The 57,589-nt window shown below is 34.6% G+C and overlaps 4 protein-coding genes and 1 non-coding gene across 10 annotated transcripts; 2 read left to right on the top strand and 3 right to left on the bottom strand.

The window, feature by feature from the left end:
* Positions 1 to 378: 378 nt before the first annotated feature.
* On the bottom strand, positions 379 to 452 carry TRNAN-GUU (transfer RNA asparagine (anticodon GUU)). The gene has a single exon. It is a non-coding gene; the product is annotated as a tRNA-Asn (tRNA).
* A 1,077-nt stretch (positions 453 to 1,529) lies between these two features.
* On the bottom strand, positions 1,530 to 7,647 carry LOC146910535 (uncharacterized). 6 transcript variants are annotated; one of them, XM_085731127.1, is made up of 8 exons: positions 7,084 to 7,647; positions 6,749 to 6,814; positions 6,003 to 6,167; positions 5,160 to 5,252; positions 4,934 to 5,077; positions 3,146 to 3,253; positions 2,251 to 2,302; positions 1,530 to 2,146 (listed from the first exon to the last, which is right to left on the bottom strand). In XM_085731127.1, the coding sequence occupies exons 1-8, from the start codon at positions 7,480 to 7,482 to the stop codon at positions 2,115 to 2,117; spliced, it is 1,059 nt and encodes a 352-aa protein (XP_085587253.1). In that variant the 5' UTR covers positions 7,483 to 7,647; the 3' UTR covers positions 1,530 to 2,114. The 6 variants fall into 6 exon arrangements, with proteins under 6 accessions (XP_085587253.1, XP_085587250.1, XP_085587248.1 ...); XM_085731124.1 differs by having other exon boundaries at positions 5,160 to 5,249; positions 7,084 to 7,617; XM_085731122.1 differs by having other exon boundaries at positions 6,003 to 6,170; positions 7,084 to 7,603.
* Positions 7,648 to 9,494: 1,847 nt separating this feature from the next.
* On the top strand, positions 9,495 to 13,591 carry LOC146910534 (Translin family protein). The gene is made up of 7 exons (XM_085724642.1): positions 9,495 to 9,919; positions 10,357 to 10,453; positions 10,540 to 10,655; positions 11,891 to 11,935; positions 12,623 to 12,648; positions 12,849 to 12,984; positions 13,255 to 13,591. Exons 1-7 carry the CDS (start codon positions 9,568 to 9,570, stop codon positions 13,365 to 13,367), a joined length of 885 nt encoding a protein of 294 aa, XP_085580768.1. The 5' UTR covers positions 9,495 to 9,567; the 3' UTR covers positions 13,368 to 13,591.
* An 8,757-nt stretch (positions 13,592 to 22,348) lies between these two features.
* On the top strand, positions 22,349 to 22,966 carry LOC146910533 (protein SMALL AUXIN UP-REGULATED RNA 12-like). Its single transcript, XM_085724618.1, has one exon. It carries the CDS (start codon positions 22,562 to 22,564, stop codon positions 22,913 to 22,915), a length of 354 nt encoding a protein of 117 aa, XP_085580744.1. The 5' UTR covers positions 22,349 to 22,561; the 3' UTR covers positions 22,916 to 22,966.
* Positions 22,967 to 29,553: 6,587 nt separating this feature from the next.
* Positions 29,554 to 31,611, bottom strand: LOC146910532 (uncharacterized). Its single transcript, XM_085724044.1, has one exon. The coding sequence runs from the start codon at positions 31,569 to 31,571 to the stop codon at positions 30,090 to 30,092; it is 1,482 nt and encodes a 493-aa protein (XP_085580170.1). The 5' UTR covers positions 31,572 to 31,611; the 3' UTR covers positions 29,554 to 30,089.
* Between the last annotated feature and the right edge of the window lie 25,978 nt (positions 31,612 to 57,589).

Here is a 57,589-nt window from a genome sequence, read left to right as displayed (position 1 = left end):
AACAATGGTTTCAAGCAGCTACCCTACAATGGTACTGGGAAGAAAAGGATAGATGTTGTGAACATGACGTAGCCAAAAAAGAGAAAATATGATACTTATGTTTTACACCTACTTTTTTTTTCTTCTGAAATTCACTGAAAAAGATGAACTACTAGACACAGATCAAGCTTCGGTGAAACATCATTTAGTATTTCGGTACATGTGAAAATTTGTTTCATTGAGAATACATAATGGAATTCATTAAAAGTAGTCTATTTAATCAAATGACAATAATATTTAATGTTAAAATAGCTCAAAAAAATATTTAATGCTACAATTTTTGTGTGCGTGTTCGTTAATTACAGAAACATGCCAAAGGAAGAAAAAATATATCAAAAACGCTAGAAGGAGGGGTTGAACCTCCGACCTTGTGGTTAACAGCCACACGCTCTAACCAACTGAGCTATTCCAGCTACTTGCTTGGTTATCACAAATATTAATATTTATTTTCATTATTCGGTGAAAAAAATTACATCCAACAATTATTTTAACAACGTTAGTTCCCACATCAATCATATCTAATCAATAAAAATGATATACCATTTTGAGTTGGATTTTTTTTTATTTTCAATTATAATCTTAAACAAATTTGTTAATAAGAATGTCCTTAAAAAAAACGGTATTCATTCATTCAAATTGACAGAGTACATCAATACAACAGCGTGTTCAAAATCGCTAAAAGCGCAAATGGTAAATCGAACAAACTCATAACACCCAAATTAATAGCATAGCAAAATGCCTACTCATAATATGATAATATCTAAATCACCGAAATACTCATGCTTCCAGATTTGCAACGTCGACGGCCAAATCATTGATTGAATCTATAATTGCCTAAAATTGCACAAGACGCAATCTTTTAGTATGAACCAAATGAACACCGTAACAAAACGCGAAATTAAACAACGCTGCACAAAATGAGGAACAACACAATTAAAAATTAAAAAATTCTTCTTTAACAACGTCAAATACTTAAATTTCAAATGTATTGAATACAAAAAAATTCTTAAAAAAAGTATCATTTAAGGTCTTTAAAGAGTGTTGCGGTGACACTCGTCAGCATTTTTCTTAATTAAATATTCAATTTAGTTTTTTATTTTATTTTTTTGACAGAAATACTCAATTTAGTGTTTACCATTATCAGCCTAGTCCTCTACATTATCATAATTTCAATTTGTTACCTAAAATTATAAACATTAATCAGGTTAGTCCCTTATGTCTATTAGTTAATATAATTAGGAGTTTTAATGTATCAAGTTGATAAGCTACGACCTTTTAGTTAGCAACAAGTTGGTAAGGGACCAAACCTTATCAACTATCCACGTCGTTCAGCCAATTCATCCCACAAATACGAGGAATCAATTTGACACAACTAAGTGATTTAAGTTTTGATACTCTTCTTGATTGATCCCGATAAGATTTCGGTGATGGAACTTTAAAATGAAGTATACCCAATGCTCAAACAACAGAAAATTGACACAATCAAAAAATAATCTTTAAGGGTTCAATATATGATCATTTCAAACCATGTTGAGTTTAATAATGTAATAATAATTACAAGAAATGAAACATCACTTTCAGCTAAGAAGCATAATTAGTCTAATAATTTAATAATAATCATCTCTGCAATAGACAATAAAGAGTTTCATGTCTACCATATGCCCCAAGAATGAAAATCATAAAATCCAACTTCAGGCTAATGGGAATCTTTCACTCCGCAGGCTTTGACAAAATTTGAAAAGTTCTGATGTTAAAGATTACCTATGAAGCACGGATACGGACACCGACACCGAACACGACACGGACACTGACACGGCTGGCTGCAACGCCGACACAGCTGGCTGCTGTTGAGAACCAATACCTAGCTTGTATCAGTAAAACTACATTGGACTAGAAAACATAACCAAATGGTCATGAACAGTGATAGAGGACTAGTTCAAAACGGTTCGTTCTTGAGGTTTTGATTGCTATATGATTTTGATACCGATAAATGAAAGAACAATGACAAGAGTCCGTATATTGAAGGTGTTCTGCCACAAATCCAAAACATAACCATTAACTGTGCTACGAATGAATTAACCTACATACTCCTCCTGAACTTGGCCATCTGTAGAATTAGAGAAAGCATAGCAAGGTTTAACAAGTACATGCAAATGAAGAGGTGCACGTACATTAAAGATGAACAAATATTTAAGATTTTGAAAGCCTCACCAGCAAGTTGGATGGCTAAATTTGCTTGAGCATCAGCCTCGGAGTTGAAGTTCTTGACAAAGGAAACAGAAAGTTATTTTTAAAGCACAAATAAAAGCATCTGAAGTCTTAATAATGCGCGTATATAAGATTTAAGTAAGGAGAAGTTCTTTTCCCAACACATTAAATCTCAAAGAATAAAAGTGATTCATTAAACAAATGATTCCTAAAAGGAAAAACAGTTAATATGCAATGAAGGAGTTGACTTTAGTAGGCGGCCTGCTTGGGAAGTAGAATTACCATCTAGGAAATTATTCCCATCAAGATATCAACAAATTGCCACATAGAAAGCAAACTCAACCACAAAGGGGATGGTGTGCTGTATTTATAGGAATCAATGAAAACATATATGTAGCACTATGGAGGCAATGCAGAGCATCAAGTAGGCGTGTATCTAAGGACGGAACAAAACCTAAAGATTCCATCCTGTGATTGGTGAATTTGAACTTGATTATAATAGGACATGAGCTTAAAAATAAATATATTTTGGTTCACTAAAAAGATTGGAATTAAGAATCAAACAATACTCCATTCTATTCTTCATCGTTATATTCTATTTGTGCACTAAATACTACCTTCATCTCATTGATTTTTAGTGTTAAAATACTTAATAGATGATACCCTTAGGTTGAAAGGGTTCCAACAATTTGTCTGTCACGAAAACAAATCTTTTAAGAAAAGGTGAAAATTATAACGTTAAGTTTCAGAATGCATCACATGTTCACATTTTTTGAGCTATACTAAGAACACTAATCTCTCCTATTTTAGATAATTTGCAAGATTGAGGTACCCGACAAATAGCTAATATAAAGCCAAATGAAATTCCATATACACAAAAACAGAAAACTGTGCCTACCCTTAGAACATGACTGATCTGGAATGACGCAAATTTATCCTTGAGTTCTTTGGCCACCTTATACAATGTAAACAAGTTCTCGTTCTTGACCTTCCATGAACCATCAATCTGTTTCATGCAGCAGCATTGGAAAATTGAAGTGAGACAAACGGTAAATAATAGTGACCATATGCTAGAAATGAGAATGAAGTGGATTGGAATAATTTGACTCCGGTCTATCATTTGTTAAAACTGATTATAGTGATTTTATTCTATTTTGGATTGTCCTATTCCAACTTAGAATAGGAACAACTTATTAGGGTGTTTGGATTTATTAGATCTGTTTATAAGCCTTCAACGTAGTTATGTAAACTTTTGAGATTCTTCCGTTATTTTATGATATATAGTAGATTTTTGGATCAGAGGACTATGCCCTAGATAAGTACTACAGGTTTTTCAGGGAGAAGTATCGTACGACGACAAACAATATTGAATTATTCTACATCAGAAATAAGGTTAGAGACCAAAAAGTACCTAGATGAAATAAGATGTTTTTCCCGTACTTAGTTGACCTTTTCAAGGGTAACTTGATTTACACTAAATTACTTTCCCCCGATATGACGTATAAAATATCTGACTATGAATCTGTGGTTTGTTCCGTTATTGTGTCTCCTAGGCCCTATGGCACAAACTAGAGAGAAAAAGAAGGCGTTCCAAAGTGTATTCATGTGACAGTGCCACTAAGCCACTCACATGCAGATAGCTGGTGCATAACAGATGGACAAAGAAAACTTCAGGTAAGTGTGTGTTAACGGTATCAAGTATAGGATGGTAGTATCGATCTATACACAACTAGAACATAGTAATTTCAGGTAAATCATCAAATTGGAAAGCTTTGATTTAGTCTATTCATTCAAAGATGATAAAACAATACATGTTAAGCGACTGTTTAAGTTTTTATGATAACTTAATACAGCAGAAGACAAATTTGATATTCTTAGTCTAGCTGATTCCACAAAATAACTACATCATTAAAGTAAAGAATGTCACAACCAACCTACTGTTTTTCTTAATACACTTATGATTTTAACTTGGGGTTATCAAAACCAGTGAGTGAGTATATCATGTTTACAACATACTTAATATTTTTAAAGGCTGAAAAACTGATGGGTTGACGGTAAAGGCTAGGCTATGTTAATTTCTTCGGGGAGCGAAGTTTTTCCACATTTTGGTTACAAAGGAAGTTGTAAAACAAGGTGAGGGGATGAAGAAAGATTGGCTCGTGCCTCAAAGTGAGTATGAAAACTCAATGCGAGTTTTTGTACACAGAATTTAATGGAGCAAAGTATTCTATTATGTTTTCCTCAATTCCACTCTTAACAAATCCAACGTTTGCTTCTTTTTCAAAGGCATTTCTAAATCTATTTTATTTAAAATTATAATATGTACTAATAACACATTTTGTCTTATCTAACTCATCTACCAAATGCTACCAATGGAAATGAAACCTAACATTTAGTGCTTCCAAAGGATGCTAGATCCCATAAGGCCATTGGCAAAGAGGCAAACATCTATGAACATAAACTTTGAGTATTCTCTCAAAATTAATCAAGTTTATCACAGTACTGTTTATAACTTTATATTTTATACACGGTTTCTGATAAATGTTCAATCCAAAAATAAGGAAAAGATTACAGCACCATAAGATGCAAAAACTAAAGAAACAATGAAAATGTACTGTAATAAAATGTATAAACATTTAGTCATGTTAGCATAAACTTAAAATAGAGAAGAATATAAATGGCCAACCTGCATGCACACAAGTTTAGAGTCCCCTTGTATACAGATATTGGTGAATCCTTTTTTAAGAGCATATCTCATTCCCAATATCATTGCACGATATTCAGCAACATTGTTTGTTGCTATACCCACACCTTCACGAACCCTATAAATCTTTAAAGTAATAATAGTTAAAGTGATCAGATCAATAATTGTATGGAAATTAAGCATATTCACGGGAACATCGGATGTGTACCAAATTCCCATCTTTGGATCGCAGAATAGCCCCAGCACCAGCTTTTCCAGGATTTCCTTTTGAAGCACCATCGAACTCAACAATACAAGTCTTCTGTGCAAGGATATATGACTATGAATAAGTATATAAATCATAAAGAATTAATCAAAAGATTTCATTCAAAACTCTATGGAAGACAAAATCAACAATAGTAACTAGAGAGCCTCCAGTGAACACCCGATCATTATTGAGTCTGCAATTAAAATAACAGGTAGGAAATAATGTAACTAGCCCTGATTGCATCGAGTATCTTAGGATAAAATACAGGGAACCCTTCAACCTTTAACCACAACTTAGTTGCACAAGAAATCCTGTGGCCCAAAACTTGACAAGTTCAGGAAACCAGTTGCTATGTTTTCAACCCCATGGTGGTTTTCAATTTTCTCAAAGAGCATTGCTACACAGTAAGATTTTTTTGTACGCTCCATCACAAATTGTCTTGGTTGAGTTTAAGTGAACAAATTCTAATTTAAAGTAAAGAATGTTACATTCCAGTGAAGGGAGTTGGACACTTAAATGCATTTCAGTCAATACTTTTCAAGGTGCAAAGAGACTCAGACAGTACCCCAAGTAACCAACATCCTGTATTGGAAGATCTCATAAAATGAGACTTCAGTCAAAAAGGAAAGAAACATAATGCAATTGGCCCTGACTATGACACAATAGTTTACAGATTAAAATATCCATGGTTACATAATAGCACCTGCATGTGGAGACAATGCACCAACGATTGTCGTAGAAATAGGGGAACCCTGAGTAAACATCATTTTGCATATATGAGCATTAGTATAGTTTTCTGCTTACATTTGCAAGTGAAGATGCTTCGCCCACAGCAGTACGATCTAACTTGACTTGCTTTCTCAAGGGATCTCTATTTGCAAGTGAAGATGCTTCGCCCACAGCAGTACGATCTAACTTGACTTGCTTTCTCAAGGGATCTTCAGAGATAGATGTCAAACCAGTTGCTTTCTGCTAAGCAATTAAAAAAATGTATGTGTTAAGACATTTACTCGCAAAAAAGTCTGGATAGTGCACACAGTTATGAAGAATCAACACATTAAGAAAAAAGACCCAACTGTGACCCTAATCACAAGGCAATACCACCAACTATCGTGTCAAGGACCTTCGGCGTGTTTGATTAGAGAAAATGGTTTCATTTCCTGTTTACATTAATAATTAGAAAAGTACAGCCTAATTTTCACTTTTCCTATTTTCAAATATTGGTATTTGTATTTGAAACACTGTAAACCATTTTTTTTTTTCTTTTGCTGTTTCTGGAAACAGTGAAGTGATAATTAGGTGGTAACTTGTAACTTTTGGTAAAATCAAGAAAGATTCTCTCAAACCAAATAAGTCCTTAATAGCTTACATCAACAACATTTCTCATGTCTCGACTAATATTAGACTCAATGGAGGTTTCTTGCTGAAAATGTGTGTGTATACTTTTTCTCAATATGAAAATGATGACAAATTGATAATTGCAGATACATAATAATGGACCTCTGCTTTTCTGATAAGCATGTCATAAATTCAAATGGTATGAAACTTACCACATCATCTTGTTCAAGCACTCCTAGAGCTCTCTTTTTAGATGTATCTGAATTTGATGTGGGATCCTGAGACACATAATAAATTTTCTGATTTCTTCATAAACAAACCTAAAACCACATTAAAGGTGTCTAGGGAGAAATCATAGTACGTCAATGGAACAAAACTGTGGCAGCTATAATATAGAATACAATCTTTAAAAGTTATTTTAACACAAAATAGGTGTTACACAATTGTAAATTTGTAATTAAGAAGGAACTGAACCTAGCTGTTGACTGTTGATAATTGAAAATGTATTTGAAACACTAGTTCAAATAACATTGAAACTGGTATTTACCTGGAAAGGACAAGGAACAAGTGTGCCAAACAAATCCTCTTTAAAATCAGAGGCTCTAATTGTGTATAAAGCATTCTTTAGTCCATGCGAGAGAAGGTACTCTTCGGTTTCGTTGGACATGGAATATCCCTTGTATACACTAACAGGAGGATCACATACTGAAGATCCAACTTGAGCCTGAGAATGAGTGAGAGTATTGTAAATTCCAACAACATCCCCTTTCCTCACAACATAAAAAGCATCCCTTTCAGCTTTCATTTTTCGTAGTTTATTTTCTAGTGGAGTAAACAAGAATTGAGAACTAAAAGAAGAATGATGTGATTTGAAGGTGTGAGGAGGAGTTGTAATTGTTCTTCGGAGTATGGTAGGGAGGTGGGTGAAGAAAGCAGCAGCGTTCATCAATGATTTTGATGCCCTAACGATCTGTTGGGGAATTTCTACAAGAACGGAAGAGGAAAGCGGCGGCGGGAGAACCAATGAACCAGAAACTGGGCTCCCAACATTCTCTAGTCATAGGGTTAATTTGAAAATTTTAGGACTACCTTTCAAAATTTGAAAATTTATAAATAAGGAATTCTAAATTTATAGTAGCTTTTAATTTAACTTTAACAAAACAAGTCATAATTTTTAATCATTTTAAAATTAATCAAATCAAATAAAATAGCAATGAACATTGTTTAGATATCGTAGATAATAGTGAAATACTCCCTCTGTCCCTATATGTAACCACCCATTTAACTTTATTTTTGTCCCTAAATCTAAACCTCTTTTCAAATTACTAGATGCATTTATTATTTTTTTCTTAAACATACCCGTAATTAATACTACTAACTTGTTTTGAAATTTAAAGAGTCAAATTTAATACATATGCAAACAAAGGACAATATGGCAATATTAACAAACATAACAGACATAATAATTACATTGTCAGCTTTTCTTAAGAAATGTGAAAAAAGCAAAGGAAGGTTACATTAAGGGACGGAGGGAGTAAATACAAAGTAAAACAACATTAGGTAGAATTCATGACCACCATCTCCATTAAAAACTGTAGTTGATTACGGGTCATATCATTCACAGTAGTTGGAGAATGTTAGTTGATAATAAGGGGTTATGGTTTCAGACGTTGAAGGGTGTAGAAGGGGCCGAATGGAGGAAGGTAGAAGGGTTGGGTCATCTTGGTGGAAGGAGATGGTTAGGATTCGTAACGAGGTGGACTTAGATGTAGGGAGTTGGTTTGATGATAATTTAAGGCGAACTGTTGAAAACGGGGTAGATTCTTTTTTCTGGACGGTCCCATGGTTGGGGGAGACTCCTTTGAGTGTTAGGTTTTCGAGGTTGTCTGAGTTATCGAAGAATCGGTGTGAGACGGTTGCAGGTATGTTTTCTTTGGGTTGGGGAGTGGGAAGCGAGGCTTGGAAGTGACGTTGAAGGTTGTGGGCGTGGGAGAAGGAGTTGTTAGAGGAGTGTGGGGGTCAACTTCACGATGTTACTTTGCAGGTAAATGTTGGTGATAAGTGGGAGTGGCTAGAGGATTTTAGGGGTTTCCTTCGCGATGTTACTTTACAGGTAAATGTTGGTGATAAGTGGGTGTGACATTTAGACTCATATCACCCACATATACAAGTTACATTTAGACTCATATATAAGGGGCCTTATACAAAAGCTAATCTCTTTAGAAGGGGCCTTATTCCTCAAGACTCAGCTTTAGAAGGGGTTTCATACAAAATTAACCCCTTGCTAAAATCTTTAAAAATTAAGAAGTGGACATTCCTCAACTGTTGGACAAAATTAAGATACTATCTTTTTGGTGATTGAAGACAAAATATTTTTATTTTAGTTTCGGCTACGATAATTGATGGTTTTGTCCATTTTCTTGTCTTAAAATTGGTTAAGAATTTTTGTATGTTTGGTTCGTTAAGAGGGTGTTTTTAACCTTATTTTATGTATTGTTTTAAACTTGATTGTTCCTTGTGTTAGAAAGAACGAGTTTTCATTAATATTATCTTATTTTAGTTTGTTAAAAAAATACAATCAAAAAGTTTCGAGATTAATTTTAGAGAAATATATTTGACACGGAATCGTATTTTATTCGCACATTATCTAGTACTCCCTCCGTTTCAAAATGAGTGTCGCTTTAGCCAAAAAAATTTGTTTCAAAATGAGTGTCGCTTTTAGTTTCCAATGCAATAATAACTTTTTCTTTTCAATTGTACCCTCCAAATAATACTCTGTACACTACTTCCAAAGTATTACTTTTAAAACTAATCAATAGTTAATAAGGATAATTTGGTAAAATAACTATTCTCTTTCTCTTAATCATTGCATTTCTTAATATGTGTGTAAACAACTAAAACGACACTCATTTTGAAACGGAGGGAGAAATATCTTTTTGAAAAGTAACCTAATAAAACTGTGTACATGTAAGTAAACACATTAATGAAATTCTATGCTACACCGAGGTAGAAGAGAAGAAAATAAAGAAAAATGCAATATATGAAACCAGCACTTCGTAACGGGCGCTACACATTAATTTCTCGCTCTTTATCAAAATCAAACACCTTAAACCCTAACCCCTTCATCTTCTTCCTCACTTCACCATTTCTCACACTCCAACCGTTTCGCTCTCAATCTCCCATTTCCTGCTTTTCTTCCTCAATGGCGTTCTCTTCAGCTCCTGATCCATCTCTCGAGAAGCAATTCGGCGAGTTCAGAACTCATCTCGAACAATCTGGAACCTTACGCGACCGAATTCGAACCGTTGTTTCCGAAATTGAATCCACCACTAGGCTTATGTATGCTAGTATTCTTCTTGTTCATCACTCTCGTCCTACTCCAGGTAACCAATTCCCTCTCATTCTTCTTCTTTAAACCCTAATTTAAGCAATTACATTTCTTTGCTTAGTGTAGATAATCAATTCCATTCATGTTCAATGTATTGCTTATTGATTCAAGGGGAAAAATACTTAAAATGAGAAGCTAATTCATTTTACAGAAATATCTTTTTGAAAAAAATATGTGATTTTATTAGTTTAGTTAAATTTCTAACAATGAATATCTAAGTTACTGAATATCAAAATTACTCTTTTAATTTATAAAAAATGAGTTCGAAATAGCTTCAAGTATTTTTTAATTAAATTTTCGTAAAACTCATTTTTAGGAATATAAAGTAAAAATCACATCTTTTTTAATCTATAACAAACGGGCCATAAGTATATGTTTTCGTGTTTGTTTTCTCATTATTCGATGTTAATGTGATTTTTGACATTTGGATAGAGCTTTTAGAGAAGGCCAAGTCTCAGATTGATGTGCTAAAAGAGAAGTACAAGCAACTTGCTGATATTCTTGGAGGATATCCTGGTCAATACTATAGGTGATTAAAGTTTCCGATGAACTTCTGTGTATTCTGTCTTTTCTTTTTGTGGTCTGTAACCTACAGTTTGGTTCTACATAATGTAGGTATCACGGTGATTGGAAGAGTGAGACACAAACTGTTGTTTCTATGCTAGCTTTTGCGCACTGGCTTGAAACGGGAAAACTTCTCAAACACAAAGAAGCCGAGGAAATGCTTGGGTGTACGTCTTGATAACTCTTAATAGTTAATACTGAATACTCTCCTGTGTTACTTATTCACATGTAGAATGTTGTTTTATAAATTTATATTATTTGGGTGGGTACCTTGTATGTGTGCGTATGTCAATGTTGTTACTAATTACTAATATTAATTGAATCCATTATGAAGTCCTATGATTCTAAGCCGTAGGGGACTGTGGACTCAATCTGATAATCTGCTAAAATAAGTTTATGCATTTCATTATGACAAAGGTTCATCGTTTAGACAACGTGTTGAAGCACCTAAAATGTACAAACTGTAATATAAAACCTTCCTACAAGGGAAAATAGAAAACAAAAGAACTTCATGCAGGAAGAAAATATTAGCTGTACAGATTTCACATGGTTGTTATGAAGAAAACTGTATGCATGGATTGGTTTTAGTTTATAACTTGTACATTAATCAACATTTTTCTTTAAGCATCAAGAATGTCTTGCAGAATCTGCTAATAATTTCAAATTGCAACTGCTCTAACATTTGGGGATTTATATCTTCCTAATGTGATGTGCGGGTTGCCCTTTATTTCAGTCTGGAGTAGTAAGATCAAGGGAGTAGCTTCTTATGTCAATTAATTAGGTTCTTGTAAGCTTAAAAATATTAACCATTAATTTTTTGCATCAGTGGTTATCAACTAAATAATTTATTGTGAAGAATGCTTATTACATGATAGAAGATTCAAATGCAATAATTGATTTGAGATTATGTCAACTGATATAATTATGAATTCATTGTTTATATTTAAGAGTTTGACCACATTTATAGTTGTATTAGCATGCAATGCCGGTGCTTAAACATCTAACCGGGAGAACTATGTTTTAGAACTTCATTAGCATGAAGTATTGTTGTTTAAACATCTAACTGGGAGAACTGTGTTTTGGAACTTCTCTTGGACAATTAAATCTTCCAACCTTTTTGGACATTTCTATCCATTCTAAAAAGAAGGGGGATTGGGGACAATAGACTGTTGTGCTTATCATTTCAATAAACTTTGAAGTTAATGGTTTATGTTGGTTTATTTGTTTATCTTCTATATCCTCAGAACCCATTCATGTCCGTAGTGATTATGAATAAATTGCATCTAAATTTGAACTCTTTTCTTTTCTTTTTGTTGGCCATAATGTTAACGTTTACTTCATGCCTGTTCCTAGCATTATGAGATTTGTAAGTTCTTTATGTATATTGTTAACTATTTTGCAGTGAATGGTCCAGAGTTCAATCTAGATGTTGAAGACTACCTAGTTGGTGAGTATTCTAAGTATGTATTTGCATTAATTGTTTTTTTGTTTGAATGGAATGCATTGGTTATTTGCTGCTGAGTAATAAACATTACTTGAGAAATTGAGATGAATACAATCCTCTTTTTGCACTTTATTTTTTTTAGGCTAGCTTTTTTGAGTGAATGAGTGAATAAGGACCAATTTAAATATGATTATCATAAAAAATATGGGTGTAGCAGTTAGAGTCCGCAGGTCTTTCAGGGTAAATGAGCAAGACAATCAAACGATATGGCTGGCATATTTAGAGTGTTTGTTGTTCAGAAATCTTGATTGTTAATCTCTTTTTACTGACTGACATCTTCACCATTTGATTTAGAACAATAGCTGTAGCTTTTGTCTGGCTGATTGCATAGTCAATTAAGATTTCCCAGTAAGAGTCTGAGTTGAATATGATTATCATCTAGAAAGGAGTGTAACAGATAGAGTCTGAATCTCTTTCAGGGTAAAGGACCAAGATAATCAAATGATATGGTTGACATATTTATTTAGAGAGTATGTTCGGAATTCTTGATTTTTAACTTTTTATCATGAACATCACCATTTGATTTAGGCGTCTAGCTCTAGCTTTTTTTAATCAAGGATGATTGCATAGTCAATTCAAATTTTACAGGCTTGCAACGGATTCTGATATTTATTGATTTTTGTTATGCAGGTGTTTGTTTTATGTCCAATGAATTGGTAAGCACTCTTTTTCTCTTAGCTTTTAAACATCAACCTGTAAAAAAAAGTAGGAGATATTTAACGCAATGTTTATAACTATTTTGGCAAGAGAAATATTGACTAGAGAGACAGGCATGCATGGACACAACAAATTATAAAACCATGTTATCTTTAAGGAAAAGACATCATAAGAGTTACGCCTATTTTGTAATTTGCAGCCAAGGTATGTGGTTAATCAAGTAACAGCTGGGGACTATGATTGTCCAAGGAATGTTTTAAAGTTTTTAACAGAACTTCATGCCGCATTCCGAATGCTCAATCTACGAAATGATTTGCTGCGGAGGAAGTTTGATGGTACGTTACTGCTTGTACCTTGTCCAACATTTTTTCTCCTTGTTGTCCCTGTGTTACTATCATTGTGAAAGATATATACCATTTCTTAAGAGAGATTGGTCTATTAACTGTGACAATAACATCATATACTTGCTTTCTAGAAAAACATATGTAGCAACTGAGCATTCCTCGTGTCTTCCTAGTAATCTAGTAAATCTTTGTTGTATGCACTGCTATCTGTTTGGTTGGCATCTTTCCACTATTTGGATAACATCTTTTCACTGTTGGCAGGCATGAAGTATGACCTAAGAAAAGTCGAAGAAGTTTACTACGATGTTAAGATTAGGGGTTTGACACCCAATGGTGAGTCAGTTGCAGATCAAGGAATCAAAGGGCAGTCTTAGAGTATGTCAGACTAGTTAGACTTGGCTTTTTGTTGGCTCAGATATAAGCTTATGTATAAGCCTATATATCTACAGTTATTTCTAATTGTTGATGAAAGGAAGTAAAGGCTTATCACTGTCGTATACTATTCTGTCAATATCCTTTTTCAAAGCCTTTGTGAGAACTTAGAACTCTGTATTTCCCTTTCTTTAGATGTAAAATATAGTACATTGAAGTTTATTAATGCTTGCGTTTTTTTTTTTTTTTTTAATTTAAGTACATGCTAGTAAGTTTTTTTTTGGGATAAAATTATCTTAATAAAGTTGCCATTTCATTGTTATTATAAAATACAATGGTGAATTAAAAAAATAACTGAAGAGTTTTTGCCAAAAAAAAAAGGTTTGAGAGATTGTAAAAGATACTGAGTATATAAAGGAGGTAATTATTCGATTGCTAACCAAAACGCACCATAAAGTCAAAACTCGAAACCAAACTAATATTTTATCCAAGATTAAATCCAACTACAAGTATGATAACTGATAAGATTCACATTTGATAACATTTTCCAAATCAAATTATTTGATTGATATAAGGCTTTATTGTGTGTCCTAGGGTTTTATTGCGAGGACATTTATTTGTAAGATGAGCATGAGTACATTTGTCATCCATTAAGATAATTTTTGTGTGTTGGGTTCTCTCATGCCAACAGATTTATAGAAAAGTAGTATAACTCTTTTTTTTTTTTTTTTTTTTTGAGGGATAACTCTTGTTTTTTGTCCAACGCAGGTATGAGCACCACAAACCAGGAAAATTTACCTTGTACCCATACATCTGTAAAAACAGTTGTCTTGACGCGTTTTTGAGGAATTGAAATGAAATAATTTAGTGTTTGTTGAATACGTCATATACACAGACAGATTTATAAACATTTATACACAAACTATTTCTTCAACAGAACATGGATTAACATTGTATTTAGCTGTTTCTGTATACTAGTATATTGTAAGCTGTTCTGTAAATCACCTTCATAGAAATAATCTAATTTTTTTAAACATACCAGTTAATTTGAAAATATTAACGTTTCCAATGGTAATGAAACTGTAGAGTATAGGTTTGGTCTTTCATTTTTGGTCAAAGGACGGTTTTGGTCTAAACTCACTAAGTAAAGAATACATGATTGTCACTCACATATTATCTCTTTCACGAATACACTATTTATCATGGAAATATGGATTTAGGAACAAGCTGGTAACTGTTTTTAAGAAAATAATAGTTGATTTTGATCAATGCGAATATTTGAATGATGGTACTCAATTAGGAAGCATTTCCTTTCTTTGTGCCGAGCAAACTATTACTTACAATTAATAACACTCTACACTAAGCTGTGATGCACGGACACTTCTTGGATTAGGCGTGTCCCAGTGTCGGATATGTGTCGTGTCCGACACCGACACATATAATTACACTAAATTATACGATTTTATTAAATTATGGTGTCGACATGTCAGTATCTGTGTCGTGTCTGGTGTCCTTGTCCGTATCCGCAGTTCATAAACATAACCTAGGTCGTGGAAATTATGATAAGAATAGGAAATATAATTAAGCTTAGTAACTTGCTAAAACGACTAAAGAGACCTATTATTTAGAGTAGCCATACTAACCAATATATCACTTTTCCGCTTCCAACATGGATTCTCTGCTCGACCATGAATGTTCCTGTTTCTATAACAACATAATTAAGGGTTTGTAGCATAAACATTTATTATGTAAGTGCTTATTTAAAAACCATTTCTGTAACAAAAGATGAAATAAGTTAAACCACCTTCATAAACTATTGCGAAGAGTTTATAGGAATACAATGACAAGAACTTATGGACATGTCATAATCTATTTTTACACTCACTCTTAAACACCCTCATAATATTCTATATCAACATATAAATTAAAATAAGTGAATCCAAACAGATATATTCCACAAAATCTTAAGCCCTTGACTTCTCCAAACAAGAGGTCACCACTATAGCTTCTACGTTTTCTAATTTAGAAAGGCCGACTTACACTATATTTTCATTTTTTGGCATACTTTTGTTTTCTACTAAATTATAATCTGAGCTAATGCATGGATGTCAATTAAATTTAATGATTGTGGGGTTGTCAAGGGAAGGTGGATTTTCATACAATTTCACTATGATTTTATTTATCAAAATTCACGCAATGACAATAAAGACAATTTTTTCAAAGATTAAAGACAAATCTTGTTTAACGATAAGCATCGAATAAGATAATGGTATAATACTACTACCTTTTGCAAGTGGAATTATTCGTATAAATTCAATTTTCCCTCCTTAAGTTAAATTAGATCGTGGAAATCTTTTGACACCTCATTTTATTTTTATGAAAGAAAAACTTTCTGATTCTAGAGACATTTTTCTATTATTGGGTAGGTAATTTGGGTTAAGACCGATGATGTGAAAATTGGACTCGAAATCCATGCTAGACATGAAGGTGAATTTTAAAGTTGACGTATTATCAAGAGTTTACGGATTATTGAATGAATATATGAGTTTGTGTGCTTTCATCTTATATGCTCTCTTTTTTTAGTGAAATCAAACCTCATTTAACAAGGTATTAGGGCCGGGTTAATGATGTTAATGTGAAAATTGAGTTCGACTTAGTTAGACATGAATGTGAGTATTGAAGTTGTATTGGATTCTCACATTGTCAATGTTCATAGACAATCATATCATTATACGTATGCATGTGTTTAGATACTATTGTCTTATATGAACTAGCTTTTAAGAATGAGATTAAAGTTCATTTAACATCCCTGTCTTCATTTTACTTTAGGTCTTGATTTGATCTTTTTATAACATTAACATAATTAAACGCAACTTACGATCACTTTTTTATTCATTCACATTTTAGGTGCTTGTACGGTGAGGAACCATGTACTTTTTTATATGTGCTGCACAGTAAGGATGGAAAATGACCACCAAGGAAAATTTTATGACTAAGTTGCTAATTTGTAATGCATGCTTACCTCTGCAATTTTGTTTATGCATGTTTGCCTCTCCATTGAATGGTTGGACCTGGATCCTCTTTAATAAATCTGTCTTTGAGACTTTGACTCCATTTATTTCTATCTTGATTTTTTCTTTATTTTATCATTGTTCTCTCTTTTCACTCTTATTTTCTTTAATCTAAAGTTATAGTGGAGGATCCAACTAATTCCTAATCATTTTCTCACTGTGTCCCTAACTCTAAATATAAGTTCTTTTATAAATTTTAAGATATATTTTATTACTCTTTTTTAAATACATCTCTTATTAAAAGTCAATATTGAATGTATTTATATACATAAAATGAAATTTAGTGATAATTTTAAAAAAATTATACATTTTGATTGTACTCTTAACTTTTCTTAAGACATGTGTGACACAATTATAAATTTGGATCCTCACAAAATTTCTCTGCATCTCACTGCAGCATTTCATTTCTATCTCTCTCTTTATCATTTTCCCTCACCTAATCACCTAACACTTTCAGTCGTCTTCTCTCTCATTTCACTCTATCTTTTTATTTGAGAGGGATACGTGTTAGAGACAGCCCAAGTCTCTCTTTTACGTGGAAAAAGGATCCTCTCCTCCATAGGCAAGAGAGAGAGAGAAAATTAAGAGAGACAGAGAGAGAGGAGAGAGAAATATTAGAGAGAGAGAGTGGGAGATTGAGACAACATATGGTGATGATCAACCTAAGGGTACGACTATTAAAACTCGGTTTAAATCCACCAACAAAAAATTATATTTTTGTTAGATTTTATTAATAAAAATATCATTTATTATTATTAGAATCCTTTATAATTATTAATATTATTAAAATATCACATACAAAAGAATCATATACTAAAATTTGTTTTAGGTCAACTTCACTTAATATTAAAAGTTATTGCGTCAGCCCTGACCAAATAAAAAAATTATATTTGCATAACCATTTTTTAAACAACTTTTACGACAACTTTTTTTTTTTCTTTTGGGGCATAAACAATAGAAAGAAAAAGAGAGAGTAAAAACACAATATAAATATGAGAGAGAAAATTGTCATAAAATAAGAACGAAAATATTAATAGTAAAATTATGAATCAATCTTAAGAGCTTGAGTCAGGTATACATACCAATCAATCTTCTTAGACATTACTATAGTATTTTTAGATCTTGCGTCAAACTGCTTAATCACCAGTGCACTGCTCAACAAAAAACATTAAGAGCTTGAGAATGAACAAACTATATCCAATATTACATGAAAAAAATAGTTAAGGAAGCATGATTGATATGTTGGTCTTTTATCTTTAATTACCACTAATCTTCTTTATTTTGAGTCAAGTATAGATATCAATCAATCTTCTTAAACTTCACCAAAAAAAAAAATCAATCTTCTTAAACATTACCAGTATATGGTTTTGGATTAGTGTAGAATTTATTTAGCCCAAACATTCTCGTTTCAGTCACCAAGCTGTCTAAAACCAAGGTTTCCACAGACAACCGACAGTTAACTAAATTTTGAATCTCAAACACTATTCTGACCAATCCAAATTCCCTCAGAAGAATTCAAAGGGCATTGCTTCCTCAAAGGAAGCATGGAGAAGAATTAATAGAGGGATGTGTGTGGGTCACTCTGGAAATGATAATGGGGCCTCAAACACTAGCTCATGTGAACGCTGAAAACCACGTGAAAGGGAAACAAAGCAAGTCAAATCAAATAATTTCAATAGAGAATGCATAAATGGATTATAGGGTTTGTTAAGAATAAATGAATTATGAATTATATGTTGTACAGTACTCCCTCCGTCCCAATTTATCTGAGCCCTTGGCTCATTTCACACTGATTAAGAAAAATGTATAAATAAAGGGGAAAGTAGAATATATTGTATTGGGAATGATAAAAGTAGTATTATTTAGTGTTATATTGTATTGGGAATGATAAAAGTTGTATTGAAAATTGAAATGGCTCAGTTATTTTGGGACACTTTTTTTTAGAAAATGGGTCAGATGTTCCGGGACGGAGGGAGTAATGTTTAAATGAGATGACACGGGCTTCTTTTAAATTAATTATCCGGTCTTAGATTCAAGTTTGAGTTAGACAAATTAACAAAATAAATAAATTTGAGTCAAACATAAAACTCTTAGAACTTATGGTCTATTTTAACTCTATATTATTGATTAATTTATGAAATTGTGCACAGTACGATACTTAGATTATATAAACCATGGGGTATTGCGTCCCGTCCCATGAGCATAACTCAATTGACTGAAGCATTGAATTATATATGTAAGAATCAGAGTTTGAACTCCGGATTCCCCGTTCATTCGCCTTGAAAGGGTGAAATTCTACTCATTAGACTATTTGACCAAACTCTAAGAGCATCCACAACGGAGACACCCATTTTTGGGTACTTAAATGAGTCTCACGTGTACACATCACTCATTTATAATTTTTAATAATAATACCTAACAAACATTTAATCTCTCCAATCCAACATTCTTAAATAAGACTAATCAACTATCAATAATTTTATATCATTACATATCAATTTTTTAATATTAAAAGAGGGTGATCTCACTTAAAAATGTGAGTCTTAAGTGAGACTTGGGTTCTATAGGATCCAAAAAAAGAAAATCTCCCCAATAGAATACCTAATATAGATATCGAGTCTTAAATATTTAAGACCTCTTCATTTCATATGCTCTAAATTCCCCGTTTTATTCAACTTTAAATGGTGGAATTATACTGGACTATTCGACAAAAAAAAATCATGGGATACCGCAAGTACATATGAATGTCTTGATTCTAGCCATATCCTAGCTAGATTTGCTGCAGTCAAAAAATGGTTTCACATACACAAAAGGTCAAAGTTTCAGGGAAAAGAACTGTCACTTCCATTCTCCTCTGCAAACGGTGCAACCATAGATGTATATTTTTTCCTTTCATCCCATATATGCAAAGAACGTAGGTATAGCCCATTTCCTGAATGCATGCATGAGAGCAAACCAGAGACTGTAAGCTGAAACTCATCAAAATAACCATTTACAGGATATGCACACAGCTAGCAACTAGAATATATATTAATATTTTGTGTACGGATTGCATAGGATGCCATATTGCCAAACAAAATGGTAGGCTTAATTTGAGTGCATGCACACATACAGCATTAACTAGTGAGTAATATTTGTAACTTTTACATGTATCATAAATGGATTTGGATCTTTTTTGTTTCTTCAATCACCATTAGAATTCAATCAACTCAGTTTTCGTCATCATTAACCGAGAGAAATATTGCAAAAAAAAAAAAAAAAAAAAACACTTCATTATGTTTTTTTATCGTGCAAATGTTCCATTTTGGTTTTAATCTTGTTTTGTTTCAATCCTATAAAAAATATACAATTTCTTTTGTTTTTGGTCATTTTTGTTTTATTTTAATCCCTCAAAATTTGTTTATGTTGAAAAATTAGCTCATGTAGTGTATAATATTCAATTTAATTCTCATGCAGTTTATATTAGAGGAACTAAAATTATATGTTTGACATATTTCGTGGATATATCAACTAGCTTGAGTTAAAGGATATCAACTAGCTAAACTTTTATGAAATATTTATGAAATATATTTTATATGTTTATAGTGTAAATGTAGAATTATCGTCAAATGAACCACAAAGAATGATCATTTTGCATCATATCACTGCAGTGTACGTAAGATTTAATATTATTTTTATAATATCACTGTAGTGTAAGATTTAATTCTTTTTATATAATATGTAGTATTTGTGTATAATATAGATAGATTAATAGCAATTAGGGAAAAAATTGACTTGGAAATTTTTTTATTTGATTTTAATTTTGAATGAATGTAGCTCTCTTTATGCGTAAAGTGCATTTTCTAAAAACGTACGTAATGCATTTTAGTCTTTATCAGTAGGTTTTCTTTAGTTGAATAAATGTATTTATTGGCAAATAAACTACAGAGAAGAATCATTGACATGATTACACGTACGTGTAACATTTAATTTATAAAAATACAGGTCGTATTTGTTAGTAGAATAGATAGATTTTCCAAAATCATGGTTAGTTTTTTAAAACCATTATATCTAAGTTATATTTATCAAAAATCATATAAAAATAATAGTAAATTATTTAGAAATACTTTAAAAAATATAATTAATTAATACTCCTTCAAAAAAAAATATAGTTAATACATCTAGTAATTAGAAGATTAATTAATGTATCTTTTGAAGGAAGAAGATTGATATATATTTAGGAACAATTATTTTTATTTAAATTAGACTTATATTTACAGGCAAACATGTTGCTTGTTCAGCATTTTTATTACTGGTGCTTGTTCACCATTAAAATCCATTGAACTTACTTTTATATTTTTATCTTCTGTAACAAGGAAAAAAACACTTTTAAAAAAATTCTTTTTTTTTTTTGGTACAAAAATTCTGAAAGAGTGCTATATTGATCAAAGAAGGTAAACATATCAATCGAACATGTACAGCTTCTTAAGCTACTTGTAAATATAACTCTAATACCTAGAAACAGTAAACATTAAATTGTGGCTGTAACAAAAAAAAAACATTAAATTGTGTCTTAAAAGAATTGGTCGACAAATTAAATATAAAATTAGTTTTAAGAACAAATCTTTTTTTTTAGTGGAAAGAACAAAAAAAATCAAAATTAGAATATAAATTTAACATGAAAATCTATATAAATAAAAAAGTGGGTTGACCTTAAAGTTGTACTTCACCCACGAAACTTGTCATATTCTTATATTTTCCACCCAAAGTAGTGGGGTCTAAACTTTAAGAACTTCGAAAGGTCGTTGATCAAGCAAGCACCACCCTTCAATAATCACAAAGACAAAACCCTTTACATCTCAGGGAAGGATGTTAATTTACAATTACTACATTCAATCAACTATCAACTAGAGTTATATGTGATTATTTTTAGTAAATAACCGTCATAATCTAATTTGGATATATATGGAAAAAATATGAGTACTTGCTTTTACGGCAGATAATTTTGACGTCTCTGTCCAATAAAAACTTTTTCATGATTAGGCATGGTAATTGGATAAGATGAGGATGGTTTTTGTCTTCTTTGTCCAATAACTTTTTCATATTTCTAATAATTATATATTTGATTATATTTTTTAATAAAATAACATAATTAAGATGCATATTATATATTTCTTCAAAAAAAAGATGCATATTATATAAGTAAAGAATTCAGTAGAAAGTAATTTTTATCTAATTGATATAAATAAATTGTCAATTAAATTAGTTTTAATTTTTTTTCATCTATATATATTTCTTCAAAAAAAAGATGCATATTATATAAGTAAAGAATTCAGTAGAAAGTAATTTTTATCTAATTGATATAAATAAATTGTCAATTAAATTAGTTTTAATTTTTTTTCATCTAAATTGTAAGAGTTTCTCTTCCCTTACAAATTAGAGAGTTAAGGAAAAAAAAGGTATAAATTATATATGTGTGTGCATTTACGTAAAAAAAATTATTATTTTGACACCGCTATATGTTTTTTTTAATAAACCACTATATGCTTATAACTACATTTTTTTTTCACTTACAGGAAAAAACTACATCTTTTTTTTATTCAGTTTTTATAACTACATTTTAAAAAAGATTTTAATAACATACATAAAAGTTATTTTACACATCTAATATCAATATTTTTCTATTTTTAAGATATCGTATAACTACATCTTAAAAATAATAGAATGTTGACATTAGATGTGTTAAATTGCTTTATGTATGCCATTAAACTCTTTTAATTTGATATAAAATGTTAAAATTATGATATTAAAACTAAAATTCTCAATGATAGCAAGACAACAATACTTTCACTTTATGTAAAACATAGAAAAAGACATGCATTATTCGTACAGTTATGTATCAAGGTTCAATGCTCTGAAAAGAGTAAATAGACACTTAAAATAATAATATACATTGGATATTGATATATCTTGCAATATTAATTTTTTATTCCCAAAAGCAAAAGAACCATGTCAACATTGAATGTTCCAAAATTGGTACAAACCCGTACCTCAATTATATAAACCTTTTACATTTTTCAAAGTACTCCATGTACTTGCTTTCTTCTCTCTCAAAGTACAAAACATAGCCAAGCCAAGAAAAAACTATGAAGTGCAGGTTTCTAAGAGGGTGTGTTAACAAGTTGAAGAAAATGAGATTGACAAGACCTTGTGATTATTGGTGTGGATTGTTGTCTTGTGTGTTTGAAATGGATTCTATTCCAAATGATGTTCCAAAGGGTCACTTGGTTGTGTATGTAGGTGAGAATTATAAGAGATTTGTCATCAAGATTGGAATACTCCATCATCCACTTTTTAAGGCCTTGTTGGAACAAGCTCGAGAAGAATATGATTTCATTGCAGATTCTAAACTTTGTATTCCATGTAATGAACATCTTTTCCTTAGTGTTCTTAGTTTTGCTAACTCCACACATAATGAAAAGGTGTTTGTTTGTGTCTGACATGAGAAATTTATCATCCTTTAATTTTACTTGAGTCATTATTTCATATATTATATAGCTTTTAAGTTCTAAGTCTAACATCTATGCTGATATATATATATATATATATATATATATATATATATATATATATATATATATATATATATATATATAGTTGATTGAGGTGTTAATTAAGTGTCATGTATGTAGAGTGCCAATATGAATCAATTAATTCAGGAACATGAGGCTCATGTTCTGTTTTATTTGTTCTAAATAAGGAAAGAGTTTTGTTTTTTATTGGCATTTTAACATAGAGAAATGAGATTTTGAAACACAAATGACGTCAAATCTCGACAACAAAATTAACACGTTGTTTTGTTCCTATGAGTATAGTTTGGTTGACAGAGACATTGCATAATATATGTAGGGGTTGGGGTTTGAATCCCGGTTGCTCTACTTATTCACCATATAAAGATAAGTTTCTAGCCATTAGACTACTTAAAAAAAATAGTTAACACGTTTAAATATATGGTTGATTATGTTCTTGTAATTATGTCTGGTTGCCGTTCAATGGCTTCCATTGGTTGTTTTATGGTGGTTAATAGCCAGATTTAGTTTATCGGTTGTTTGGTCTTAGGTGTAAGACATCTCAACTGTTCAAACTGTTTTTTGATTGGTTTCGTAGTCATTTGGTTGGATTTTGGTGTGGGGAGAGTAACACATGTGTTGTTATAAGGGTTTTCATATACATGTAGGTATGCTTTGGTGGAGGTGTTTGGATATATTGGGCATGTGTGTCGTTTCGACCATAGGGTGTTTTGTGAGTGTAATTTTGAGGAGCATTTTTCTTGTTGTATGATGTTACCGAGGTTTTTGGTCGATTTTTGCTTGGGAGAGCTAATGGTGTTGTTTGGGGTTTTATTACCGACTGTTTTCCAAAGGTTGTTGGTTGTTGTGCTGGTTTTTTATTACTGTTTGGGGGTTGTGTGCGAGCAGCGGAATGTACTGGTGGGAGTTGTTTTTGTGGCAGCTTGTGATGATGTTTGAGGGATTTGGTACAACTTTTGTTTATGTTGTTATGCGGAGGTTTGTCTTTGATTTTAGTGTTAGCTTTGTTTTTTGTGTTTCCTTTTATTAATTTCGGAGATAGCCATTTGTTAGGAGGTGTTTCCTGTAATTTTTTAGGTTTTGTCTTTGATGCATGGGTGTATGGGTTTGCAATTGAGTGCTCCCCATCTATCCTTTGTATGTTGTTACATTATGACTCCTAGCCCATCACTCCTTGTGTTGGTCATGACTCATTGTGATTTAATAAATTCCATTTTGACTTCTTAAAAAAAGAAAACCAAAGTACTATGGCTCATTAACCATTTCCTTAACACAATTAATCACAATTTAAATGGTTAATGTGGTTCAAATATGTATATTGAGACACCTGAAAAATGTGGTTAATTGTGTTTGATTGAATGGTTAATATGCTAAATTATTGTCAAATGTGTAATCTTAACGTATATGCTTGATTTGCAATGTGAAAATTTAATTTTGAGCAAATTGATTTTATAAAATTGACTCTTAACTAAAATGAGTTGAAGATAAAGTGGTTTATATTTTAATACATTTATGTAAAGTAATTTGAACAAATAAATGTCAGAGTTAAAATTAATTCTAGAATCATAAGCTACAATTTCTTGTTTCAAGTTTTTTTTAATGGAATTTTTATGTTCAAGTGGATTCAATTCTGGAGGCAAAATCAATTATACTTTCAAGAAACAGAACATATAAAAATTAATGGGTTATTTAAGTTTTTCGTCCCTATAAATATATCAAATTTTGATTTTAGTCTCAAAAAAATTAATGAGATGTTTTCATCCTGACAAAAAAATTTATTTTATTTTTGGTCCCTAATGAATATAATATTGACATGTTTGTGACATTTTTTAAACATAATATGAATATATAAAGGTTAAACATAATAAACATACATAATATGGATACAATTCGAACATAAAATAGTTATAATTTTGACATTCACATGAACATAAAGTGGCCACTGAGGACCAAAAACAACATAAAATGTTTTGTGACGATGAAAACATTTAGTTTAATTTTTTAGGGACTAAAATCAAAATTCGCTATATTTATAAAGACAAAAAACTTATTTAACCCAAAATTAATTATATAGAATCAATTTTGACTCCTCCAAAAATGGAACCAAACATAATGTACCTTATTTATTATTTCGGTTGATTGTGTTTTTGTACCTCTGTACTATTTGATATGTTCAAGTCAACTAAATTTTTTCAAAAAAGTCAACTAAATTTTTTAGATGGCTTTTTTAATTTTGTCACCAAAGTCATCAAATGAGCAATTATCACTTCTATGAAAATGGTTTGATTTTAATCAAACTAGTTGGCTTAAAGGAGAATAATGGAAGACCATTTGAAATCTTGATTAGAAATCCCAAAAATATGTGTAGTGAAATATAATGGAGTCCAGGGCCTAACAAACGGTGATTATATGAGTTTCTTTGAATCATTGGATTTGGTCTTTGCACCTTCTTATAAAAGAGCATTTACTCTTGTGAAGAACAGAAGACAAATGCATCAAACATGTTTCCAGCAGCAGAAGATGTTGGTACAATCAGGGCCGGCCCTAGGGCATAGGCCGCGAGTGCGACGGCCTACGGCCCTTGTCGGTAGGGGCCCAATTTTTTTAAGGTGGGGGTGTATATAAAAAATTGGATTTTGGGGGGTATATATAGCAAAATTCTCTGAAAAGGCCCAAACTTTGACATGTTATAAGAATGGGCTGAAATCTGTTAATGTTTTTGGCCCTTTTAGTCAGATTTGCTATATATATCCCATGCAGCACAAACATTTCTATATAGACCCTCCTATAAAAAAATTTGGTTGTTCTTAATAATATCCTCGAAAATTTATTATGGAAGAAATTGGTGATATTTTTTTGGGCCCTTTGTTCATAATAATGTGTTTCACTAATATTAAAAATATCGACGATATTTATTATCCAAGAAATTGGGTTAATTTTCATAACAAAGCAAATTCTATTTTTGTTGAAAATGGGGTGCTAAAATTTCAGTCTACTTCGCATGTGCTATTTTTCTCTACTACGATATTTTATTTTGTTTGGTGTATATAGAGTATTTAATTTATTTTCAGATGTTGTCTAAAAAACATTTATTTGGTAGTGAAAAGAGAAATAAAAAAAACGAAATGAAGAGCTAAAAAAACACAACAATGAGCTAAAAAAAATTATGATGTATTATGGAAGGTCCCTTTTTTCATATTATGCCTAAGGCCAGTAAAACTCTAGGAACGGCCCTGGGTACAATGATAACATTCTCAGAAACCAATATAGGTTGATTTTATTGACATATACCAAATTAATGTATCTCTCTCTAACACAAGTAGAACATAACAAAAGTAAAAACTCATTCAGCAATTACATTATTTCACCCTTCAAACACTTGCTGGACACCTAAACTATGTTTTGTACCATTTCCTTCGGTCTTATGAAAGTTTTTTCTTTATTTATTAAGCATATTATAATAATCGCTTTCTCCAAGTAGGCCCATGAATATTAAGATCTTATTTATATAGTTGTACTTCTCCACCAAAAATTTTGGTGAGTAAACCACCAATTTGGTCTCCGTCTTTGTAAGTCACTCTTAAATTAGCCTATGACTCTATTAATATTTTAAAATAGTATCCGTCTTTGTCAAAAGTTTCTCAATTAGATTTATGTCTCTATGTTTTTGTCACGACGAGGGACTTAATCGATAAGCTTTTGACAAAGACGTAGACTATTTTAAAATATTAATAGAATCGGAGACTAATTTGATAATGACTTACAAAAACATGGACAATTTAATGATTTACTCGAATTTTGGTCTTTGAATGATATGGGTCAGTGCTTGCTAGAAAATTAGAAAGAATTCTGCTCTTTACCCAAACAGTTTTGCTCATTTCCAAAGTAAATGTCACAAATGCCCCTGTGTAAGTTAACATGCGCTGCGTGAGTTAAGTCACGCTACGTGACTTAACTCACGCTAGTTATAATTCTGCAAAAAATCCCAACGTGAGTTAACTCACGTTGGTTTTCATACACACACTACATGAACATCCACCCACCATATATTTTGCAAACCTCCAAATCTGACCATATATTTTTAAAACCGAATCCACCGACTTGAGAAAGCCAATTGGTTGATGAAGTGATGAGGAATTCATGATGGATGGTCCTTTGTAGAAAGTCAACACAAAAGCACCTGCTATTGAGATTATGCTCCCCATTACCGAATCCACCGACTTGAGAAAGCCAATTGGTTGATGAAGTGATGAGAGCAAACCACGCAGACTAATAACTTTTCCATTCTTAATTACAATTATAAGAGCAAACCAAATAAGTGGACAACAGACTAATAAGAGCAAACAAAATATTGTGGATTGCATAAAAGCAAACCAGCGTGAGTTAACTCACGCTGGGAGTCAGTGTGTTTTTTTTTTTGCTTGACTTAAGTCACGTGATATTTTGTACTAGCATGAGTTAAGTTGCGCTACGTAACTTAAGTTACGTACCATTTGTACTTGCGCAAGTTAAGTTGCGTAGGGTCATATGTGTAATTTACTTTGGGAGTGAGCAAAATTGTTTGGGTAAAGAGCAGGACTCAATTAGAAATGCATGTTCACCTATTCAATTGGTTCACTACCTTCCAGCGCATTTTTTTTTATAAGCAACCTACCATAAAAGCTATCATCCATTTGGAGGTGTGTCAGCCTATTTATGGTCTCTGATAAAGTTTTTACTCATTTAGCAGATATTAGGAAACTTTCTCACTCAATGAAAAAAATGATGATGTGCAACCGATTATGCAGAATTTGTGGAGCATATAAACGGTGGAGGATAGTGGAAGGAGGAGGGGCAAATGGAGAAAAGACCAAGAGATGATGTTAGTGATATGGCACCAACATGGAGGTACAGCTCAGCTGGGTGAATCCATGACACTTAATGTGCCAAATCGATATGACAAAGATTAAAGGAATTAACCAAGATATAATTAGGAAGTTTTTTTTTTAATTGCGTGGCTTTCAATTCAAAGACTAATGTGACAACACATTACACTTCTCAGGATTGAAAATAGTGTTTATTCACATATCAAGTGAAAGCGTGGAAAGCTTACATTGATCTTACAAATATTTCCTAGATGGTTATAATTCATTATACTATGAACAAGATGACACAAATGTAAAATGCGATTCACACCATATTTAAGCAAAAAAGGAACAATACTGGTCAAGCATGGATAAGTGCTTTTGGGAAACTACCACCCAGCATAAATATCTTCCTCCATTTCTGCAAGTACAGGCTTGCCATACTGCTAATAATAAATGAATACATTTGGCATTGATTTTTATTCAGTTTGTTAACAGTCAACCTCATACAATTCAGTAGTGCTATTTCGAAGGAAACCAAAATTGTTTGACTACTATGCATGTTTCTTTTGCCACCTAATATCCATTTTGGATTTAATATATTGTCAATTGCTCTTCCTCACAATGTTTTTTTGTCGGTCATTCCTGAAGCTACCTGGTTCACAAATGAATGCAGTTTGCATTTATTTTTAGTGTAGAATCGTATCAAATATAATCCAAATCGATATCAGTGGCATTTTATGAGCATTAAGAGAAGAATGGGAACCCTTCAAATAATTTTAGTTTTACAGGATATATCCCATATCTCTCTACATGCTGCCTTGGGGAAACCACCCCTCAAAAGACAGTTTTAAATCATCAAACTATACCTTCCATTTCATTTATTTCAAGGCCAATAACTGTTTAATAATAGTATACTACATTTATCCCTTCAAGAAGAAACATTTCACATACAACCAGTAGGAAGACTATAGTATTCATTAAACTGAAATCAAGATTCATTTGCACACTGTTTATATCCCTCTGATCTTCTTCAGTTGAACCCTTTGCATGTACACAAACATCTATACATGAAAACCGACAATCCAGAACCCTTTTCGTGTAAGCAAACATCTATACATAAAAACCGACAATCCCCAAAGCTATGAGTTAAAGGAAAAATGTTGAAAACAAAAAAACCCATTGATGTTATAACAAAATATAAGCATGTCAGCCACCAAACAGAGAGCATCCAAGTTTTGACTCTGATTACTAAACATTCGTCTTATAGAATAGAACTAAACCAGTGTTGTCGATGGCGGATGGTGAAAGGCCAAAAGTACACCATATAAACACGCCATTGTGACCTATGGGCACCGCCATTGCAGGCATCCCTCCACCAATTGCATGTGGGGACTGTCAAAAATCCACCACACTATTCCACCTTGGCCGCCATTTAACAACAATGAAATAAACACAAATCTTTTCAACAATGAATTTCAACACTTGGAATGCTCTACCTAGAATATATATCCCTAATTTTGTTATCAACTTGAACGTTTACCATCAGTCAAATTCTGTCAAAGTAACTACATGATGCAAAACTTATTTTATGAAAATCCCTGCAAGATGATTCTATACATACAGCAAACAAAGAAGCCTTTCGGCAAAAGATGTTGGTAATCATGCAAAACAGACATATGTTAATTTAGCCTGAATGAACACTTTCTAAAAAGAGAAACAACTCACAACAATTTTGCAAGTTCTTGCAGATTCAAGTGCATTTCCTTGTTCTTGTAGATGATGTCCATTTATGCCACTAGTTGTACACTTGTACATACAAAATATAATACAGCACCGACAAACAAAAATGCTATAGGGTTACTTTTATCATCACAACATAAAACTCCATGTTGCATGGAGAAAAATCATCAACATTCTTCTTCATTTCTCAAACCTTGTAATTTGGGACTACAGACTATCATCACCATTCACCAACACATTGTGTGCGCTATTTAAATGATGCAGCGAATAATTTACATATGAAGCATCCTCATTTAGAATATACACAAGAACTATTTTAGCCTTGAGGCGAACTACATTCAACACATCTAATGGCATGACAAAACTACAGAATGGTGGTGATGGCCAACAGCGACTGCAAAAGTAGGTGACATAAACCTGTAAAACATTGCAGCTGATTGTGCATTCCCAATCAAAAACCTGCACAATAAAATCGTCGATCCAACCACAGCAAATTATCATCTGTGCCCATCGATTAAGCCCTCAATTTCCCTCTGCCCAAACCTCCTACCCTGTTGATTGGCATCCCTACTCTTAGCCACAAAATAAAACACAAGCCAAGCAACCATGAAGTAAACCTCCATGGTAGACTGAAACATCTTGGCAAAAACTCTCCCGCAAATTCGAGCCAAAAACCACCTCATTAACGATCCACAAAGCACAGCTTCCAAGCATTTAATCAGAAAAGCCTGATAAAACATGGAAGACAACAAATAACACCCTTCCTTCACAATCTCCTTACTACCTCTCCTAAAATCCTCCAAAGCAACCCAGAAATCCACAGAGAATATAAACGTCACAAATGTATCCATAAGAAACCATGTAACCAAAAACCCAGAAATCTCCTTCTCAAAACCAGTAACCCAGGGCGACATAACCGAAAATGGCATCAATTTCAACCGAACAAATAGCTTAAAGAACGAAAATTGATCCTCAATTTCAGCAAAATACCATATTCCCACAAGCTGTGTCACTGCATCCCTAACAGCCCACCTTATCAAAACAACCGCAGAAATCCTCTTCAAACCTAATTGAAAACCATCCCAAACCACACCAGTAGTTGAACTAAACCTTCCTACAAGATCATTAACAACTGAAACAACAACAACACCTAATACACACGAATATGTAACAAGAAAAACCATAATTACCCATCCATAAGCCACAGATAATGAACCCAAAAGAACAAAGAACAACGTCGTATCGCGACGACTTATCTCAATTCCATTCACAAATATTTGAAAATCAACACTTTTTACTTTCTCTTCTTTTCCATTCCCCAAATCACTCTTCTCCTTCTTCTTTTCCTCTCCCTCTTCTTCTTCTTCTTCTTCTTTCTTTTTCTTTTTATCTTTCTCATCATCAATATCTTTATCATCATTCTCGTTTTTTTCTACCTCAATTTCAGAATCTTCCGCCTTCAACGTGATACCAGAACGAACAATCTGAAAAACCCTAATTCCATTATCAGCAACAAGATCGGAGAATCCCGAATCCAAAGAAAATGGACCAAAATCAACAACGCTACCATTAACCGGGGCTTTGGAATTCGATCCAAAAAGAGTCCGTCCATCATCATCATCACCGGAGAAGAAATCATCATCTAGGGTTCCGACACGAGTGAGATGAAGAAAAGGACGACGACGGCGAAGAGCAGCTGGAGAAGGATGAAACTGAGAAGAACGTTGACGGTGTTGATAATTAGCAGCGTTAACAGCGTTACCGGCAAGGTCAAGACGGGAAAGAAGAGATTTAACGGCGGGATCGCCGTCGACGAAGGAAATGAAACGTGAGGTACCGTTTTCAACGACGGTGCGAAAAGAGAAGATTAAGAGAGAGAGGAAGAGAAATGTGAAGAGATTTGAGGTGAATGATGAGGTTGCTTGTTTGAGAAGTTGTGCAGTGGAACGCACGTTGTGTAACCGTAGTTGGTCGCTCATCGCAGATTATGATTAATTTTCCGATTGGCTTTTTTTGGATAATCGCGTTTGGGAAGGTGGGTGTGGATATCACCGGGATGGTGGTGGGTTTGTTCACGCGCTTGAATTGGGTCGTGAATTGAACGCGTGTGTGTGAAAATGAATTGAGATTGATTATTGATTTGGGTTTGGAGTTGGGTGTAGGTGAAGGTTAGCTTTGTGGAGGCTTGGAATTGGAGATGAAATGGAGAAGCCTTTACTATATGGAAATTATTTTATATTACTAACATTTTTTCCCATAATATAAATTAGCTTTTTTTTTTAAGAATAATAGTATAAATTAGCTTGTATCCCATGAAAAAAATAAAACTAGCTTGTATAAATTATATAAACAGTTGTTAATTGTTAACAAAAACTAAAATAAATGGTTGCTAATTTCTGCTCTTTGAATCCAATTATGGAAATGCAGCTCTCATAAATAAATTTATTGAATGATAGTTTTGTCATGGGTCATGCTAACAAAAGCTAAAATGGAAATAAGTGACAAATTCAAGGTAAAAAAAGTTAAATGCATCATTTCTAATATAAAGTTTCTTTTTAAATTTCTTATCAAGTGCCCTAAAAACACGTGTTAGCATTTTCCTTAATTATTTTATGGTACAAAATTGTTGCCATTTTTATTTTATGATAAAGTTTCCAATTAATACTATTCATATTTTTGATAAAACTACTTAAAAAATCATGATAACTTAGACAAAACCGCATGATGGTTCTTTAACTTAATTTAATTAAAATTTCATGCCCTCTAAAAAAAAAATCAGGCACGTCGTTTATCTATCTTTTGTGAAAAGTCAATTCACATTTCTTGTCAAGTTTTTTTTTCTTTTTCTGAGGCATATCTTGTCAAGTTAACAAATGGATCAAACTTAGTGTACGTTTGTTTTGACTTTTTTTTTAGTAAGAAGCAATTCTACAACACTTTTGAAAATTGAGTTTTCAATCATGTTTGGTTTGCCTTTTCAAAATTGCTTCTATCCTTCAAAAGTAATTATGGTTGAAGTTACAATTTCTAACTTTTGGGTTAACCATAATCAATTCTCCAATAAATTTTATATTTTAATTATTACAACCTATTATTTTTCTTTTGTTGCCCTTTATCAATCCTCCTTCTTTTTGCTTCTGAAAAATGTGTCATGAGTTACCCAATTTTGGATTTTCCTTTCCGGTGTTTCCATTTAGAATTACTTTATTTTTTCTTTTACCTTTCCTTTACGCTATATTTTATCATTTTTGACAACTAACACTAGTATTATTTAACCTAAATATAGTTTATCAAAAAATATAAAACATACGAACAAATATTTTGTAAAAAAATTTGGTTTAATGATCGTATTTATTATTTTTTAAATTAATATATAGAAAATTTATGTATTTAAATTAAATAATATATATATATATATATAGATAGACACACACTTAGTATTGATTTACATATAGATTCAACTATGTCCATTTACTTATATTTAGCTATGTCCATTTTAGTAATTATACATTCAAAAGTAATTTTGATGAAAACAATCCAAACAATATTCAGTTTGTTTAATCAATTATGCATTATTATATCCAAACATAAATCAATTCTCTCATAATCAATTGTGTCAGAATCAATTCTCATCTACTATACCAAAAGTCTTACTTGATCATTTGAAAAATTATATCTTCAATTCATCAAGACAACATTTAAATCAGTTCAAAATGTTTTTTTTTTTACAAAATAATGAAATTCAGTAAGAAACTGAACCAACAAAAAAAATGCAAGGGGTACAATCTCAATCAAAGTTAGTGTAATATTTTTATTTTTTTATTTCTAACAATACTGTGTACACTTTGTAAAAAAAAAAAAAACAATATTGTGTACACATATATATTTGTAATGGAAGTTGGGTAAAAATGAAAAGTGTTCTATGATGATGTAAACATTTGTAAAGATAAATGAGTAATTTGACACAGGAAATAAAAAGACAAATGTCACGTTTGAAAATTTTAAATAAAGTTAAGAGATTCTTGGTGTAATTTTGCCTAATTTTTATTAGAATATATACAAAGTTTGATTTTCTTAACAAACACATTTTAATATAAAAAAACCTGACAAAATTATTCTAAATGATGGAATTCTTTTTTTTATCAAATTAAAATCAACTTATTTGATTAAGTAAATAATTTTGGATGCAAGAAGTAACAACATGAAAAACTTATATGACAGATTGCATTGTTCAGACATCCCTTGAGTTGTAGACCAATTCTCCCACATCACCTGAACCTTGTTGCAAATTTGTATAACGTTAATCATATGCCTTAGACCATTGTTCAGATATCCTATCTAGAGGATGTGTCAAGCAAGACAAACTCCATTGTAGTAAACATTGCACACAATTTTGGACAATCAACCTCAAACTTGCAACCTCCTAACACTGCATATTGATATTACAATGAAAAGTGATATGGGTATCGTCCTCAACTGCATCCATGGACAACGAACAATTTTTCGGATATGGGATGCGAGGATCGTTTAACCGCTGACGCATTGGCAAAGAACCCCTGCATATCATCCAAATCACATTTTGGACCTTAGGTGGGAGCTTGAATGCGCGCCCCACTACTCCAGGTACATAAAATTTGCATGCACTCGTAACTATCTTCATGGAAAGGTTATACCCCAATTTGAAAATATAGACAACAATCATATCTTCTTTCCGTATTAAAGATTGAATATGGGGACCAAATAAATGTTAGACTTAACCAAATAAAGATGTATGATTTTTAGGTGGGAGGTCGATAAGCCAACTATTGTCATGTTAGGGATGATCACAATAATTTTGTGAGAGGATTGTCTTGCAAGCTTGGAGTCCATAACGTTTTTCTGACATAATTTTTGGTCATCCTTGAAACTTAGGTTATTGTAAAGACTAATTTCACTCAATATTTTTGTTTTGGCTTAAATTCATTTTTAATCCTTCTATTTTAAAAAATTGAAGTTTTGGTTTCCATATTTTTAAAACCCCGCTTTTTGATCCCCGTGTTTTAATTTTGAGTTTTGGTCTCGAGCCTTGTTTTTGAGTCAATTTTGGTAACATTTTGAGCACCTAAAAGCATCCACAATGTAGACAATCATTTTTTTAATACTTAAATGAGTCTCATATATACACATCATTCATTTATATATATAAAAAAATAGTATTACCTAACAAACACGCAATTCCTTCAACACAACATCTTACACAAATTTTTTAAATAAGACCCGCTAATCAACTATTAACAACTTTATATTATTCCATTTCAATTTTTTAATATTAATTTTTTTTAAGTCCCACTTAAGATCGAGGGTCTCAGTGAAACTTTGGATCTTATAAGACCCTCTAATCAACTATAGGGGTGTACATGGGTTGGGTCAACCCAAAAAACCCAGTCAAACCCACCCAAAAAACCTAAAAAAATGGGTTGGGTGGGTATGGTTTCTAAAATTGGAAAACCCTGAAAAATAAATGGGTTTCGGGTAAAACCAAACTCATACCCAAAAAACTCATTTACCCAATAATGTCAATATTTTTTATCTTTGTTTTCATAGGGTAGAAGAAAAATACTGAAGGTTATGGTCATAAACTAAGTTATGTTTTCAAAACATACACATTGTACCCTATATAATGAAAATCAAAAAATGCTAAAGTTACAAATCAAGATGTTGCACTTTTTGGTTGTTTTAATGCTAATGCAATTTTATCCTTTAAAAAAAAATACTAATGCAATTTTATGTCATGCAACTTTAGTTTGTTGCAAGTATTTTATGTTGAAGTTTATTATTTGATATTATAATTTATTATTCTATGATGCATAAAATTATAGTAAAAATAAGTTAACCAATTTTTTTATGAAAATTAAAAAGTAAAGTAAAATTTAAGAAAAATTATGAGTACTTATTATTTAGTGATTTAATATTAAAAAAATAGAAAAAAAAGTTAGGTAATCCATTATCCAATCCAACCCAACCCGTAAATTAATGGATTTGTCCAAACCCACCCAATGGTATAACGAGTGGTTATTTTACCTCACTCAAACCGGAGTACCCTATATAGTTCGGGTTTTGAGTTTGGCCAGATCGACCTATGTACACTCCTAATCAACTATCAACAACTTTATATCATTCCATTTCAATTTTTTAATATTAAATTTTTTTTGAGTCCGACTTAAGATCGAGAGTCTTCAGTGAAACCCTGGGTCTTATAAGACCCTCAGAAAGTTTGTCCCCAATTGAAGTACCTAATAGATACCGAATTTTAAATGTTTCTGACCTCCCATTGTAGATGATCTAAGTGGACATATCTATTATACATGTCATTAATAACTTTTTTAATTCGATAATACCTATTTTATAAAATATTTTATTTTTTTAAGAAGTATAATATATTTTAATCATTAAAATAATATATTAAATTAACATACAACTATAAGTATAATTTTGACATCCTTAAAAAAAAGTATAATTTTGACAATTTAGTTTAATCAGTTAATTGTTGAAAAACTATCATCAAAGCAATGACAGAAAAGTAAACATTATTAATACCTTCTGTAAAAAAAAAATGATTAATACCTTTTTTTTTATAGAATACTTATTTCTTCAAGTAGGCCTTCACCATCACCAGCACCAAGGCGTCGTCATTAACCCATGGGAAAAAAAAAAGAGACAAAAAAAAGAAAGACTCGTTAGCATAAGTCAAATAAGGAGAGAGAAAAATTGATTCGAAGTTTCTAGTTTCATAATATTTTTTAGTGTGTGGAATGCACTATGTGAGCTCTTTATCTATAGAGAAAATTCACAACTAATATGTGATATACTTTGGGAACAAGTAATTCACATATTAGATCTAGTACAAAAATATCTCAAATTGAGTACAAAATATATCATATTGAGTACAAAAGATGTATTATTGAGTACAAAAATATATTATTGAGAATCAAAATATATTTCCTTTTGTTTTTTGAGGGGATCAAAATATATTTGTTGTCGTAGTGGAATATTTCTTATTTTGATGAGAATTAATTTTTTTAATTAAAATTTAAATTAGTATTATTAAAAGATAAAATAGTAAATGAAATAATTTAATTGAAGGGTAAAATAGGTAACTAAAAAATCAGTCCAAGCTCGTGTATTTTAAGCCTATTTTCTTCTTTAACCCTAAAAAAAAAACTATTTACTTTATATGTAGTATAAATATATAGTATGGATATTTTGTACTTTCCTATTGTAACAGATTATAGTTATCTTTTCCAATGATACCAAACATATAACAGATATATATCTTTAAAAAAAAATAGTCAAATTTGCTTGAGGGTATAATTGGAAGGAGAAAAGGACAACGTGAAAAAAAAAAGACCAAACCTATATGTTCTCTTAATATAAAATACCGTGCCTCCGCAAAACTTAACCCTAAAATTATTAGGTTTAGCCGTCATCCAACACCGATGTATTCCAAGGCAACTGTTCGTGTGGATTAAGCATCGACACTCTGCATTCTTCTCGACGCTTCAAGAGGTAGGTACATAAAACTCATTGATTCTCGTTGTTTTTAAGCTGTCTTGGAAAAGTTTATTTTTCTATAGAGAATGAGTTTAAAGGAGTTTTAAAAGGTCCATCTCTAAAAAAACCAACCTTGGCGGTGGTTAGTGGTGGTTTGGGTAGTTGTCAGTGACTACGGGGTAATTGTTGTTAGCGGCCACAGTTGGTGATGAGGCTAAAATTGATTCGAAATTCAAGTGAATAGTGGAACCAATTCAACCATATTTTTAGTCAAATTTCTCATAGTCAACTTTTCAAATTATGCCTTTTGATATATATTTTCATAAGTTCGCTGTTTGAGGTGTTATATATGCCGGTTAGGGTTTCAACCTTTAGTTCCCATAAACAAAGCTCAGTTGACAGGGACATGCATTATTATATGTAGGGGTCGGGGTTCGAACCCCGAACACCCCACTTATTCACATTGGAAAAGTGAATTCTAGCCACTAGGCTATTTGACCAAAAAAAAAAAAAAAAAACCTTCATTCGTCGTGTTATGCAGCGGTCTAGTCTCTTCCGCTAGATCCAACACTATTTTTTTTTTTTGACAAAAGATCCAACACCATTTGTGCAATTTGATTTCTATTTTAAATTAAATCCACTCGAAGAGAATTTTTAAAATAAAGATTCTGAAATATTTTGTACTTATTATTTCGAGAAATAGGTCGAACAAATATTTACTATATACATGGTTACTATATATATTTATAAAATATTAATTGTCTTCGAACAGTATTTAATAACAAAGTTAAAAATAGTTTCAACCAATTTGGTAGGGAATCAAACAAGATTTGAAAAAAAAAAAAAATAGAATCTTAATACTATTTATGAATCCTTTTGCTATGAATATTTTTTAGATATAAAGATTTGACTTTTTAGAAAGAAAAAAAAAATTGTATACAGATATACGAGTAAGTTGTTATAATGTTTAAGGACAATGCTAACTGGTGCCCGATGCCAGATGCACTTGTTAAGGATACTAAAAATGGAAGTTATATGTCTCATAATAATTGTCTTTTTACCCATTTTTCTTTTTCTCAAAATAATTGTCACGTTAAAATAACAATGCAGCATTTATTATTTTTTCTATTATTATACCCTTATTTATTGAATTTCATCCAACTTAACTACTTCACTAACTACAATTAATAAGGGTGTTTTAGTAAATGATACTAATTTTACCATCAAAATCAACACAATTAATCATTTCCTTAATAATCGTGCACTATTATTTAGGGTCCGTTTGGTTCGAGAGTTTTGGAGGGGAGGGGAGGGGAGGGGAGGGGAGGGGAGGGGAGGGGAGATTTTTAATTTGACGTGTTTGGTTCAATTTTTAGAAGGGGAGGGGAGATGAGCAAATTTTATTGCACTGTCAAAATTATCCTTATATTAATTTAAAATCTCAATATCATCCTCGTAACAACATTTATTATTATTATTATTATTATTATTATTATTATTATTATTATTATTATTATTATTATTATTATTATTATTATTATTATTATTATTATTATTATTATTATGTTATCCTTGAAACAACTTTTACTATTATTATGTTATCTTGTAACAACTTTTATTCCATATTATTAACAATATTTTGTTGTAACAACGTGTATTCTATATTATTAACAATTTTTGCTTGTAACAAATTTCATTACTCCTTGTAACAACCCTATCGTACCAACAAAAAAATCCATCTCATCTTCTCATCTCATCATCTCTTATCACATAACCCATCTTTGTTCTAATCTCTTGATTTCAGAATTTGTTAATTTGTCAATTTGTTAGTTGTTAATTGTTAATTTGTTAATTTGTTAGTTGGGAGGATGAACTTGTTAATTGTTAATGTTTTGCACTTTTGTTACTTTAAGCTTTAGAGGCTTAAAGTGTCGGTTTCCTTGAATTTTATTAGTATTTTTTGCAAGTATGTTTTATGTTTTGCTTAAGACTTGTGACTTTTATTTTAAATTAGGAATACTTCATGAATTTTGAGTAATGTTTAAGGTATTTTAGTATTTATTTTTTCAACAGTATAGTATTTTAATATTAAATATATTAGTGTCCCCGTCACCGAAATAGTGCCCGCTACGCGCCCGCACCCCGCGCCGCGTCAATTTTTGGGGTGGCCGCGTCGCGCCGCATTTCCGCTTTGACAACTGAGGTTTAAAATATGTGTTTATATATTCTCCTCAAAGACCATCTTTTAGTCCACCCTGCGATGCGACTGTAATATTGCTTGATGATTTATCCAGAAATTAATTTAGTAAATATACGTGATATAGAATTTTGTGGAAACTCCAAAAAAAAAACCTATTACTAATTCATTATTCCATCGTCTACATCATGTTGCTATCGATTACATCGTTATTATTTCGTTACTTTATTATCCTTATTTAATTAAGTTTAAGGGGTAAAACAGTAAAATAATTTTAAAATCCCTCCCCTCCCCTTGTGAACCAAACACACTTTTAATTAAAATATCTTCCCTCCCCTCCGTTAAAATTCCTCCCCTCCCCTCCTAATTCTCGAACCAAACGGAAGAGGGAGTAGTAATTATTGTATTGAAAAATTGTAATTATTGTATTGAAAATTGGGTAATTAATCCATAAAAAGTCAAAACAGTTTCCTTTTTTGGTATCCTTAACAAGTACCGGTTAGCATGACCCAAAGTTTAATTCATTTTTTTGGTAACATGTAGTGTAGTGATATTTTTTATAATAATCCTTGACGGAAATATTTCATTATTGATTTGAATGCACTTTTGGTACTTTTATTTTAATCTTTTTTAAAGATTTTTATTTTTGGCGTAAACCCTTCAGTAACATGTGATGTGCCACATCATTAGTGACATATGTCAACAAAGTTGATCCCAAAATGGGGTTGGGTGATCAAAAGTTATAAGAAACTAGATCGTCTACCCGTGCTTCTGCACGGGTCAAATATAATTAAAAACATAATTCAATGATTTATATAATATACGTAAATTTAACGATAAAGCACTATGATTAAGTTAATTTTAATCTCTTATAAAAGTCGAATGGATTTGAAGACGTTAACAATGCACTTGGCAATAGTACACATACGCAATCACTAATGGAGCATAAACTAATGCATCAACAATGTCATCAAACACATAACCAAAATACTGATTTCCGTAACAATATCAGTCATGAATAGTCTCAATTGAAGATGCTAGCAGTAATATTAGTCATCAGCAGTCTATACTGGACCATACAATAATGTTTACACTTCACCATCCTCTGAAACTGTTTACACTTCACCTTTACAACTTGTTTTTAGTGATCTTTGGGGTCCCTCACCCACTGTGTATTCTCTTGGTTATCACTATTATATTACTTTTGTTGATGCATATTCTAGATTTACATGGATTTACCCTTTAAAAGTCAAGTCTGATGCCCTTACCATTTTTAAACAATTTAAGACTATGGCTAAACTTCAATTGGGACACCCTCTCAAAGCTCTACAAACTGATTGGGGAGGGGAGTTTAGACCTTTTACACAACATCTAACCTCTCTAGGAATCACTCATAGACTCATTTGCCCTCATACACATCACCAAAATGGTGTTGTGGAGAGAAAACATAGGCATATAGTATATCTTGGCCTCACCCTACTTACACAAGCCTCTATGCCTCTAACATACTGGGATCATGCCTTTTTAACCTCTGTTTACCTCATCAATAGACTTCCCACTGCCTCTCTAAATTTTCAAATCCCTTATCAAGTTTTATATCATCAAATACCCAATTATAATTTTTTAAAGGTTTTTGGTTGTGCTTGTTTCCCATTATTCAGGCCCTATAATGCTTACAAATTTGATTTCAGATTGTTATACCCTAATTTTGGACCTAAAAATACTAGTCCAATTCTTCTTTCTTGCATTATAAGTCATTTGAACTGTCTTTGATCAATTGCATCTTTCTCTGCATTTTATTTCAATGTTAGTTGCAAAATTTACATGCAAGGGTATTTTAGTCATTTCCCATGTCAATTTCCTCTCAGTCTTTCAAAATTTTGTTTGAGTCTTTTCAAATAGGTTGAATAAGTCTTTGTTTCATTCTATGTTAAAATCCATTCCAAAATTTGCATTTGAAGTCATCTTGAGTCAGTTTTGCCCCTAGGGGCATTTTGGTCATTTCAAGTGTCAAGTCACTGTTTAAATCCTAAAAATTGTCTCTGAGTCTTTCAAGTTGGTTTGAATAAACTGTTGTTTCATTCCTCTGTTAAAAATCCATTTTTTCAATTGCATCTGAGTCATTTTCAGCCCCAGGGGCATTTTGGTCATTTCACACGAAATTTCGGCAGAGAGGTACTTTAAAGTACCTCATTTAGGCCATTGGTTCGTTTTAGTCCGTTTTGTCAATTTTAATCGTTTCGCTTTACGTTATTTTCCGATTACCAATTTTAATTCATTTTATTTTAATTTTCATTTTGATCCTAATTTTCTACTAATTGCATTTTTAAGTCCTTTTTGATTAATTGCAGTGCAGTCCTCGTCTTTTAGTTAATTGCAGATTTGTCCAAAGGAGTGTTCAAGTCAGGTGCCACGTGGCAAGCACCCATTGGTCCAATCCATACACATGGCATGCTATAAAAGGCAGTCAACAGGTCAATTTTCAGGGGTCCCCAATCATTACACATCTTCCAAAATCTGAGAAATCAGAGAGAGAAAATTTCTCTCCTTTTTCTCTTTCTCACGCGCCACCCTCCTCATCTGTAACTACTTTCAAACTCTCCAAAACTACCCTCTCTCCACCGTAACCGCTTCCTTTCTCCGCCGTAACAACCTTTCCCAACCTCTCAGACCACCATAACTGTCACCTTTAACCACCAAATTCATCCACAAACCATCGCACACCACCAAACTTACCACCATTCCGTCGCTGCTCATCACAAATCCTTCGAAATCGAAGCCAAACACCACGAATCTGGCTCTGCTTCACTGAATCATACACAAGATCGAAATCTCCAGTAGGCATCGCGTTGGATTGTGGATCAACGGTGACAGCACGTAAAGGCTCAGAGAAGAAGCAGGGTTCGTGACGGAGAAAGAATCAACAAAGGAACGCAACGTTCAACTGGACTGAAGCTCTTGGATTCATCAAAACGAGGTATCCCTAACTCTTTCTTCACTCTCAAAAATTTTCGAAGCTTAATCCCTAGATCTAGTCTGTTTTGTTGCTGGTTTCTGAAATCTAAACTGGAATACGAGTAGAGAAGATGAAGAGGAGCGCTTAGCTAAAAAAAAATTTTTGAAAAAAACGGAAGTTTCAACTTCCGACGCGGTGGCGCCGCCGCCTTGGCCGGCCAACCACCGCGTCGGACCACCTCCTCTTCATCTTCCCCGGCGAAGTTTAGTTAGAGAGAGGAGAGAGCATTTTTGTGTTGTGTGAAGGTTAGAGAGAGAAAGTGTAAAGAGAATGAGGATTTGTGAAGAGAACTTGCTTTTATACTCCCACATTCTGCGCTGGATCCCATGTGTGCTAGCCTACCGTGTTGCCATGTGCCCTAGGCCTTCCTGACGTTTGGATCTTGGATCTGATCCAACTGGATCGATCCAACGATCCCTGAGCCTCTTGGGAACCCGTTTTCCAACCTGAACTGGGCCTGGGTTTGATTTATATATCTACTTCGTTTTCTTGCAATGTTTTTGCTATTTTAACACTACTTAATGCTGTTTACACCACTGTCTTTCTAAAAATCCTTTAAAAAACTCCCAAAAAATTTTGTTCAATATTTTCTTGCTATTTTCATTAAATTTTGACATGTCTTACACGTTAATCTTGATGAAGATGCATGAAAATTTTTCTTTGTTAATTCAATTCTTTTTTTACTTTCTTTGTTAAAAAGCCTTGTTAAAAACTTGTAAAATTTTGGGTGAGCTTTATTGCAATGATGTCGATTGATTTAGGATTGTCTCTTGTGAACTTTGAGTGCTGGAAATTGATGGGGGGAATACATGGGAATTTGTGTGTGATTGATGTTGTGTTTTGGTCATATTTTGTGAAGCTTTTTGCACGTTTTAATTCCAATATCTTGGCTCATGATAATTGGTACTTGATGGGTGATCTTAGGGTGTTATTTGTTGCATAACATGTAGTGTTTGGTGCTGTTTTGAATGGGTAATAAGTGGTTGCTTAGTTAGCAAGTTATTTGTCATTTTAATATGTAAATTGGTGCAAAAATAGACCTAGTTTCATATCATGATTCCTTGGCTTACAATTTTCTTGTAACTCTCACATTAGGGCTGACCCCAAAACTCTTTGAAAAATGTTACAATGTGAGGGTTATGGGTCTTTTGTTTGCTTGGAATTTTGGTATCTTGTTAGATGTATTTTGTCATCTTTTCCTTGCCATTTTATCATGTTATCATGCCTCATTTCTTTGTCAATCTTTTCTACTAACACATGCCTATTATTACTAACCATTTGTTCACTTGTTACATACACCATGAGCATTCCATATTCTCATCTCATATTCTCCTTTATCTTCTTGCAATTTAATTTGTACCAAAGTTAGAATGTAAATACTTAGGGGGCTTTTGTAATATGTTACTTCATGCAATTTTTAATTTTCTTGGCAAAGAGGCCATAGAATGTATCTAGGGTATGATGTAAAGGACAATGGACTCTAATGATGTACACCGACACAAGCACCGACACATGCACACACATCACTTTAGACATAGCTAGAATATGCATGTTTAGATGTATGTTTAGGATTGTATGTTTAGATGTATGTTTAGGCTTTACACTTAGAAAAATCATTTCCCAAAAAAATATAATCAAACTTCACTCAAATAATTTTCATAATAAACCTTGGGGTCAAAACCCCATTGATTTTCCTTTCCATTTTCTTAATCAAATTCCAAATGAAAATAATCATACTTTGACCATATTTCGCAAATGACTAATTCCACCTCACAATTTTATAATCTCATGCCCTTGAGGCCTCTTTCTATTCTTCAAAATCCAATTTTTCAAATTTAAAATCAACCAACAAAAACAAAAACATTTTTGGAAGAGAACTACGGTGGATTTGATCCCTTAAACGGGTACGTAGGCAAGGAACAAAATTCCTTCAATTCAACTAAAATAAAAATTCAAACACATTCTTCTCCCTCCAATTCTTCATTTAGCAAATTTTAGGTGTAAATAACATTTCAAAATAGCATTTAAAAATAAAGCGCGCGCGTAGAAATTAAAGACGGTTCCTATAGGTTACTATAGTCGTTATGGGTGCCTAACACCTTCCCGTAGCGAAAACAACTCCCGGACCTCGATTCTCAAGGGTTTTGCTTACTTTTTCCCTTCCCAAGAAAAAATAAGATATCACCGGTTTAGAAAGGTTCAAACATAATCAATGTTTGACACCCGAAAACCAAGATAAAACAGCTGGCGACTTCACTGGGGAGATTCGAGAGTTACGCCTAGTTTTTATTTCCACGTTTGCGCTTGTATTTTTACTTGCTTCTTTTACTTGCTTCCTTATGTGAATAAATGTTTAATTTCTTGCAAACGTGTGGGGTGAGAATATCAAAAGTCCTGCACCCGGGCTGAGTGAACTTAGGATTTAGGAGGGATATAATCGACAATTCATTCCGGGGGTTGCCTCGTGTTTTGGATTATGCGATCAATCCCACATAGCTGAGGCATTTTGGAGGTGATGTTGTCGGCGCAAGTTGTCGCGTTTAGGCACTTTGCTTCTAATTGTTCTATGACGCTATGAACCGTAGATAACCAAACCCATCCATGGCCATTTTCTAGGATGTAGTGCGGAGGCTAAACCGGGTGTTGTCTCGAGTTTTAGTCGTCACGCGATACTACACTCAAGTTAGACCTTCCACGTATAATCATGGAGCGAGTGTTGTCTCGTGACACCATGAGATACGTCGGAGAGGTTGCAACTTGGGAACCTTTTTAGAACCCGGTTACTATTTCCTAAAGCCCTAGTTTCACCGGACGCCGTGTCCACCCATGACTCCTCGCCTTTGAACTTCAAACCCACCATGTTTTCTCCGAACTTGAACATAATCATGCATTCATGCATACGTGCATAAACCTTTTTCCATGCATTGTTATCGAAGGGCTTAGACAAGTTGAAATTGTAAACATTGTAGGGATGAAGATGACTAAATCCTACAAGTTCAAGGAAGTGGATTTGGCTAGTTTGAGGGATTTGGCACTCAAGATTGAGGATCCGACTGGTTTCCGACGCCGTTACGGGGCTTTACTTCCTATTCTCCATACTAATGTGGATGAGAAGCTTGTGCACACTCTAGTGCAATTCTATGATCCGGGGTATCGGTGCTTCACTTTTCCAGACTTTCAGTTGGTGCCTACTCTAGAGGCTTATTCTTCCTTGACAGGTCTATCTATTGCTAAGGGGATACCTTTCTCAGGACCTGAAAATCCTCCTCCTCCATTGGTTATTGCTAAAGATCTCTATCTCAAGACCACCGATGTCTCCAAGAATCTTGTCACTAAGGCACATATTCGAGGGTTCACTTCAGAGTATCTTCTTGGGAAAGCCAACCTCAACACCACTTGTCAGGACACTCTCGAGGCTATTCTTGCACTTCTCATCTATGGGCTTATTCTCTTTCCGAATCTTGATGGCTTCGTGGACATGAATGCTATTATGATCTTCCACTCCAAGAATCCGGTTCCTACTTTGCTAGCTGACACATACCATGCTATTCACGATCGTTCCAGCAAAGGTCGTGGATACATTCTTTGTTGTGTGCCTCTCCTCTATAGGTGGTTTATTTCGCACCTTCCGCAGTCTTTCCACGACAATTGGTCTATTTCACAGAGGATTATGGCTCTCACTCCTAATGAAGTGGTTTGGCTCACTCCCGCTTCTAGGGTCAAGGAAATCATCTTTGGTGGTGGAAAGTTTCTTAATGTACCTCTTCTTGGTACCCGGGGTGGAATCAACTACAACCCGGAGCTTGCTTTGCGACAATTCGGTTTTCCGATGAAAGATAAGCCCATCAATCTTGCTACAGCTCCTTACTTCTTTCACTACTCCAATGCTCCCACAGGCATTAGAGAAGATTTCATGCAAGCTTGGACCAAACTTCGGAAGAAAGAGGTAAAGCATATGGGTGTGAGGTCCGGTATCGCTCATGAGGCCTATACACAGTGGGTAATAAACCGAGCTGAGGAGGCTGGTACGCCTTATCCCTCTATGAGATATGTGTCTGCATCTGTTCCTACCATGCCTTTGCCTCTACTCCCACCTACCCAGGAGATGTATCAGGAGCATCTAGCTATGGAGAGTCGGGAGAAGCATCAGTGGAGAGCTAGATACTATGAGGCTGAGAACTTGATCATGACTTTGGATGGAAAGGGTGAGCAGCAGACTCATGAGGTCTTGACACTGAAGAAAGAGTTAGCTAAGGCTAGGAGAGAGATTGAAGAGAAAGATAGGTTGCTTATGAGGGACTCCAAGAGGGCTAGGAGTGCCCGTAACTTCTACGCACGATACTGCAGCTATGAGTCCGACTCTGAGGACGACGCTTCCACTTCCTATGCTTGAGGATTTCCATTTCCTGTTGTTATTTCCATTTGTTCATGTTGGATTTGTCTTGTAAAACTATATGTTAGTTGTTTGATTCCCGTTTATGTTAATTGTTGTTTAGTAATGTTTACGAGTTCATAATTTGTCTAAAACCCTTCGATAACCTAAAAAGAGTCTTTTTTGCATATACATCAACACATTTCATGCATCATATGCATCATTCATCGGTCACAAAAAACTTCTCTCGTGCTCATTGCCTCCTGGTTTTGTCCGCCGCAGTCTGAAAAGTGGCTCGTGTTCGCAAAGTCTACCAACCAGATAGAATTCATCAAACAAGATTTCACAAGAGAAGGATAATGGCTAACTTTGAAGAAGAGAATGCTCAGCTCCGTGCCGAATTGGCCGCTATGAAAGAAGACTTGGCCAAGGCTCATGACGCTATGTCCGCTATGATGGCTTCACAAGAACAACCAGCCACTTCTATTCCAGTTACTACTGAGGTGGTTCCCTCTATCCCACTGTCTACTGTGGCTACTGATGCTCGTTTTGTTATGCCCAATGGCCGTCCTTATGGGCTCTCAGCTTACTACTCTCCTAACACCGCTGCTGGTGTCTCTGGTTTTGCTGGTCAAGGACAGATTCCTGTGTCTACTGCTATACCTCAGGTGACTACCGTTGTTACCGACCCTATTGTACACACTGTGCAACAGGTGATTGATATTGACACTCCGCGTGGACAAGATCCCGCAATGGAAGCTATGAAGAGACAGTTGAGGGAGTTGGCTGGAGAACTCCGTGAGGTCAAGGCTAGCCGAGGAAACAATGGTGCTCCTGCTAAAGCTCGTGATCTGTGCTTGGTATCCCGATTTGAGGTTCCTAAGAAATTCAAAGAGCCAGAATTTGACAAGTACAATGGGACTTCTTGCCCACATAACCATGTTATCCGGTATGTCAGAAAGATGGCTAACTATGCCGACAATGACGCACTGATGATCCACTGCTTTCAGAGTAGCTTGACAGATGATGCAGCAGATTGGTACACTAGTTTGAGTAAGGACAACATCCATACTTTTGAGGATCTGGCTGCTGCTTTTGAGAGTCAATATGAATTCAATACCCGTCTGAGGCCAAATAGAGACTCTCTTAAAGCCTTGTCTCAGAAATCAGATGAAACCTTCCAAGAATATGCTCAGAGGTGGAGAGGGGCAGCTGCCCGTGTTTCTCCTCGACTTGATGAGGAAGAGTTAACACAGACATTCCTGAAGACTCTGAAGAAGGAATATAAGGAGAGAATGATAGTCTCTGCCCCAAACAACTTCTCTGATATGGTTACAATGGGAACGCGTCTAGAGGAGGCCGTCCGAGATGGTATTATTGTCCTAGAGAAAGGTGAATCTTCAAATAGTGCATCAAAGAAGTATGGTAATGGTCATCATAAGAAGAAAGAATCTGATGTGGGGATGGTGTCTGGTAACCCATCTGCAGCTGCCACACAATTACCTATGCCTTGTCATTACATGCAGTACTCTCAGCATCTTTTCTTCCCGCCATTCTACCAGCAATATCCTCTGCCACCGGGCCAACCACCAGTGCCCGTCAATGCCATCGCCCAGCAAGTGCAACAACAGCCTCCTGCTCAGCAGCAACAGCAGCAACAATAGGGTCCCCGACCCAAACCTTCTTTTCCACCAATACCAATGCGGTATGGTGAGCTGCTCCCAACTCTACTGGCCAAGGGACACTGTGTCACTAGACCAGGCAGGCCTCCGCCTAATCCATTGCCTCCCAGGTTCCGACAGGATCTAACATGTGAATTTCATCAGGGTGCTCAAGGCCATGATGTTGAGGGTTGCCTTGCTCTGAAGTATATTGTGAAAGACCTAATAGAAAAGGGACGGTTGACTTTTGAGAATAATGCTCCTCATGTCCTCGGCAATCCACTTCCAAACCATGCTGCTGTCAATATGATTGAGGCTTTTGAAAGGATTCCCGTTCCTCAAGAGGATCCCATGTTGGATGTCCGCAATGTCGTTACTCCCTTGGTGCCATTACATGTCAAGCTCTGCCAGGCCTCTTTGTTCAAACATGATCATGATTCTTGTTCAGAATGTCTGCAAAATCCCATGGGCTGTTGTGTGGTGCAAGGTGATATCCAGAGCCTGATGGATGACAAGCACTTGATTGCCAGTGATGTATGTGTGATTGTGCCAGTGTTCCATGACTCCCCTGTTGAAAGTGTATCTCAGATGAGAAATGTTGAGCCTTTGGTGATCAGGTTACCTGGTCCGGTATCTTATACCTCTACCAAAGCAATTCCTTACAAGTACAGTGCAACCATGATTGAGAATGGAGTAGAAGTGCCTCTGGTATCCCCAGCTACAGTTGACAATGTTGCCAGTGAAGTTACAACTCTGAGAAGCGGAAAGGTCCGTCCACCCTTGTTTCAAAAGAAGGTAGTTACACCCATTGCCGCGGTAACCCCACCAGTTGCTCCTCCTGTTGACAAGAGCCCCGACCCAACAGGACAATCTATTGAAGAGTCTAATCTGGACGAAATCCTGAGGCTTATCAAGAAAAGTGACTATAAGATTGTTGACCAGCTGCTACAAACCCCATCAAAGATATCCATCTTGTCTCTACTTATGAGCTCAGAAGCTCACAGGAAGGTGTTAATGAAGATACTGGAGCAAGCTTATGTTGACCACGAAGTCTCTGTGGATCAATTTGATGGGATAGTGAGTAATATTACTGCCTGCAACAACTTGGGGTTCGGTGACGATGAGCTCCCCGAAGCAGGGAAACGCCACAACTTGGCTCTACATATCTCGGTACACTGTGGGTCTGATATGATATCCAATGTATTGGTGGACACTGGATCATCGTTGAATGTAATGCCTGAGTCCACACTAAGGCAATTGAGCCATCACGGAATTTCTCTGAGGGGTAGCAGCTATCTGGTTAAAGCTTTTGATGGATCTCGCAAGGATGTTCTCGGGGAGGTGGACTTGCAAATTACCATTGGTCCCGAAACATTTCAGATTACCTTCCAAGTCATGGACATCAATGCTTCCTACAGTTGTCTCTTCGGAAGACCATGGATCCATGACGCTGGAGCAGTAACTTCCACTTTGCATCAGAAGCTCAAGTTCGTGAGGAATGGTAAGATTGTCACTGTGCATGGTGAGGAAGCATATCTAGTTAGCCAAATATCATCGTTCTCTTGTGTTGAAGCAGGGTCCGCTGAAGGGACATCATTTCAAGGATTGACTGTTGAGGGTGCGGAACCCCGGAGGGCTGGTGCTAGCATGACTTCATTGAAAGACGCCCAGAAGGCTGTTCAAGCAGGACAAGCTGCTGGCTGGGGAAAGGTAATTCAGATTCTGGAAAACAAGCGTAAAGAGGGCCTGAGATTCTCCCCGACATCTGCTGTTTCAAAGGGAACCTTCTACAGTGCTGGGTTCATCAATGCTATTACTGAAGATGCTGCTGAAGGTGGTCACGTGCCTGCATTTGTTATACCAGGAGGCACTGTGAGAAATTGGGAAGCCATTGATGTCCCTTTAATCATGCATGCTTCCATGTAATGTGTTTTGTTGCTCATGTTTTTTGTTTTCAAAATAACAATCCTTCCGCTCTGCCCAAGGCGAAAGTGATATCATTGTAAGAGCGTGTTTGTTTCGGCATTGCCGTTATCAATAAAAGTTGTCGTTTTTCTCACGACTCTTTGTTTTTTACTTTTTTTAGTGCCTTTTTTCTTGGAAATAATGGTAATGCCAGAAAAAACCAAAACATCTGTATTTTCTTATTAATTTTAAAAATCTGCATGAAAAACATTTTTCTAAAAATCATCCCAATCATATTATGCAGATTGAACCACAATAAACCCGTTGAACACAGTGACCCTATGGTTCCTCCAAATTTTGAATTCCCTGTGTATGAAGCTGAAGATGAGGATGATGATTATGAAGAGATACCGTATGAGATCACTCGACTGCTTGAGCAAGAAAGAAGAGCCATTCAGCCTCACCAGGAAGAGATTGAGCTTATCAACCTGGGTACTGAAGAGAACAAGCGAGAGATCAAGACTGGTGCTGCACTCGAGCCAGAAGTGAAAAAGAAAATCATTCAGCTTCTCCACGATTATCCAGATGTCTTTGCATGGTCCTATGAAGATATGCCGGGTCTAGATCCCAAGATTGTGGAACATCGGATACCGACAAGACCTGAATGTCCTCCTGTCAAACAGAAATTGAGAAGATCTCGTCCAGACATGGCTCTTAAGATCAAGGCTGAGGTGCAAAAGCAAATTGATGCGGGTTTCCTCATGACAGCTGAATACCCTGAGTGGATTGCCAACATCGTACCAGTACCGAAGAAAGATGGGAAAGTTCGAATGTGTGTTGATTATAGAGATTTGAATAAAGCCAGTCCCAAAGATAACTTCCCATTGCCTCATATTGATGTGCTTGTTGACAGTACTGCTCAATCCAAAGTGTTCTCCTTTATGGATGGTTTCTCTGGTTATAATCAAATACGAATGTCTCCGGAAGATAGAGAAAAGACGTCCTTCATCACTCCGTGGGGAACGTTCTGTTATAAAGTGATGCCGTTTGGCTTGATAAATGCTGGTGCTACCTATCAAAGGGGTATGACCACTCTGTTTCATGATATGATTCATAAAGAAATTGAAGTATATGTTGATGATATGATTGTGAAGTCAAGTGATGAAGAGCAGCATGTTGTGTATTTGAAAAAGATGTTTGAAAGATTGAGAAAGTACAAGCTGCGGTTGAATCCTAACAAATGCACATTCGGTGTACGATCTGGGAAGTTGCTAGGCTTCATTGTCAGCCAGAGAGGCATTGAAGTTGATCCTGACAAAGTCCGAGCCATCAGAGAGATGCCGGCCCCTCAAACTGAAAAGCAAGTCAGAGGTTTTCTCGGACGTCTAAACTACATTTCAAGATTCATATCTCACATGACCACTACTTGTGGACCAATCTTCAAACTGCTCAGAAAGAATCAGCCTGTTGTATGGAATGATGAATGTCAGGAAGCTTTTGATAGCATTAAAGAATACCTGTTGGAACCACCTATCCTTGTCCCGCCAGTGGAAGGAAGGCCTTTGATTATGTATCTGTCAGTGTTAGATGATTCAGTGGGCTGTGTTCTCGGTCAGCAAGATGAGACTGGTAAGAAAGAGCATGCTATCTACTATCTGAGCAAGAAGTTCACCGACTGCGAGACTCGGTATACGATGCTTGAAAAGACTTGTTGCGCTTTAGCTTGGGCAGCCAAACGCCTGCGTCATTATATGGTGAATCATACAACTTGGTTGATATCCCGAATGGATCCAATCAAGTACATCTTTGAAAAGCCCGCGGTTACTGGAAAGATCGCACGTTGGCAGATGTTGTTGTCTGAATATGACATTGTATACAAAGCTCAGAAAGCAATCAAAGGAAGTGTCCTTGCTGAGCATCTTGCTTGCCAACCTCTTGATGATTACCAGCCAATTAAGTTTGATTTCCCTGATGAAGAGATTATGTATCTGAAAGCAAAAGACTGTGAAGAGCCACTGATCAATGAAGGGCCCGATCCCAATAGCAAATGGGGATTGGTGTTTGATGGTGCTGTTAATGCTTACGGTAAAGGAATTGGGGCCATCATTGTAACTCCGCAGGGGCACCACATTCCTTTCACTGCTCGAATAACTTTTGAATGCACAAACAACATAGCTGAATATGAAGCATGCATCTTGGGCATTGAAGAAGCCCTTGACCTGAGAATCAAACACCTTGACATCTATGGAGATTCTGCACTTGTCATTAATCAGATAAAGGGTGAATGGGAGACTCATCATGAGAAGCTGATCCCTTACCGTGACTATGCAAGACGTCTATTGACATACTTTACCAAGGTTGAGCTGCACCACATCCCTCGGGATGAAAACCAGATGGCTGACGCTCTTGCTACTCTGTCTTCCATGTTTCGTGTCAATCACTGGAATGATGTGCCCGTGATCAAAGTGCAGCGTCTTGATAGACCCGCTCATGTGTTTACCATTGAAAATATGCCAAATCAAGCTGATGGAGATGTGAATGGTAAAAAGCCTTGGTACTACAACATCAAGCAATTCTTGCAGAATCGTGAATATCCACCTGGTGCTTCCAACAGGGATAAAAAGACTTTGAGACGATGGGCTAGCAAATTCCTTCTGGACGGGGAAATCCTATACAAGAGGAACTATGACATGGTCTTGTTGAGATGTGTTGATAAGCAAGAAGCTGAGAAATTGATGCATGATGTACATGATGGTACTTTTGGGACCCATGCTTCGGGTCACACCATGTCAAGAAAACTGTTAAGAGCCGGCTATTACTGGATAACTATGGAACGTGACTGCAACAGACTTGCCAAAAGATGCCACAAATGTCAAATCTATGCTGACAAGATTCATGTGCCTCCACACGCTCTCAATGTTATATCTTCCCCATGGCCTTTCTCTATGTGGGGCATTGACATGATCGGAAGAATTGAACCAAAAGCTTCCAACGGACATCGTTTCGTTCTAGTGGCAATTGATTATTTCACCAAGTGGGTTGAAGCTGCCTCCTATGCCAATGTGACCAAGCAAGTGGTTGTCAAGTTTATCAAGAATAACATCATCTGTCGATATGGTGTTCCCAACAAGATCATCACTGACAATGGTTCCAATCTGAACAATAACATGATGCAAGCTTTATGTGAAGAATTCAAGATTGAACATCACAACTCTTCTCCTTATAGACCTCAGATGAATGGTGCAGTTGAGGCCGCTAACAAAAACATCAAGAAGATTGTTCAGAAGATGGTCACTACTTACAAAGACTGGCATGAAATGCTACCTTTTGCCTTGCATGGTTACCGTACTACGGTGCGCAGTTCAACCGGGGCAACTCCTTTCTCTCTGGTATATGGCATGGAAGCAGTTCTCCCACTGGAAGTGGAGATTCCATCTCTTCGAGTAATCATGGAAGCAAAACTAACTGAGGCTGAATGGTGTCAAAGTCGGTATGACCAGTTGAATCTGATTGAAGAGAAACGTATGGATGCCATGACTCATGGACAGTTGTATCAAGTGCGAATGAAGAATGCTTTCGACAAGAAAGTCCGACCTCGAGAATTCAAGGAAGGCGAACTTGTATTGAAAAGAAGGATAAGTCAGCAACCCGACCCAAGGGGCAAGTGGACACCTAACTATGAAGGTCCTTATGTTGTCAAGAAGGCTTTCTCTGATGGTGCTTTGATTCTTACACACATGGATGGTGTTGAACTCCCAAATCCTGTCAATGCCGATATAGTCAAGAAATACTTTGTCTAGAAAGAAAAGAACAGCGTGGTAGGTCGAAAACCCGAAAGGGCGGCCTAGGCAAAAATGCGCTTCCCGGTGGATCGAAAACCCGAAAGGGCGATCCAGGCAAAAGTTAGGGACAAAAAAAATGAATATGAAAAAGCTCGCTGAGATTGTACGCAACTCAGGCAAGAATGAGCGCCTCGATGAGCCGAAAACCCGAAAGGGCGGTTCATGCAAAAATGAGGTTGACAATAAAAGACAAGTAACTATATCTGGCAAATCACCATCACCCCTTGGGGCATCTGCAACTGTCAATGATCGTCTTCATCAGAGACTTCTGTACTTGTGAATTCAAAATTTCTATGAAATGTAGCGGTCATCGTGTTCAATGTATCACCAACCAATAAAATTACCATTTTCCAAGCTTTGTAAATCCGTGAAGTCATGCCTTTGGCTGACCCTCACTCTTCACTCTTTCTACTGTTTGAAATTCTATTTTCTTTCTACTTTCAATGCTATATACAAATATTTTCTTTCTATTTTGATAATGTCAATGTCTGAAATAAACATTTTTGAAAATTAAAAAAATCTTTTTCTGTCTATTTTGAAAACAAACTTGAGCAACGGGGTACATTTCAATGAAACATGCATGAATGAATGAGTGTCAATGTCTATTTCAATACATGTTACAAGCAGGTTACTCCCCAGGATGATCTGCGGTCAATGGCAAGAATGAAAAACAGAATGGAAATGAAAAATTGAAAAAAATACAAATGAAAAGCTCGCTAAGTTGAAAACCCGAAAGGGCGGCTTAGGCAAAAATGAGCACCCCGCTGATTGACAACCTATGAAGGCAATTCAGGCAAAAATGGGGCAATGAAAAGAATCTTTACTCCCCGGTGAATCGAAAACCCGAAAGGGCGGTTCAGGCAAAAGTGGGGTTTGAAAATGAAAAATGAAAAGAATGAAAAAGCATTGACCACAGATGCGAACATCCAATGTTTACCCAGCACTGACACGCCTAGCAACGGCGACCTGTATCCAAGGGCATTCCAAGGGTCCCTCCTCTACAAGTTTTATTGCCCTCAGCCATGGTTTTGATACGTCTCCCAACGACGGTCTCTCCAAAGAGGTTTTCCCCTGTGAATATGTTGCAGCACGAGCCACTACGTGCCCAATCTTCCAATGTCTTGTCCATCTCTGTGAAACTTTCTCTGTCCAACTGCCAGCCAATCATGCATTTCAAGCATTCATACATGCATAATCATACATTCTATGTGCTCATACATCCAATAATCTTGTTATACCATACATACATGTTGCATATCCAACTTTCAACTGTCAATTGTCAAATTCAAATCCCAATTCCAACTGTCAACTGTCAAATCCAATCTCAACTGTCGAGTTCAATTCAATTTCAACTGTCAAATTCGATGCAATCTCAACTTTCCAATCTCAATTTCAAACCATGTCAAATGTCAAATTCGAAGCAATTCCCAATCTCAATTTCAATTTCAACTGTCAAATTCGAAGCAATCTCATTTCCAATTCCAATGTCAGTATCCAATGACAATGCCAAATTTCCAATCTCCAATTCCAATTTCAATGACAATCTCCAATGTCAATGTCAATGTCAGTCTCCAATTTCAATTCCAATTTCAATGACAATCTCCAATGACAATCTCCAATGTCAATGTCAAATGTCAATGACAAATGTCAATGTCAATGTCAATGTCAATGTCAATGTCAATGTCAATCTCCAATGTCAACGTCAATATCCAATGTCAATGTCAAATTTCAATCCAATTTCAATCCAATTTCAATGTCAATTGCAATTCTCCAATCCAATGTCAATGTCTATGTCTCAATCCAATTCCAATTTCCAATCTCAACTTTCAATCTCAACTTCCAATGTCAACTTTCAACTCAAATCAATGTCAATTTACTCTCAATTTACTCTTGGGCCAACAAAAATGGCCATGTCTATTTCCAAATCAAGTCAATGACAATTTACCCTCAATTGGTATCTTGTTAAACCAGACTCTCAATTTGTATCTTGTTACTGATCAAGTGCCAGGTTCGATCCAAAAAAGAACCACTTGTACCTACTTGTATACCTATGCTTCCGGACAAACGGCAAGTTCGATAGAACAGTTTGTACCCAGCTTATGCTTTGTTATTGGTCAAACGGCAAGTTCGATTTGAAGAACAGTTTGTACCCAGCTCATGCTTTGTTATCAGTCAGACGACAAGTTCAATCTGAAGAACAGTTTGTACCTGGCTTATGCTTTGTTATCGGTCAAACGACAAGTTCGATCTAATAGAACAGTCTGCACTCTCCCACATGATGTGGTGATGATCCAACAAGCAAGTTCGATCCAAAGAAACAGCTTGTATCAACCCTTTTGTCTTTAGCTCCAGCCAAACAGCCAGTTCAATCCAAAGAACAGTTTGTGTCTGTCTATCTGTTTGTGTTTTCAACCGAGTGTCAAGTTCGATCCAAAGAACCGCTTGTATCTGCCTATATGTCTAAGTTTCCAGTCAAGTGCCAAGTTCAATCCCAAGAACAGCTTGCGCCTATCTTTTGTTTTGTATTCCTTGGTCAAGTGGCTAGTTCGACCCAAAGAACATCTTGTACCTTATTTTCTATCCCTGGTTTGTCTACCCTGTCAATGTCCACCTGAACCCCCAGTGGCATGATAGGTTCCATAGACTCCAGTTGTTTGTCTTGCATTCATAATCAAACATTACATAACATTCATGTTTTTGAAACCCTGAAAGCGTATTTTTATGTCCAAAAACAGTGCAAATGTTAATATTTAAGTATCTTCGTCCCGTCAACTCTAAGACTTCGTCTCTTGACTCTCCGGACAAAGAAACTTAAATAGGGGCAGCTGTTATACCCTAATTTTGGACCTAAAAATACTAGTCCAATTCTTCTTTCTTGCATTATAAGTCATTTGAACTGTCTTTGATCAATTGCATCTTTCTCTGCATTTTATTTCAATGTTATTTGCAAAATTTACATGCAAGGGTATTTTAGTCATTTCCCATGTCAATTTCCTCTCAGTCTTTCAAAATTTTGTTTGAGTCTTTTCAAATAGGTTGAATAAGTCTTTGTTTCATTCTATGTTAAAATCCATTCCAAAATTTGCATTTGAAGTCATCTTGAGTCAGTTTTGCCCCTAGGGGCATTTTGGTCATTTCAAGTGTCAAGTCACTGTTTAAATCCTAAAAATTGTCTCTGAGTCTTTCAAGTTGGTTTGAATAAACTGTTGTTTCATTCCTCTGTTAAAAATCCATTTTTTCAATTGCATCTGAGTCATTTTCAGCCCCAGGGGCATTTTGGTCATTTCACACGAAATTTCGGCAGAGAGGTACTTTAAAGTACCTCATTTAGGCCATTGGTTCGTTTTAGTCCGTTTTGTCAATTTTAATCGTTTCGCTTTACGTTATTTTCCGATTACCAATTTTAATTCATTTTATTTTAATTTTCATTTTGATCCTAATTTTCTACTAATTGCATTTTTAAGTCCTTTTTGA

This window comes from Medicago sativa, chromosome 7 (assembly GCF_051527215.1).
Source record: "Medicago sativa cultivar Bolivia chromosome 7, Bolivia_mono, whole genome shotgun sequence".
NCBI lineage: Eukaryota > Viridiplantae > Streptophyta > Magnoliopsida > Fabales > Fabaceae > Medicago > Medicago sativa.
This window is presented reverse-complemented; position numbering and strand designations above follow the sequence as displayed.

Coding starts and splice junctions, on each gene's coding strand:
- LOC146910535 (XM_085731122.1), bottom strand. CDS start 7,482: ATGAACGCTGCTGCTTTCTTCACCCACCTCCCTACCATACTCCGAAGA. Junction 6,171..6,748: donor TGCTTGAACAAGATGATGTG/GTAAGTTTCATA, acceptor TTAATTGCTTAG/CAGAAAGCAACTGGTTTGAC. Junction 5,078..5,159: donor GATCCAAAGATGGGAATTTG/GTACACATCCGA, acceptor ATTACTTTAAAG/ATTTATAGGGTTCGTGAAGG.
- LOC146910534 (XM_085724642.1), top strand. CDS start 9,568: ATGCAATATATGAAACCAGCACTTCGTAACGGGCGCTACACATTAATT. Junction 9,920..10,356: donor TCACTCTCGTCCTACTCCAG/GTAACCAATTCC, acceptor ACATTTGGATAG/AGCTTTTAGAGAAGGCCAAG. Junction 12,985..13,254: donor GCTGCGGAGGAAGTTTGATG/GTACGTTACTGC, acceptor CACTGTTGGCAG/GCATGAAGTATGACCTAAGA.
- LOC146910533 (XM_085724618.1), top strand. CDS start 22,562: ATGAAGTGCAGGTTTCTAAGAGGGTGTGTTAACAAGTTGAAGAAAATG.
- LOC146910532 (XM_085724044.1), bottom strand. CDS start 31,571: ATGAGCGACCAACTACGGTTACACAACGTGCGTTCCACTGCACAACTT.